The sequence below is a fragment of the Camellia sinensis genome, chromosome 7, assembly GCF_055761805.1.
Source record: "Camellia sinensis isolate YWXY chromosome 7, ASM5576180v1, whole genome shotgun sequence".
NCBI classification, from domain to species: domain Eukaryota; kingdom Viridiplantae; phylum Streptophyta; class Magnoliopsida; order Ericales; family Theaceae; genus Camellia; species Camellia sinensis.
Window position 1 is genome coordinate 44,672,266 of NC_138967.1, and position 72,089 is coordinate 44,744,354.

A 72,089-nucleotide genomic window follows, 5' to 3' on the forward strand; every position below is an offset into this window, starting at 1 on the left:
GTTCACAATCAAAAAATGGGCTGCGTGTTCAAAAATTCAAAAGTTTAGGCTGCGTGTTCGACTTTCAACAAAGTGTGCGCCGTGTGTTCACAATCAAAAATGGGCTGCGTGTTTAGAAATTCAAAAGTTTGGGCTGCGTGTTCGACTTTCAACAAGTGTGTGCCGCGTGTTCACAATCAAAAAATGGGCTGCGTGTTCAGGAATTCAAAAGTTTGGGCTGCGTGTTCGACTTTCAACAAGTGTGCGCCGCGTGTTCACAATCAAAAAATGGGCTGCGTATTCAGAAATTCAACAGTTTGGGCTGCGTGTTCAACTCTCAACTAGTGTGTGCTGTGTGTTCACCTCAAAGTTTGGGCTGCGTGTTCAACTTTCAAAAAACTGTGGGCTGTGTGTTCACGACAACAAGTTTGAGCTGTGTGTTCGGATTTCAAGAAAATGTGGGCCGCGTGTTCACCGCAAGAGTTTGAGCTGTGTGTTCAGATTTCAAGAAAATGTGGGCCGCGTGTTCACCGAAAGAGTTTGAGCTGTGTGTTTAGATTTCAAGAAAATGTGGGCCGCGTGTTCACCGCAAGAGTTTGAGCTGTGTGCTCAGATTTCAAGAAACTGTGGGCTGTGTGTTCACGACAACAAGTTTGAGCTGTGTGTTCAGATTTCAAGAAACTGTGGGCTGTGTGTTCACGACAACAAGTTTGAGCTATGTGTTCAGATTTCAAGAAAATGTAGGCCGCGTGTTCACCGCAAGAGTTTGAGCTGTGTGTTCAGATTTCAAGAAAATGTGGGCTGCGTGTTCGTGACAAAAGTTCGAGCTGTGTGTTCAGATTTCAAAAATGTGGGTTGCGTGGTCACGCCAAAAGTTTGAGCTGCGTGTTCAGAAATTCAAGTGCTTGAGCTGTGTGTTCAAAATGCAAACCAAATGCTGTGTTATGGACTAAGTGTTTAGATTGAGCAGTGTTATGAGCTGTGTGCCCAGAAATGAGCTGTGTGCCCAGAAAATGAGCTGTGTGCCCAAAAACGAGCTGTGTGCCCAGAAAAAGAGCTGTGTGCCCGAAAGCGAGCTGTGTGCTCGAAGAACGAGCTGTGTGCCCGAAAAAGAGCTGTGTGCCTGAAAAGGAGCTGTGTGCCTGAAAACGAGCTGTGTGCTCGGGAAATGAGCTGTGTGCCCAAAGAAGGAGCTGTGTGCCCGAAAAATGAGCTGTGTGCCTGAAAAGGAGCTGTGTGCCCGAAAGAGCTGTGTGCCCAGATCAACAGAGTGCTGTGTGTCGAGCTGCGTGCCGAATGAACAGAATATTGTGTTGTGAGCGGTGGACCAAACGAACAAAGTGTTATGGTGTGAGCTGTGTGCCAACTGAATGGAATGCTATGTCGTAAGCTGTGTGGTAAGTCTTGCATTGTGCATGCATCTCATCGCACTATTTTGCGCTGTGACCATTACTTGCATTGTGTATGCATTTTACCGTGCTATTTTGTGCATCGCACTGTTTGGTGCAATTTATACTCGCGCTATCTTGCGCACCTTACCTGTATCGCAGTGTTTTGTGCACTCACTTGGTCTAGGAGACCTTAAATCCTTCGGTCTAAGGAGACCTTAAATCCTGCATCATCATTCGTTGCATTGTTATACACATCTATCTAGCATTGTTATGCTCATTCGTTGCATCGTTATGCACATCTATCTAGCATTGTTATACTCATTCGTTGCATTGTTTTGCACATCTATCTAGCATTGTTATGCTCATTCGTTGCATTGTTATGCACATTTATCTAGCATTGTTATGCTCATTACTTGCATTGTTATGCACATCTATTTAGCATTGTTATGCTCATTTGTTGCATTGTTATGCACATCTATCTAGCATTGTTATGCTCATTCGTTGCATTGTTATGCACATCTATCTAGCATTGTTATGCTCATTCGTTGCATTGTTATGCACATTTATCTAGCATTGTTATGCTCATTACTTGCATTGTTATGCACATCTATCTAGCATTGTTATGCCCATTACTTGCATTGTTATGTACACTTCACCTGCATCGTTATGCACCTTTTCACTTGCAATTGTCGTCTTTTCTCCTCTCGCATGCGATGCGTTAGGAGATCTTTGGTTTCGAACATTCGGACGAGTTCCGGTGTTCATTCATACCTTTCCTCTCTTGCATGTGATATGCTGAGAGGTTTTCTCTTGCGTGTGATACGCTAAGAAGTTTACCTTTTCTCTCTTGCATGTGATATGCTGAGAGGTTTTCTCTTACGTGTGATACGCTGAGAAATTTACCTTTTCTCTCTTGCAAGTGATATGCTGAGAGGTTTTCTCTTGCGTGTGATACGCTGAGAAGTTTCCCTTTTCTCTCTTGCATGTGATATGCTGAGAGGTTTTCTCTTGCGTGTGATACGCTGAGAAATTTATCTTTCCTCCCTTGCATGTAATATGCTGAGAGGTTTTCTCTTGTGTGTGATACGCTGAGAAATTTACCTTTCCTCTCTTGCATGTGATATGCTGAGAGGTTTTCTCTTGCGTGTGATACGCTGAGAAATTTACCTTCTCTCTCTTGCATGTGATATGCTGAGAGGTTTTCTCTTGCGTGTGATACGCTGAGAAATTTATCTTTCCTCCCTTGCATGTGATATGCTGAGAGGTTTTCTCTTGCGTGTGATACGCTGAGAAATTTGCCTTTCCTCTCTTGCATGTGATATGCTGAGAGGTTTTCTCTTGCATGTGATATGCTGAGAAATTTGCCTTTCCTCTCTTGCGTGTGATATGCTGAGAGGTTTTCTCTTGCGTGTGATACGCTGAGGAATTTGCCTTTCTTCTCTTGCGTGTGATATGCTGAGAAGTTTACCTTTCCTCTCTTGCGTGTGATACGCTGAGAGGTTTACCTTCTTCCTCTCCTATGTGTGATACGCAGAGAGATCTTGTGTGTAAGACTCCAGGTATTCTCAGTAGTCGCTTTTAGCCTTCTCCGCATGAGACGCAGTGAGAATTGCATAATTTTCTTACATCATTTCTGCATGAAATGTAGTTAGATTTGTATTCACTTGCTTAAAACTGTTGCATGGTATGCTTCACTACAGCTTTCTTTGCATGATCATAAGTTATGTTCAGCTTCTTGCGTTGGCAGTTTCATTTTGCCCCTGCCTGCGGGCATGCCTGCGGGCACATCTGTGTTATTTTGTATGTTTGTCTAAGTCTTCGGCCTTGTCAAAAATGGGTCGTCTCTGGGCTTTGACATTCACTCCCGTCACTTATGACTTTCGAGTTCTGTCAAAGAGGGGCAACTGTAGACACCCCATTTTTGACCGACCTTAAGACTCAGACGTCACCGATTGAGCGCTCGGTGATGGCGCATATTGTACTCGTTCAGAAGTTTCAGAGTTTCGACTGCGAGCCTTGCCTCCGGACTTCTGGGCTCTTTCGTGTCTTGCCTCGGTTTGCGAACCAGGCTCCGTTTTCTCTGTTTTCTCTTCCCAAAGGGAGGGAGAGGTCTCGTAGATCATCTCTCAGTGGCCGTAGGCTACGTTTCGTGGTCGTAGGCCATTTTTCCCGTTTGGAGCCTGGTTTCCGATTTTTCGGAGCCGACGGCCGTGTGCCTCAATTTGGGACCGCTTAACCACCTCCGTTTGCCCTGGTTTTTGGTACACACCTTATTTCCTACCTTTTGAGGGACACTGTGGTCCGAGAGACCAACTTCGTGGTCGGACACCACTTCCGGTGCCTAACAGCCCACTTTCGGGGCCCCGAACTGCGTGTTTTGACTCCCGAACCTTCATTCTGCATTTTTGGGCTCCGACCTGAACTTGGGATAGTCATATTTTGAGGTCCTTTTCATGTTTGATTAAGGACCTTTTGCTGTTTGAGATCTCCTCCTATCACTTGCTTCTTTAACGCTCTTTTAGGCCTATTTTTGCACGGTATTTTAGGCTTACTTGTGAGCTGTTTTGGACTTGGTCATAAACTACAAAGTGTCATGTTTTGAGCCCCTCTTCAACTTTGTTGAAGGGATCTCGGCCATTTGGGTCCAGAAGCTACCACTTGCCTTTATATCCCACTTTTTGGCCTTTTTGGGGGGAAATTTGAATTTCAATTTCCCCCCCATTTTTCCCCCTCTTTTCCACCTCTTTTGCTTATAAAACCAGCAGCTCCCAGCTGTGTTTGGGGGTTAGAAAATTCTGGTTTTGAGCTCTCACGTTAAATCTCTCTCTTTCTCTCTTCCAAGCTCCAAAACCCTTTGTTCTTGGACCATTTTTACACTACAACCCCTAGCCTATCACCTCCATTACTCATTTCAGTACCTTGGAGGACATTTGAAGAGGTTGAAAGCTCAGATTTTCATACTAAAAGCTGCTGAAAAGTTGTTCTTCAAGGGTGAGTCCCTATTTCCCTTAAACTTGCACTTTTTTGCATGATTGTTTAGCTTTACTTGCAAGTATTTTTGGACTTCGATCCAAACTGAAAAAGATCATATTTTGAGGTCATATTCATGTTTGAATAAGAACTTTTTGCTGTTTAAAGTCTTATTCTCCCCCTTTGTTCTTTACCTCTCTTTTAGGGCCTATTCTTGCATGATATGTTAGCCCTGTTTTTAAGCATTTTTGGGCTCTGAGCCAAACTGTAAAGTGGCTTATTTTGAGTCCTTCTTCAACATTTTTGAAGGGCTCATCACTGTTTGAGGCTTCCATTTTCCACTTGCCTTTATATCCCTCTTTTGGCCTCATATTTGCATGTTTTGTTAGCCCTTTGTGCTTATATTTTTGGGCTCAGGTCCGAACTGTAAATGGCCTTATTTTGATCCCCTCTTCATGTTTCATTAAGGGTCTTTTACTGTTTGAGGTGTCCTTTTTGTACTTTGTGTCATACCTCTCTTTTTGGCCTAGTTTTGTATAGTATTTTGAGCATGCTTGTGTACTGTTTTTGGCTCGGCCACCAACTGTAGAATACCGTATTTTGGGCCCCTCTTCAATATTGTAGAAGGGCCCTTCTCTGTTTAGGGACAGCAGCTGCCACTTGCTTCATTATCCCTCTTTCGGGGCCATCTTTGCATGCTAGCTTAGCCCCATTTGTGTTCACTATTAGGCCTTGCTTAAAACTGTAAATATTCTTGTTTTGGGGCTTCCTTGAATCTGTCTTCATAATTCATGTACAAATAATGCATGTTTGATGTAGCTATAGGCCATTGCATGTGCCTAGGTTTGCATTTCGGGTCTCATTTCATGCATCGGGTGCCATATTGCCATGTTTCGGGGCTGTTTTATGTTATATCTTAGCGCTGAAATTTGCATGTTTGCATACCATGTTCCATGCCTTGCCATCTTTGGTAGAGTGGCATACGTGCCTTAGGTTCAGTCCTCGGTTTGCGTGCACGTGTGCACGCATTTCGAGTATCTCATTTTCATCTTATGGCCTCTTATGCGAGTGTGGCTGAGGTCCACTTGTGTTTGTGTAAGTCCATTTATGCATTGTGTATGCCATTTTATTTCATAACATTGCGTATGCTAGGTTGTATGTTAGCGCATTATGTACGCCATGTTACCTCGTGCATCGTGTATGCCATTTCATAGCATTGTGTATGTTAGGTTGTATCTTAGTTGCATTTCATGCATATCATGCATATTGCATTATGCTTGGGATAGGAATTAGCCCAGGCACGGGAAACGAGGTACGTTTCGTACTCCGAGTGACAGAACGTGTCTCAATTCCCAGTCGCCGACACTCCGGATTATCCATGATGGAGTCTAGGTTTTGTTTTGTTTTCATGTGCATTCATTCTATATTGAGTTGCACAATTCGACTCCTCGGCCATCATGTATCGAGATACGTGATTGGTGGCACGAGGATCGAGGCATGCATACATTTGTGAAAATACATTGCCATGCCCTTTTCCTGCTCTCTGTTGCAGCAAATCAAGAATCAACAGTCTTCCGGGGCTTGGCGCGCTTTCCAAGAAATCATTGCAAAACAGAGGCTAATTGGGACATCCCAGTGGATTTCCGCCCAAGGCAGCCCAAACATACATCATTCATCATCCGGAGTGGAGTCGAGGCAGTCCCTAGCTTGCATGCTAGTTTACAGCTTTCTTAGATTAATTTGTTAATTAATTAGGATTTTGTAATTATTTGGACTGTAATATTCATTCGGGACTGTATTATTCTTTTGGACCCTCTGCGCGAGGGCACAACTGTAATAAGTGTGCGTGTGTGTGATGCATGTCTTCCAACCCCACGTCTTTCTCCCTTTTATTTACCAGCTTATAATGGTTAGATTAGGGCATGTTTCAATTAGCATACAGTATGACAGCATGTTTGCATCATTCATCTGTTTTGCATGCACCGGGCTCGGCGCATCATACTAACTGCATTGTATTTTCAATTCCAAATTGAATACATGTTAGCTGTAGCATTTCATATGCCATGTTTAGAATAGCCAAGCCTGCTATAGTTGCACTTTTGCATGTGTTGCATTAGGCATTTCTGTATAATTAGGATCATGCATGGATTTCTAATTAATTTCTGTTTTGGCTTGGAGTACTCGGTAAGTTTTATGCTTTAGCATCCTTGCATGCGTGTGAGTGGCTGCCATGATAGCATGCTTACCATGAGGCTAATTGCTTATGTGATATAACTGCCTGAATGCCTGTGGGTGAAGGTTGGGTTATTTGGATTGGAACAATTCATTCACTGTGTGTTTTAAGCCCACTAGATAGTGGCAAAATCATGTTTTCTCATGTTTTCTAAGCCCACCTGAGGGTGGCAAATCCACGTCTTAGCCTACTTGCGGGTAGCACCATCAAACCATTTTCAAACAAACAAACATGAAATGTTTTGTTCCAATTCAGGCGATCCAGTCTATACTTGTATGTTGTGCGCATCACATAGTAAATCTAGGCTAATAACCGGAATAAGAACGCATAATGTTTTCAAAAATAGATATCATGGTTAGTAGAGGCCGATCTTTGATCGGGCGAGCGGGGGTGCTCACGAAGTAACCTTCCCTAATCGTACCCAAGTTCCCGAGCCGAGGCAACTTTGGTGATGACGGACACGTGGCCTTAGGCAACGAGTCAGGATTTTCTAAATTTCCCAAAATAAAATATTTAGGTGGCGACTCTGTATCTGGCAAAGCAGTCCATGTTTGGCACTTCTTTCAAAATCTGTTTTCTCAAAACGATTTGCCGGATTTGGACTCTTTGGATCAGATTACGAACCGTGACATTTGAGTCCTGAACTGTAGTGAGCCTAATATCGAACGGAACGGGGACTCGTTCCCTCCGGGGGGCATTCGGGGACGTCTACACCGGCCGCTCCCCCTGGTCGGCCGACCAGGGGTCAAAAAGGTCAAGTTGAAAAGGTGGCCGGCCATACCAGATTGGTGGCCTCCCAGGTGAGTACAACACAGCTGTATGGTGGGAGACCAGAAATTGTGACCAAGGAGAGTGGAAAACTAACTTTCTAGCAAGGTTCAAAAGGGTCAGGAAGAAAAGCTGGTCGGCCTACCCATATTGGTGGCCTCCAAGATGAGTACAACACAATGGTGGTATGGGAGACCAGAAATTATGGCCCAAAAGTGAGGAAAACCAGCTTTCTGTCAAGAAAACCGGCTGGAAGAGTGAGAAAAGTGGTCTCTGAAGAGAAAGGTGGTTTCCAAGAAGAAAAGGTTGTCTCCCACCATACCACCACCTTCCTAACAATGAAAATAGGGTCCATGCCAAAAATGAACCCTAATCGATGCAAAACGAGGGTTCAGGTGCCAAAGCGCGCGTCCTGGGGCCCCGAAAACAGGCTGTTAGGCATCGGAAGTGGCGTGCGACCACAAAGGTGACCTCTCAGGCCACAGTGTCGCTCAAAAGAGAGGAAACAAGGTGTGTGCCAAAAATTGGAGCAAACGGAGGTAGTTAAGCGGTCCTGAACCGAGGCACACGGTTGACGGCTCCGAAAATCGGAAACTGGTCTCCAAACGAGAAAAATGGCCTATGACCACGAAACGTAGCCTACGGCCACTAAGAGATGGTCTACGAGACCTCTCCCTCCCTTTGGGAAAAGAAAACAGAGAAAATAGGACCTAGTTCGCAAACCGAGGCAAAGCACAAAAGAGCCCCGAAGTCCGGAGGCAAGGCTCGCAGCCGAGACTCTGCAACCTCAGAATGAGCACAGTATGTGTCATCACCGAGCGCTCAATTGGTGACGTTTGAGTCTTAAGGTCGGTCAAAATGGGGTGTCTACAGTTGCCCCTCTTTGACAGAACTCGGAAGTCATAAGTGACGGGAGTAAATGTCAAAGCCCAGAGACGACCCATACAAGGCCGAAGACTTAGACAAACAGGCGAGATAAACAAAGATGTGCCCGCAGGCATGCCCGCAGGCAGGGTGCAAAATGCAAAATGATATGCAAGAAGATTTTGACAATTGGACTTATACGCTACGCGAAGCTGATTTGAAAATTGGACATATACGCTACGCGAAGCTGATTTTAAAATTGGACATATACGCTACGCGAAGCCAGTTTGATAATTGGACTTATACGCTTTCGCGAAGCCAGTTTGGAAATTGGACTTATACGCTACACGAAGCCGGTTTGAAAATTCAGAATTTATGCAATGCAATGTAATGAAACAATGCGAATGATTTGCAATGCATTTGAGATGATCAAACCAAAAGCAGTATAAAACCACACAAATATCATAAAGATGATAGAGATGCAAAATCCGTCTATCATAAAAAAGGTGCCGACACCCTCAAACCACAATCCCATCAGTGGAATAGGCTCGTGCACATGCAGAACTTATGTGTGTGTAGACGGAACACAAGATACAAGTAATTGGGTGGCATGATATAAGTGAGGAATGATCTGCTGAGGAAAGATCATGATCCTAAATGCTGGATGTAACACACTACATTACAATGCAATGAATGCAATGGATAAAGCGTGCGGCCAAACCGTATCTTGCCTAGGAAAGGCATGGACACAAACAAATCACGTCTAACACGGAAATGGTGCCGTCAACCTCAAACCACAATCCCTTTAGTGGAATAGATGCGTACACAAAATCTCATAACCATGCTCTAATGCGAAAAGTATGGACACATGCCAAACTAGGCTTAACATGGAAAGGATGCAAGAAGTAAATGGACAATGCAGTGAATGCGCGTAATATATGCTATATGCAATGCGATAGACATACTAGATGACGTAGTAGTTAGGAAGTGAAGATACCTTACAGGGGCAATTGGCAATGACCTACCTCAACGATGTCCTACCTCATGCTGATGTGGGAATCTTCCCCTTCTTCTTGGTTGAACCACATGTACTACTTTTCTCTCTGACTGTGGTTGCAGCTTTCCCTATTCTCCAACAGGGTGACAGACTTGGTTGGTTCAGTATCCAGAATTGAGGTGCATACACATGCTATCTCAATCTATGGGGCTGCCATATAGATTTCAAGCTGAGGATATATCTCTGGGTATTTAAACCAGACTTTAGTCTCGGAAATCCCGAACCATTGCGTTCTAGGCAAGAGCCATTCGAACTCTAGTTTCCACCGTCTCAATTGGTCTTCTAGGAACTCACCAAAAACACAGGCAGGTGACTATACCAGACCACTGGAAGTCGTTCGGGCACGACAAACACCAAAGGAATTGCACCTTTAGAGGATTTAAGGTCTCCTAGACCAGAAAGTGCACAAGACAGTGCGAATAATACAAAAATACAAAGTGCACAAGACAGTGCGATGCAGAGCGAATGCACAAAACAGTGCTAAACAGATGCACAAAATAGTGCGATGCTAAAGGTGTACAAAACAATATGAGCAGGGTGAATGCACAAAACAGTGCGATTGAGGTGCTCAAAATAGCGCGAATGATAAACTGCACAAAACAGTGCGATGCGCAAAATAGCGCGAATATAAACTGCACAAAACAGTGCAATGCGCAAAATAGTGCGAATGTAAACTGCACAAAATAGTGCAATGCGCAAAATAGCGCGAATGTAAACTGCACAAAACAGTGCGATGCGCAAAATAGCACGAATGATAAACTGCTCAAAACAGTATGATGCGCAAAACAGCGCGACGCGTTAGACAACGCGAGTGCACAAGGCAGTGTGAGAGAAATACAATGTACAAAAAGTGTGAGGAAGGTGCACAACAAAAGTGCGATAAAATGCATGAACAATGCAAGTAAAGTGCACAAAACAGTGTGATGCGCAAAATAGCGCAATAAAATGTATACATAATGCAAGTAATGGCACACGGCTTACGACATAGCACTCCATTCATTCGGCACACAGCTCACTACACAACACTTTGTTTGTTTGGCACGCGGCTCACAACATAATATTCTGTTCATTTGGCAAGCAGCTCGAAACACAGCAGTCTGTTTATCTGGGCACACAGCTCATTCGGGCACACAGCTCATTTTGGGCACACAGCTCATTTCGGGCACACGGCTCATTTTCGGGCACACAGCTCGTTTTAGGGCACACAACTCGTTTTTCGGGCACGCAGCTCATTCTTTGGGCACACGGCTCGTTTTCGGGCACGCAGCTCGTTTTTGGGCACGCGGCTCATTCTTCGGGCACACAGCTCGTTTTCGGGCACGCTGCTCATTTTCGGTCACACAGCTCGTTCTCAAGCACGCAGCTCGTTTTCGGGCACACGGCTCGTTTTCGAGCACACAACTCATTCTTCGGGGCACACAGCTCATAACACTACTCAATCTAAACACTCAGTCCATAACACAGCATTCGGTTTGCATTTTGAACACACAGCTCAAGCACTGGAACTTCTGAACACGTAGCTCAAACTTTTGTGTTGAACACGCAACCTACATTCTTGAAATCTGAAAACACAGCTCAAACTTTTGTCCTGAACACCCAGCCCGCATTTTCTTGAAATCTGAACACATAGCTCAAACTCTTTGTCGTGAACACACAGCCCACAGTTTTTGAAACTTGAACACGCAGCTCACAGTTTTTGAAAGTTGAACACGCAGCCCAAAGTTTTTTGAAAGTTGAACACGCAACCCAAACTCTTGATGGTGAACACACAGCCCACACTCTTGTAGTGAACACGCAGCCTACAGTTTTTGAAAGTTGAACACACAGCCCACACTCTTGTAGTGAACACGCAGCCCACAGGTTTTGAAAGTTGAACACGCAGCTCACAGTTTTTGAAAATTGAACACGCAGCCCAACGTCTTGAATGTCTGAACACGCAGCCCATTTTTGATTGTGAACACGCAACACACACTTGTTGAAAGTTGAACACGCGGCCCAAACTTTTGAATTTTTCCTGAACACGCAGCCCATTCATTTAATTTGCATGCAGCTCATTCTTAATTATGAACATGCAGCTTATAAATTTTCATTTCTGAACACACAGCTCATTCACTTCACTTTGAACACGCAGCTCACACATTTCAATTCTTGAACACGCAGCTCATACATTTTCATTTGCACGCAGCTCATTCTTAATTCTGAACACGCAGCTTATAAATTTTCATTTCTGAACACACAGCTCATTTTGAACGCGCAGCTCACACATTTCAATTCTGAACACGCAGCTCATATATTTCAATTCTGAACACGCAGCTCATAACACAACACTGCTCGATCTGAACACACGGCTCATAACACAGTATTCTTTTAATTTTGGGGCAGTTCGATTTCAACTCAAAATTCAGCAACACCACTTCATTATACATGCAAATCAAGATGAAATTAATGCAATATATTGACCCAACTTCACTATAACATGAATTATCATTTGAATACCACAAAATAAACATGATTAGAAGCTTAATCACTCTAAAACATAACATCTTGCACATATATACTTTCATGGGGTTGGCATATACCAAAGATTGAAATGTGACTTTCACATAACACCTAAATTAGGTGGCAAAACAACCAATTGATAAGAAACCTTCTTTAATCAACCATAAATCATACATAATACAAACCCTAAGTTATCAAAACAAGAAATCACCCTTCCTTAAGTCCAAGTGAAGGTTAAATAGGTTGGATGGAGCTTACCTTGAATTAAATTCCACAACTTTCTTTAATTTGACAATCTTCTTTGATGAATTTCTTTTCCCTCAATTCTTTTTCTTCACACCCTCTATTTTCCTCTCCTAGGAGATTTTGGATGGAAAGGTTCTTGAGTCTTAACTCAATAATACACTTAGAGACATATATAGACCTACATAAAGAAAACATATATAAGGGCATATAAGACAAAATCCAATCGTTTAATCATTCCGAAATTGAAATTTCATAAACATGCTTAATATTACATAAAAATTATGCTGATCACATATATAAAGTCAATTTCAGACAATTAAGCCCCTAAGGCTTCCAATTTCTAATTCAAACGTTTTAAATATAACAGATACTTTTCTTGTTAAACAGATAAACATTCTTAAGCATGGATTTCATTTACTTAACCGTAATTTCTCATGAGATTTCACAGTAAACAGTTAAAAGCGCAAAATAAGGACTGACAATATATCAAAAACATGTACGAGGGTCGGGTTATTATACTCTTCCCCCCTTAAGTAAGTTTGGTCCTCCAAACTTGTTTTACCTTAGGATTGAAATAGGTGAGGGTATTGGTGTTGCATTTCCTCTTCTTTTTCCCAAGTTGCGTCGGTTCCGTAATGTTCTTGCCACTCAACTTTTACCATTTGAATTTCTCGGTTTCGTAATTGTTTCACTTGTCGGTCCAAAATTCGGACTGGTTTCTCTTTATACGTCAATTTCTCATCCAATTCAATTTGGTGGTAGTCAATAACATGAGACAGGTCCGGGAGGTATCCTCGAAGCATAGAGATATGAAACACATTATGTACTTGACTCATATTTGGTGGAAGAGCAACCCGGTAAGCTACTGGACCCACTTTCTGCAAAATTTGGAATGGACCTACATATCGGGGTGTTAACTTACCCCTTTTCCCGAATCTCGAATGTCCTTTCATCGGGGTGACTTTTACAAAAACATGACTATCAACTTCAAATTCCAAATTCCTTCGTCGGTTATCCGCATAACTCTTCTGCCTACTTCAGAAAATGATTCTCTCGCAGTGTTCCATATTGTCAAAGCCTAATTCATGAGATAGCAATTAGCAAATATAAGAAAGTTTCAATGAACTCTACGATTAGTAAGTAGTAGTTCAGTCTTTTGCATATAGTCTGGGGATATCCGAGTTAGCAGAAGCAGAGGTATAGGAAGTGATCTGGGTTAGTTAATGGAGGCTTGGGATTCATGAGAAAAGGAAGTAGAAGAACAAAATGTGTGATTTACCTAATGATGATTGAGGGAAACTATGAAATATGTGCCACTCTAGGTTTGGCCTGGTCTGGGTATTGGGATTAATTTGGCCATCCCAAATCCAATCCTAGAAACATTCAAACCCCAGACCCCCCCTCCCATTATGCCATTATATATGGCTTTAATTATGAGCTATTGTGGTGGTGGAACTAATAAATAGTCAAATCAAAGTTGGTTATGTTCTGCTATGATGTTTGATTTTGTCCCAAAATAGTGTTGTATGTTTAATTTGTTCTTGAAGGTTTTATTAAATTTTGTCACAACTAACACTTTATTTTTAAATAGTTTTTTAGACTCTTTTGTCAAAAGATATTAATATATAAACAAAATGTTTATACAAAATGAGATAAATAACTTTTTAATACAAAATTTTCTATACACTATTTTGATTTACAATTTCAAACAACGTTGTCAGCACATCATTATGAGTAATTTTTTGTATAAAAATTTTGTATGTTAATTTTATTTTTCAAACTCCATAATAAAAAATAAAATGTTGTAGCAATCATTAGTGACTCATTGTTTTATTTAGTGCCCACTTATCCTCTAGGCTCTATATATCTTCCCTAGCTTCCATACCCACTGTGTTTGTTTTCTTCTACTTCTTCTTCTTTTTCTTCTATCTCTCTCTCTGTCTGTTTCTCAGAGGGAGAAACAAAGCAATGTCTACAGCAGTGAACCATCTCTCTGACCTTAAAGAACAGATTTGCTATGTACAATGTGGTTATTGTACCACCATTTTACTACTAATATATGCACAGTATTAGCATTGGAAGCTATATAGAGCATTAACCATTGATGCCTCTCTTCATTAACACCTCTTTATGTTTTATGCATTCTATGATCTGTTTACTCTTATCTTTATCTTTTTCTTTTTTCTTTTTTTGTTTGACATTATTTTTAAATCTAAATTGAGGAATATCCATACAACATTATTTCAAATTAGCAAGCATTATTTTTAGATCTTTAGAGAAAACAAGCACAATTAAAAATATCCATACAACAGATATATGCACAAACTGCATGAGATTCCACAACATCACAACTGAACCACTGATGAGCAATCAATTAAAGGGAAGAATCATACTATTCATAGAGGAATAAATTCAAATCAATATGATAAAATAAAAAAATAAAATAGTTCAGTAAAATCTGAAAATAGTTATACATACCAGTTGAAACTAAGCCATGTGATGTACTACCGCTACGTGATGTGGTAGGAAGACTGCCTGGTGGATGCCATGATGCCGGTGGATCGGGTATGACTCTCATCTTAAGTGTGGCATGAGTCTCGTCTGAACTAGAACTATTAGAGCTTGATTGCTCACTCTCACTACAAGAACTCTCGGAGCTAGAACTCATAGATAATCTATCAAGAAACTACAAACATAAAAGTAAGGACATGATAATCTATAAAGAAACTGCATTAAAAACAGAATAAGAGTACATGCAAGGTAAAAATGGCCATTTAAAGAAAACTACAAAGGTATAAAAGCAAAGATTTTATTAACATGAATATCCGTACAGAAAACACAAATGTAAAAGTGAATATGCAACCAATTACAATATCATATCATTTCTTTGTCATCTTCAAATGGTGCCTCTGTCGATGCTTCAAGAGGCCCAATAGTTTCATCAACAGTTGTTCCATCAACACCTTGCCTAACCCAATCCATGTCCTCCTCACAAGTGAAGGAAGCTACATCTAACTCTTGATCACCAAATCCTTCCACTTCGTTGTGATGTAGTCCTTCATTAATAGTTGGTTGTTCTCCACACACCTCATACAAGTCTCTAGGTTTCATCTTGAGTGCAACATTCCAATCTTCATCAACAGAATCATTAACATAAAAGACTTGTTGTGCTTAAGATGCTAGGATGAATGGCTCATCACTGTCATGTTTCTTCGCATATAACAAGTGATTGAAATTAACAAGTGTAAAACCAAAATCATCCCGCTTGAGTCCCTTATTGTTATCAATCCAGTTGCACATGAATAACATGTATCTATGGTCATGTGAGTAATACAATTCAATAACATCTGTCACATATCCATAGTACGCTACATCACCTTCCACTGGATTAATGTCTTTCGCACTTGCATAGCTAGAAGTCTTTGCCTTCACCATAACCCCACTATTCTGAGGTTTTCTTCTCAACTCACGACTCCTAGTATGATACCTAGTACCATTAATTATATACCCATTAAATTTGGTGGCCTTTTGGCTAGGTCCCAAAGCCAAAATTTTGATCTCATTTGACAACGCTACATTTTCAGTAGCTAACAGCTCTGCAACCTATTTTTACAAGAAAGTTATCAATATTAAACATCAATTAACAACTTCAAAAATATAGAAACACGTGTATTACAAATATATAAAAGACTTGTTGTGCTTGACATGCACTTGCATGAGAATTGAACCATTTGGGAAACTCATCATTGTGACGACGATCCACATCATAATCTCTGAGACGACGATGTGACCGCTTAATAAATTCACGATGTTCCCCACACAATTAAACTACTTGTAAAATGCAAGATAATTCCAGTTGGTATAAATACATTCAGGATGAGACAAAGGTTGCGTCTATCTTACTCTCGATATGGGACAATCGCAGCGATGTTAAATAACACATACCGATGAGCCTGTACCCATGTTGTGTTATCAAGCACAAACCCTTTTCATTTTCCTAAAGCTCGCCCCATTAATATCTGAGGATTGTCGCTAACATCACAATTCCTTAACGGTCGATGCAATTTCGACTCAACATCATGCAAGTACCTTGAGCAAAATGTCATACATTCTTCGACTAAGTATCCCTGTGCAATTGAACCTTCAAGATGACTTCGATTATGCATGTATGATTTAAGCGTCATAAGGTACCTATAAACAAAAAGATGCATACATGACTTTGGAGTAGAATTACACACCTTTCTACAAAGTATTAACAAGCAAATATATACAAAATGGACATTGGAGTAGAATTACACACCTTTCTACAAAGTACATCCATCGATATTGCACTGGATCGGCAATCTTTACTTCCTCTGCTAGGTGAATGGGTAAGTGCTCCATTATATCGAAAAATGATGGGGGAAAAATTCTCTCAAGATGGCAAAGTGTAAGAGCAATTTGGGACTGAAGACGATTTAGACCATCCACATCTAGGGTTTTGAAGCACAACTGCCTGAAGAAATTGCTTAACTCAATTAATGGTTCAACCACTTTCTTCGGTAACAAATTTCTCACTACTATTGGAAGTATTTGTTGCATGAGTATATGGTTATCATGACTTTTCAGTCCAGATATGCTCCGCTATTTGAGGTTAACCTAACGAGAGATATTGGATGCATAACCATATGGAACTTTGATATTCTTTAGAAGCGTGCTGAATAAACTTTTCTCTCTATTGTTCATGGCAAAACATGTAGAAGGCAAATAATACTTGTTCCCAACCCTTTTCTGAGGATGTAGTGCCTTCCGAATTCCCATATCTTGCAAATCTCGACGAGTATTTAAATTATCCTTCCCTTTCCCATCAACATTTAATATCGTCCACAATACATTATCACACACGTTCTTTTCAATGTGCATCACATCAAGATTGTGGCGAATCTAATTATGCTCCCAATATGACAGCTCAAAGAAAATACTCTTCTTCTTCCAATTATGACCCGAGTTCTCATTTTCCTCCTTTTCTTTCCCCTTTCTATTCCGTTTGCTAGATTGTTGACGCTTAGAATTCAATTTGAACTTAGGGCCTAGTTGTTGTAGCACATTAGCCCTTGATAACCGAGTTGGACATGGTTCAAATTCACGAGTGCCATCAAAAGACGCACTAGCTTTCCAAAATTTGTGACCCCCGTTCAACCACCGACGATGCCCCATGTAACATAATTTCCTTCCGTTCTTCAAATATCGAGACCGAGTATGTGTGTTACAACAAGGGCAAGCTAAAGCGCTTTTCGTGCTCCATCCAGACAAAATTGCATTGGCAGGAAAATCATATAGTCCATAATAACACAGCATGCATTCGGAACATCTGATTAGTTTCTGCATCATACGTGTCAACACCGTTTTCCCACAATTCTTTCAATTCATCCACTACAAGGCGTAAGTGGACGTCAATGTTATTTCCAGGTGAAGAAGGACCATCGATGAGCAATGTCATCATCATATGAGGCTGCTTCATGCACAACCATGGTGGCAAATTGTATGGCATCATAATAACTGGCCAACTGCTATGAGAGACATTCATTGCCTTGAATGGATTGAATCCATCCGCTGCTAAACCCAGTCTGACATTACGAGGCTCACTCGCAAACTTAGGATACAAATTATCAAAAAATTTCCAGACTGGAGAGTTAGTGGGATGTCTCATTTTGCCGTCATCAATTCGGCCCTCTGCATGCCATCTCATTAAAGAAGATGTTTTGGATGACATAAACAATCTTTGAAGCCTTGGAATCAATGGAAAGTATCTAACAATCTTCTGTGGAATTCTTTGTTGCTTCTTCTTAACATCATTCTCCTCTCCCTCAAATTGTTTGTATCTAGGCATATGACACACTATGCAATCATCCATACTGGCTGTTTCCTTCCAATATAGTGAACAATCCCTTGGGCATACATGTACCTTATGATAATCGAGGCCCAAGTCCCTGAGGAGTTTCCTAGTTACATAAAATGACTTTGGCAAAGTTTCACCCTTTGGGAACGAATCCTTCAAAAGTTCGAGCGACATCGTGAAAGACTTGTCACTCCATCCACTAAGGCACTTGATGTGCAATAACCGAACAATAAATGAGAGCGTTGAAAACTTCTGAGACTCAGGATACAACTCTCTTTCGGCCTTTTTCAATAAGTTGAAGAATTTTTTGATTTTCTCATCTGGACCTTGTTTAATACCAGAACTTGCTGCCTCGTGAACAAAGCTTGGTGGAGGAAGTCCAAATCCTTCGAATAGCATTTCATAAGTTTCATCACCATCGTTCGAATCAGTTTGCCCGACATTGTGTGGCACAGGCGATGACAAATTCTCCCCATGAAAAATCCAACTGGCGTAACTTGGAAAAAACCCGTTGATCATTAAATGTTCCCCTAACAAGCCTTTCTCCACCAATTTGACATTACGACACCGTTTACATGTGCATGTGACTTCATTCAATAACGGCTTATTTTCGCATGCAAATTTAATAAATTCCTTAACCCCTTGTATGTATTCCGGGTGCAACCTATGCTGATTTATCCAACTTTTATCCATCTGACTCTGTCTTACACTACAACTGTCACTACCAAATCAACAAAGTTCAAAAATACCGTTCCATTTTAATTAATCTTAACCTCAATTATGTACCTTATAATGCATGCGATATGACAACATTCACCTCTAACTGGTCTCTAATATGTTGGTTCATCCTACTTTCCCATTCAGGAATGCACAGTCTATATTGTAAAAAGCAGCTCATACTGCTCTGTTCATCTCTAACGAAATTTCGACAGCATCTCCCCATGGTTCTCCAAATACACGACATAGACTAGGTGTACTGCTACACCTTGTCTAGCATGCACTCGGAGAACACAAGGAGTTACTACACGAAATCTCTACGAGATGGACTATAAGCAGTAGAACTACTAATTACAATACAGACTTGTGCTCCTAAACTGTCCAAACCGGACAATCCAAGAAGAGCTTCATCAAAGATGACTAGGTATCTCTAATGAAGATTCTTGGACGGGTCTAAGGCTATTTATGCATGCATGCACCATTAATGATTGCATCCCGATGGTGCAATCTGAATTAATACTATCAAGCATACTAGAAGCATATCTAGTATGAAGCATATTAATGAAGAAACCAAAAGTTTCTACAATGCTCTTGATAGATTATGATAGATTCAAGAAATACATTGCTCTCTCAAATCAATCAATAAAGACCAAACTATTATGCCTTCAAATGAAAGCAAGCACAAACAAAGTCAAATATTAATATACACCTCTAGTGTAGTTATCACTACTTTGATCACTGTTCCCAATTGGCCTTTCTTCAATCACAACCCTCTCAAGTGGCTTGATCCGAGTGAAGCCGAAAAAATAAAAGCATGATTTTATTTACTGTTAATCTTATAGTTATTCTTATAAGTGGACCAATTCCTATTGACCTTGGAAATCTGACTGACTTGGTGAGCTTGGATCTCTACTTGAACGGTTTTACTGGTCCCATTCCAGACACTTTGGGCAAACTGTCGAAACTGCGCTTCTTGTGTGTATTCTTATCTCTTACTTGATTTTATTTGCTGTTAATCTTATAGTTATTCATGATTTTTCTTTACTAGTTGGTGAGACGCATGACAAGTGTATAAAAAAAAACTCATCATTTTATATTATTTTAACCATTATCTGGAAAGTATATATAAAAAAAAAAATCATCATTTTATATTATTTTCTTCTTTTTTTGGCCAAAATAATTTTTAAAGATTCAAAATTAAATATTTTTAACGTTTATTGTTCTCTTTCTATTTTTTTTAATCTTTTTTGCCTACCAATAGTTGAAGTCATTGCAACCAACCGGATTTTGAATTGGCAACTCTGCAGTATTATATGTGATATTAAGTACTTTTTTCGGACATTTTGATTCTGTAGCAATCTGTGTAGTATATTTTTTTGTACACTCGTTAAAACCTATTCTCTAGCTTGGACATGTACATGCACTTTGGGCAAATAATTTATTTCTCAACATATTTAGAACTCAATGGTGGTTTTTCAGCTATGAACTAATCTACCAAGTTCTTTATGATCAGCAAGTTACAACCCATGATGATTTATTACTTACAGAAAGTATATTTTGAATACAAGCTCTGCTGAGTCATCCGGTAAAACTCACCATCTTTTTCACCCAAGTTCTTTATGAGGTTTAGATTCATTCGAAGTGTGAACTCAACCATATAATAGTTGAATTTACACACTTTTTCTAAAATAGATCATCCGGCATTTCATACAACTTCCCTGAGATTCTGCTAAAAAAGGTTCAGGTTCTTGCATCTCAATGGTTCAAAAGTTAAATGACTAGTTATTACTAAATTTTAACGATGAATAATGATAAAATACTGCATTTAACAACATTGCATCAATAGTGCAAATGCTATTACTTCTACCTCTTTCAACATGCCAAATTAAAATGTGGATACCACTGTGAGAAACATTATGACAAAAAAAATCTTGCCAAAATTTACTTATATACCTCGTGGCAAATTTGACACAATTCCCAATAAAGAAAAAAATAAGTTGAGCGCCTCGCTACTTATTAACAATAGCAGCCCATATAACTAGCGAAGAAACTCTTATGATGAAGTGCAACATAAACGGAAAACTAGTCGTCGGTAGCCTATGAAACTACACCCTGCTAGTACAACATAAAACTATCCAAGCCAATGCAGAAACAAACATGAAAAATGCATAACCAATCTTGATCAACTAAAAACAATGCATGTTCCAACTTCTATTGGTAATATAAAATAGTAAAAAATTAAATCCCATGATCAACAGACATTCTAGTTCTTTTAGCTTCCTTGATAGTAAAATAAACACAAACTGAGAGTGCAGGGCATAAAGTATAAACTAAAAATTCAGAGCTAAATCTACAGACAAAGGCTTGTATATTTGACAAATTTAATACTGTTAAATCTGCATAAGATCCATAGTTTCTAAGTAAATATTTTCATACAACCCTAAGTAAATATTTGCATAAGATCCATACTTTCTAAGTAAATATAAAAATAATCTATTTGCAGCACTACAAAATCTATTTGTCATTATTATCTCAGAAGGGATCTATCAAACAACCGTCTCGCAGGAACAGTTCCAGATAATTGTTCCTTTTCACTATTTTCACTATGCACACAGATACAGAGGCACATATACAGCAAAACAGAGCAGCACAGAGAAACAGAGGCATAAAATATAACTCTAAATTTTCCATCATGTTTATATTAGCTTCATGTAGATGATTTCTATGAAATCTTGAAAATGAAACTTTCTATTTATGTAGCTTCATGTAGAGAGAGAGAGAGAGAGAGAGAGTACCGATTTAAGCTTGAAATGCGAGTAATCGAGGGGTCAGAGTTCAAATCTGGAGCTTTGATGGAGCTTCGAAATCGGTTCGATCTGGAGCTTCGATGGAGCTTCGAATATCTGAATCTTCGATGGAAATCACTGAATCTCTGAATCTTCGACAGAGCTTCGAAATTGGTTCGATCTGGAGCTTCGATGGAGCTTCGAAATTGCTTCGATGGAGCTTCGAATATCTGAATCTTCGATGGAGCTTAAAGAGGGTTGAGAGAGAGAGAAGGCTCAGATTATCAGATTCCAAATGATGTATGCGTATGGGTTAAGAGAGGGCCCAAATACAAAATAAGAATTGAAAAGGCGCGTGTGGTATACCTCATTCGGAGGCATTTTTCAACGCCTCCTATTATAAAACAGTGCCGTTTTGGTTAAAAGAATATGCGGCGTTTAAAAAACGCCATTAAATGTTAATAACAGTGACGTTTAGAAAACGTCGTTAAAAAAACGCCTCCATAACCCTTTTTTCCTGTAGTGAGTATAGAATAATTTTCCATATCGAAGAAGCACAACCCGAAAAAACAATTGTAAAGACAAAAAAACATCCAAAACTTTACTCGATAAAGAAGCATTATCATGAAAGGGGTAATATTTTCGGGCTTGTCATCCCATCAACTTCACTCGATAAAGAAGCAAGGTTGGGATTCCATCACACGAATTAATCCCATCAGGTTAGTATTTATTGCGATGAAATTGAGTTATTAGATAGGGGTAGCTTTCCTTCAATCCATGATCAGATTGGAGGGTACTGTTGGGCCCGTACAGATCCACCACGGATTTCGTTTCAATAATCTGAACCGTTCAATATGTAGAACTCGTTGAGTACTATATACCTGTAAAAAATCACGTTGGTCGAATATCAATAGCAACGTAATCAAATCAGTTTTGTATTAAAAAAATTGAACGGTAAAAAAATAAACGGTTGACAGAAATCTGATTCAATGAGATAGCTATCGATATATCCGATCAACGTGATGTTTTATAGGCATATCGTACTTGACGAGTTCTACACATTGTACGGTTCGGATTATCGAGACGGAATCCATGGCGGGCTCCAATGGGCCCAACAGTACCCTCCAGTCTGATCACGGACTGTAAGGAAACCCAACCCTTATTAGATTATATCGGATTCACTTAGATGATAGTATTAGATTAAAAATGTAAGATAAATTATATTTGTTCATGTAGTAATGTAGTGTTGAGACTAATGTTGGTTTAGGAATATATTATTTTAATAACTTTTTTATCTTTTAACTAGAATATGAGTTAAAAAAAATTAATATGTTTGAGATAATTTTTTGAATTTTTATTTGAAAAAAAGTTCAAAATATATAGAGGAAAGAAATATTTGACTTTTTAAATAATTTTTTAATTTTTGGATTTGTTTTTAATAACTTTTTAGTTTTTTTTAACTATTATAAGGGTTTCCAAACTTAGCATAAATCTATGATTTTTTTACATAAAAATAATATATAAGATGTGACTTTGTTACATTTGTAAAACAAAGGTAAAATTACATTTTCACCTAAATACCATGGATTCGATTGTGAATCATGGGATTGTTAATCTTCATTTGAGAGGAGGATTTGTAGTCCCATAGTCCCATGGAATTACAAAAGCTTAATTAGCTGTTTTACATCTCCAAAAAAAAATAAAAATAAATAATAATAATAATAATAATAATAATAATAATAATAATAATAATAATAAAATAAAAATTACATAACAGAAAATAAAATGTCAAAAAAAATTACAAATATTTATTTAAATAGTAAGGTTGTATTTTAATAAAGAATTTGGATATTTTCTTTTTCTAAATGCCTACCCAAATCCATACTCCAAATATAAAACACCTCATTTATGAAAGCATTAGTTAGGGTTTTTCATTTTTTATTTTTTCAACAAAAAGAAAGCATTCCATGCTTAGAGCACACTTTGACAAGTACAGTATCTATCAATAAATTCCTATCCTTTATACCTCTTACGTGACTTGAGAAGAGAAACAAAAGAATAGAATCCTTTGACACATCAAACTTGAGAAACGAATCAGTAACCGCTTTTTTTTGGGGGGCTAAAATTAATATATTGTACAGTAAGTGGAAAACTGATTAAAAGACCCAAAAAAAAAAAAAAAAAAAAAACGACCTGAAATAAAAAGAACTGTGTACTCGCATATGTTCAAAATAAATAAATAAATAAAATGAAGCTATCAAATGGGAAATTATTGGTTGTCATTTATTGCAATGTCCTAAAAAATTGACACAATGTAGTGTAAATTTGTTTGGAGACATTAAAGTTTATAACATGGAATAATTTTCCATATCGAAGAAGCACAAGCCGAAAAAACAATTGCAAAGACAAAAAAGCATCCAAAACTTTACTCGATAAAGAAGCAAGATCATGAATGGCATGTTTGATTGGAAGGATTAAAGTATGAGATTAGGATTATTAATCCGTGGGCCCAATCATCCTATGTTTGTTTTGACATTTTAGTTTAGGACTATTAATCCAATGGATAATTAATCCAACAAATTTGTAGGATTATTAGTAATGGGGTAGGGGTGGGATAGTTAATACCACACTAATTTGATAGGATTATTAATACCTCACTATTAGTATTGTGAATCAAACATGACCGAAAGGGGTAATATTTTCGGCCTAGTCATCCCATCAACTTCACTCGATAAAGAAGCAAGGTTGGGATTCCATCATACTAATTAATCCCATCAGGTTAGTATTTATTGCAATGAATTGAGTTATTAGATGGGAGTGGCTTCCCGTCAGTCCATGATCGGACTAGAGAGCTTTGTTGGGTCCGTGGAGATCTACCATGGGTCCCGTTTTAATAATCTGAATTATTCAATATATAGAACTCGTCAAGTACTATGTACCTGTAAAAAAATCACGTTAATCGGATATCAATAACTACGTGATCAAATTGGTTTTATATTAAAAAAAATGAACTGTAAAAAATAAACGGTTGACAGAAATATGATTTGATGAGATAGCTATCGATATCCGATCAACGTGATATTTTATGGGCATATAATACTTAACGAGTTTTATACATTGTACGGTTCGGATTATTGAAAAGGAATCCATGGTAGGCCCCCACGGGCCAAACAGTACCCTCCAGTCCGATCACGAACTGTAGGAAAACCCAACCCTTATTAGATTATATCGGATTTAGTTAGATGATAGTATTAGATTGAAAATGTAAGATAAATTATATTTGTTCATGTATGAGTATAGTGTTGAGACTAATGTTGGTTTTGAGAATAAACTATTTTAATAACTTTTTGATCTTTTAACTAAAATATGAAATAAAAAAATTAATATGCTTGAGATAATTTTTTTGAATTTTTATTTTAAAAAAACCGTTCAAAATATATAGAGGAAAGAAATATTTGACTTTTTACATAATTCTATAATTTTTTGATTTGTTTTTAATTACTTTTTAACTATTATAAGGGTTCCCAAACTTAGCATAAATCTATGATTTTTTACATAAAAACAATATATAAGACGTGACTTTGTTATATTTGTAAAGTAAAGGTAAAATTACATTTTCACCTAAATACCATGGATTCGATTGTGAATCCCAACCACTCATGGGATTGTTAATCTTCATTTGAGAGGAGGATTTGTAGTCCCATAGTCCCATGGAATTTTTGAAATATAAAAATGATTTAGGTGAAGCCTATCAGATTGCTAATCTAATCCCACTACTTATGGACAAAAATAAAAATTTAGAAAAAATTTAAAAAATTGCACTAACCTTCCTCTTAGTGAGTCTAAAACAGCAGAAATTAAAGTAGATAGTGCAGACACACAAAGATAAACTTTGATTGGGCTTCAATCAAGTTTAATTTGAAATTAAGAGAACTTGAGAAATTGGTGAGGCCCACCATTGATCTCATTTTGATGACATAAACCATTCATTTCATAGACACTCTAGAGTATATCATCTATAGAAAAAATTAAATTAATTCTATAATTATAACCTTTTTCATTTTATGGTGTTTCTTATTCCGTAAAAAGTTAAGGGTTAATTTGATAACTAACTTAAAATATCACATTTGTTTTCTATTTTTTTTTTTGTATTTAATGATTTTTTAAACATTTATTTTTTTTTAAAAAAAATTCTTTTTCTATCAATCTATAGAAGAATCTAAAAATAAATATATAAGCGGTTCCCTCTAAACCCCCAAACAAGAAAGTCAAAAAGTCAAATTGTGTTTTACCTTTTATTTTATTTTCTTTTTTTAGTGAATATTTTTTTAAATTTAAAATTTTTATTTTTACCTTTTTTTATTCATCTAGTCGAGTAAAACTTAAAATCTTGATATTTTTTAAAATAATTTTATAAATAAAATTCACAAAAAATAAAATAAAAAATGGGCAAAGAAGTTACCAAAAAAAAAATCAATCCCTAAGTTAGCTAGGCAACGTACTAGGAATAAATTTTGACTTAGAATTAGTCTATAGTCTGAATTTTTAAGGTGACAACAACAAATTATTTTTCCGAAACAATAATATTCATTGCATGGATTTTGTATTTACAATTTTGTTTTAGTAAAACTAATTTTTTTAGATAAAATCTTCGTAAAAAGATTCATGTCGGATATAAAATTTGTGAAAAAAATAAAAATACTAAATTAAAGGTTAACGTCTCACAAAGTAACCAAATTTGAATACCTGTACTCTTATTTAAGTTTTATGTTATGGTTGTCATGAACAAAATGAACATCCTTCACATATTTTTGCAATTAAAAATTAATAAATAAATAAGATCTAGAAAACTTAAAATTGCTCTGCATTTGTTGGTCTACAAAGCTAGACTTCATAGAATTCACAAGTTTATCGAGCCAACCTTATATTGCACTCATATCTCACTGCAGGAAATTTCGCCGCGATAATACCAAAAACGTCACTAATTCTTTTTGTGACGCTAACCACCAAACGCCGAGGACGCGGCCGTCGCTATAGCATTGTGGCGCTTTAAAAACGTCGTTAATTTGTTATAGGCGGCGTTTTAAAAACGCCGCTAAATGTGGTACATAAGGCATAGTGACGTCATGACAATTTTTAGCGACGCTTTAGAAACGTTGTTAATTTGTTATTAAACGCCGCTAAATGTGATACATAACTGCAAAGTGATGTTCTGACAACTTTTAGCGACGTTTCAAAAACGTCATCATAGCTTTTTTAATTTTAAAAAACCTATATAGTTGGGTTCTGAAAAATGCCATTACATCTTTATTTTTTTAATTGTTTTTTTTGAAATTATTACATGTAATAAAATTGCAAAGTAGCACTAATATGAAACAGTAACTCCTATTTTCATTCAAATGAACATTTGTCAAAAGAATAAGGCAGAAAAATAACAAAAGAATTGATTTGAGACCAAGCCAGTATCTAGTGATATTCATCCTCCATCATCACCTTTTCACATGGAGATAAGTGAAAAGGTCTATAATAACATTACGTATTTGAAATAATAAACCAGGCAAATTTTGGAAATCATCCAATAATGGGATTAGTTATGAGGCTGCAAACATCAATTAAACCATTAAACTGCCTTCCACCACCATTCTTAGCAGCTGTAGCATCATTAGCCAAATGTGTTCGAGCATAATCTAGGGAATAAACAAAAAGAGAAGATGAAGCACCAGCAGCAGCACCTGACGCCAAATTCCCGGCAAACCACTTCCAGTAACCATCCTTGTCTCTCTGGAAATTAAACAGCCTCTTAAAATAATCTTTGAAAGCAAAGTTCAGGGCCTGAAAAGGATTGATAAAATTGCAAATTCTGTGAGACATTCTATAAAACAAGACATGGTTGTCAGCAAATGATAAATCAAAACGGAAACTTAATGAATCACATTGACAAGCCAGCATTTTTAATTCAAACTTCCAAAACTGACAGGATGAAGCTGTTTGGAGGACCTCAATCAAATCCAGATTAGATATCACTTCCTTTCAAATTTCAGGATGTCAATCCGTCCCTTTGTTAGCAAACACATATATATATACACTCACATGGGGTTGTCCCATCATGTGAGAGGCAGGGTTGTGGAAGAGATGTTTTGGACTGTGGACATAACTGCTCCCATACTAATCGAGAACAGAAAAACGAAACAAAAGAAATGGCAAGATTAACAAATATAAACAAAAGATAGGCTAACCTGGGTTGGGAAATATCTGATAACATTGGTAGTGTTGCTTCTCCACAAAGCAATAATGCCTTCATCCTTAATTGTTCGGGCACAGCAGTCAGAAATTCCTTTGTATGGTTCAGACAGCCGACCAGCTTTGATCATCTCATCCTGGTTCTGAATCAATAGCTTAACTCACTCTATCGGAGCAGCAGCAGTCTTGGATACAGCAGCAGAAACTCCTCCCATGAGGAAGTCTATCATAAAACTACGAAAACCTTTTTCTGCGGGAGCTTGTACAAAAACAGAGGATAGTGGTGATGCAAATTCTAGGCCAGTGCCTTGGAATGTTGGTGGCAGAGGACTCTGCAAGACCTCCATTTACATATGCACCAGTCATATTGTGTAAACCAGTATTCCTGGAGCGCAAGTTAGGAGAAATTCGAGATAAGAAATAAGATTGCCCATGTATCTTCTGGGAAATTGATGGATGCTGTGATCCATCCCCCATATTTGCAACTCAAGGTGGCGACCTACAACAGAAACCAACATTAATTACATGCAAGAATAAAACAAAAACAAGCATATCAAACAAAGAACACAATAAAGGTTTAAATACAAGGAACAATAGAGAAAAGGGTTTTTCCCTACCCAATCTTTTCGCTACTATAAACACCGGTGCCAAAATATTTATATCACTTTAAAAAAATTAAAATAAAAACATATTGTTTGAGTCAAATGACTTTGGAGGGAACAAATAGTTACCGAGTATTATGTATACCATCCTTGAGGTTTACCCATCTTAATTTTCAAATCTAAGCAATATATGCGTGCATGCTAAACAATTTTCAAACACAAATATAATTAAGGGAAAAATAGATCAATTCATTTAACTTACAATGCATGGAACAATGGAATTTTCCATTAATTGAGGCCACATTGGAACTATGCCATCTCTTACTAGCGCTCGTAAAGGCCATGCACGTCCAAATATCCTTTTTCTCACAGCAAGAGGCCTCTCAGTCACCCCTAATTGCTTGAAGCTCAATGGCAAGCTTGTGTTTGCATTTTCATCTTTTTTCGAAGTTGGGCTATGATGGCAGGGTTCACGATGTCATATAAGTTCAGATCTTTTATAACCTAGATAGTCACCGTGACAGGAAGTGAAAAACCAAAACATTTTTAAATATAAACATAATATTCATGAATCACTTTATAATCTCTCACTAAAGGCTACCAGTAATTGATCATTGTATGTGACACCAGCAATACAACAACCATCTGCACTCACCAGAAAGAAAATATCAGATTGTGGCTGTGATTGGCTTCTCCGTTGTTCCTTTTAAAAATGGAAGAAGAATTTTGGGAGCAGCAGCTGTTTCTCCCCTTTTAGAATGTAATGCTTGGTTACAGAAGTGTAAACCTGCAAAAAACGAAAAAAAAAAGGGCTGACAAATTAAGCCCTAAAAGCAACAGGAATCAACAAATTATGATGATAATAAACATAGGAGCACAATTGGGCACAATAGAAAATCAAAATTAGTTTCTATTGTTTCCTAGATTCAGCTTTTTAATTTAGTTCACTCATCATTCCTAACCATAGAGTTAAACTTGGATTTTCAGCCATCATAAATAGAGTCGATATCCACATATCACCTCCCATGCAGTAAATATATTTAGAATCACAGAAAACAATGGAGCATGCCTCCATAACAAGAGATGGCCCTATAATCCTCAAGTACCTTGGTCAGGTAAAGCAGTCCCTCTGTCAAGGTTATTCTTCATCTCCAGCGTGTATCTGCCAAAGGCTCACTCAATCTTCTTATTGAAATGTTCATTACGGTCATTGATCGAATCAATATCTTTCTCATCATGAAACCTTCTCCTCCGGCTTCTCATCTCTGTCCTTGAGTTCCTTTACCATCCTTTCAATCTTGTCCTCGGCAACTTTTGGTGCCTGTCAAATATGAGTAGAATTCTTTTGTTCTGTTCAAATTTCTCTAAATTGAACCATTTTAGCCAGAAACACATAATTTCCTCAATTGAAACACTTACCTTTCCATATTGGAGGCTTGAAGCTTCTCTGTAGAATTCTGGATCAGCTTCTTTCATTTTATTGTACTCTTCGATGTCAATCTCAATGTTCTTTGACCGTTTCTTGTATGCATTGTACAATGTTTTCTGATTAAAAACTGTTCAAGCAAGGCAATTTATTTCAGTACATACATATAAGGTATCAAATGTCAATGTTGAATGGTTCAAAGAAGGTGGGGAAAAAAAAAAAAAAGGTAACTTAAGCTTATCTTTATATTGGAGAATTAAAGAAGTTTTCAACAAAATATCTATTTCCAGCCTTCCAAGCACAATATATGTAAAATAGCTTGAACCCATGAGAATGCAAACATATACTAAGATATGTACTATACCAATAATTCAACACTGTATTATGCTGTTCATTTGACCAGGTAACAACAATTATTCTTTCATTTTATCCAACCAACTAAAAAGTTCTCTTCCAAGAAGATATGGTAACAAAAGTTTGTAGCAAATAGGAAACTAAAGCAACCTTTCTTAAGTAAACTTAAAAATTAATATTGATTAAAGAAGGCAACAAGGGAGCACCACCCATGTACAAAAGCAAAAAAAAAAAAAAAAAGCAGTAAGTTACCTAGTTCATTTTTATCCATCATTGATGATAAGGGTTTGATGCATTTCTGCAATCTGGAAGCAGTCGTCCTTCTTCATTCACATTTTATGCCTCTATATTGCTCTTATTGCCTGAAGAAAGCAATCCAAATATGAAAGAACATTTAGATCGTAAATTTAGGTTCCGTAACCAAATTTCATATATGCATGCATGTGAACAGACAATCAATTGAAGCTCAATCTAAAATTTACTCAGACTAAAACCCATAATCTACATCTATTTTTATTTTATTTTATTTATCAATCCTGCATAAATCCTGGTAGCCTTTAGTGAGAGATTTATAAAGGCTACCGGTAATTTATCAATTTCATAAATCCTGCATCGCTTGCACCATATCCCATTTCCAATGGACTGGATTCATCATGACCCCTTAACTGGCCTAAATTGAAATCCCATATCTGTATAGACAAAGCAACAATGAAAACCAGTACAGTGCATCCACTTGGACCAATTGCTTCATAAAGTCATAATCAAGTAATAAAAAAATTGGGAAGTTGAGATTGAAAATGAGTAAGTAGGAAAAGTCCCACTTATTATACACATCTAAGTTCTAACTAAAGCTTCTTGGCTGCTTAAATACAGTTAACATGATTTTAAAAACATAATTTGAAGAAATTCACTTTTAAAGCAAAATATGTTCTGATTTTTAAATAATATTATGACTAGTGGGATGTGGACTCGCATCTTTTGCTATGAATGCAATGTCTACATAACAAGAATGTGTAATCAGGTCCTTGTCTAAGCACTTTTGTATAACACATGTCCAAATCATTTTATTTCTTTTTAATTCATAGAGATGATTGTTTAATGGAAGGCATACATTAGAGTGTACACACAAATTTAAAACACAACAGCAACTATTATGGGATGAAACACTCACCAAATTTCTCCCCTTCTTCCCTCATGTCCTCTAAAATTTCCTCATACTCTCCATCATCCATCAGTTCATCAGCAGTAATTAGCTTCATGGTACCCCAAAATGAAACACCATTAGCATGAATAGACAATAATTACTGTAAAGGGGGTTGGCATGGGAAAGAAAAAAGTTGAACTACAAAGGTTACTATTAATCATACCTCAGTCAAGCATAGAACTTTGGTTGGAGTCTCTGCAGTTGTTGTGGGTCCTGTCCCTACTCCAAGAACATTCACACCACCAGCTCGCAAGACCATTTTCTACAAAACAAGTCAGGAATGAAAAATGTATGAGCGATGAAAAGGTAGAAATCGAACAGGGGAGGGAAAATAGCATTATCCCTTACCTGCAAAGCTATATGTTGTTGTGCCTGAGATGAACTTCGATTTCAATTTCGAGAGAGAACTTCGAAATAGCTCTGATGAATCGATCTGAATCGCTGAGATCGATCTGAACCTCTGAATCACCGATCTGAATCACTGAGATGACCTTCGATTTCGATTTCGAGATATGAATCACTGAGACCGATCTGAATCATGATCTAAATCGAACTTCGATTTCGAGATATGAATCACTAAGACCGATCTGAATCGCTGAGATTTGAATCACGATCTGAATCGAAATCGAAGTGATATGAACTCAGATTTGAATCGCAATATGAAATCGAAGTGACATGAACTCAGAATTTTCAAATTTCGAGATATGAACTTCGATTTCGAGATCTGAATCGCTGAGATGAACTTCGAAATCGCTCTGATGAATCACTTCGATTTCGAGAGAGAACTTCTATTTTTGAGGATTCCATTGATAAGCAACTGAATCTCTGTGATAATCAGGGTTTAGACAACAGAGACAGAGAGAGAGAGAGAGAGAGAGAGAGAGAGAGAGAGAGAGATTATTTGCGAGTGCATCGGTTCAATTTAGGAGTTGAGATTCTGAGATTGAACAAGGAAGCGCGTGAGACAACACGCATTTGAAGGCGTTAATAAACGCCTCCTATTCATAAAACGGCACCGTTTCAATTAAAGAAAAATAAGACGTTTATAAAACGCTATTAAATATTAGAAATAGTGACGTTTTAAAAAACGTCATTAAAAAAATGCCACCTAAACCCATATTTCATGTAGTGTCTATTGCTAAATAAGTCTGAATACATTTATTTATTAAATGGAATAATAATAGAGACCCTAAAAAGTTCTACCAAAGTTTCTACCAAATGTCTCACATGGGTGTAAGATTCACATGTGGGTCACACGCCTATGTGAAACATTTGGTAGAATTTTTAGAGTCTCTAGCATTTTTGTATTAAACGAACTAAGTAAATAAACTTTTTACAAGTCAGTTTTGGACCTGAACAAACCTTAAATTTCTAGTCCTTAACACTGAAAAATTATTGGTTAGTTTTGGAGCGCCACATGGCCATGTCCTACATCAATCACAATTCGTCATGTTCTATCATGTTACTCAATTATTCAATACAAATTCGTGAATCCCACATTCTCTATTAATCATAACATCATTAGGACACTACGTGACGGTTCCCGAGACCAACCAATACCTTCTCTTTAAAACCAGTCTAATACTAACATTATATCACTGTTTTAATCATGACTTAACTCACTACTAAAAAAGGTACTTTTTGCGACCGCTACAAGCTGTCGCAAATAATAAAAAAACAGTCGCAAAAGACCTTTTGCGACGGCCCATGCGACGACAAATGGGGGTTGTGAATGTGGGGGGTGAAAAATACTTTTTGCGACCGCAAAATAACAGTCGCAAACTATTTGCGACCACCTAATCTACTTATGGCGACTAATGTTTTGTCGTCGCAAAAAAAATAAAAAAAATACCTATAATGTATTAGCAACCATCTTGTTGCCATCACAAAATAAATAAATAAATAAAAAATGCCTTCAATGTTTTGGCAACCTATTATTCTCATATATATATATATATATATTCAAATATTATAAACAATAAATGTAAAGTGATATTTACAAAAATTCTAATACTCATGTATTATTTTCCATCACTTCCCTCAACAAAAATATCTTTCTTCAAAAAAGAAAAAGAAAAAAAAAGTGTGCATACAAAATATAACCTTCTATATGCAAAACAAATATCCATCAACCATCCTTAAAAGTATTTATACAAAATACTAATATATTCAAGTACTCAAAAAAAAAAAAAAAAAAAAAAATTCTCAGTTTAGCTCTCAATATCACCCATTCAATCATATCAACTACTCGCTCAACACTACCTGCAAAAATATACATCAATATATTAGTTGACTAACTTGGATGCCAAAACAAAAATGGATACAAAGAGCACATTAATTGACAAAATAATCAGCTCTAAGAATATTGAAAAATTACTTGAACTTACATCTTCTAATTCAGCTGGACAAATCAGTGATGCTAATTGCGTAAAGAACACCCGGCAACATAAATTTTAAGAATTTGAGTCAGGAATTTTTCTAAGAGTACGCAACTGTGCTACAACACCAGTTTAACTACAATTGAATTCATAACACAAAACTCATAAATTAAATGCACAACAGATAAATGATCATATAGACACATAAAATATTGTTAATTTATATTTTTTCAGGTAACTAACTCTTTGTAAAGATTCTCTATCTAATACTTGTTATGAGCTGTGTGACTGAGGAGGAACCTCATGCAATCACAATAAGAGTTGGCAGGGTAAAAGTCCCACTGCTCTAAAGATTTGTGTTTGAGATATTAGGGAGATTTTCAATGGAGGGTGTATTTTGGAGAGTTTTCTCATAGAGATAACTGTAGCAGTGTGTTTGATCCCATCTCATTAGGGAGCATTCTTCCTTAATTGGGCTGCCAAAGGAATCTTGTATTTGGACTTATTAGGAATAAAATTAGCCATGTAATTTACAATACCAAGAAACCGTTGGACCTGCTTGTATGTAAGATGTTCATTAAGGAAATTTTGTGAGTCTAACCATCACATCATACCATATAGAAGCAAAAACTAGATGGTAACACGACAGTACCTTTGACTGCATCATAAACTCATTCATGACCCTTTTGTAACAATCCTCACAAATAGCTGGTGGAACTTCTACACTCAATCTAATCTGAATAAAAAAAATAAAAAAAAAAACATACTCAATTACAAATACATATAAAGCAGTACTTGTACAAACATACTCTGATTAACAAGTGTCCGCTGCCCAATAAATGTAGAAGGGAAAAAAAAAAAAAAGTTGAGAAATGCAGTATAGGACACTCAGAATCTCATGAACATGACAATAAAATAGTACACTTCGAAATTGGGCAAGAAAGTAAAAACCCAATAAAATTAGCTCCTAACAGCTTATTGTGTTCTGGATGATGATATCTGCTCTTCTTCATATTACTTGTATTGAGTAAAAAATTTCATGGGTTTAAAGTAAAGAACAAAGGAAATGCCAAATTATCTACGTAAACTCATCCAGATAAGAAATAGGAGAGCAGATATCATCATTGAGTGCTTCAGAGTTCGCTGGTTTTAAAAAAATAGAAATTTATACAAATAGTGAATTGTCTACATACCTTCCAGAGACAAATGTGAAAGAACCCTCAATGGAGCCTGAAGAAGATGACAAAGGTGTGCAACTTTCGTAGACAAGTTCTTTCTCGCCCGGAAGTAAGAGAGGAAACTGCAAAGAAGCCAAAAGGGAAAGCATTATTACCAAAATGAACGAAAAGAGGACCAAGCCATCCATCCAATAAGTTGTAATATTAATGAAAGAAAATTAGAAAGCCCTTCTAACGTCTGAGAAAAGAACACATAAATCCATAGCTTCCATAAAAAGAACACCTAAAAACTAATGAACCAAAAACAAGAGGTAAATGGATCTTAGAAAAATATGAATATCTTTAATCCCTTTAAAGGGAATTATGGATAGATAACGCAGTTTTTATCAATCATCATTGATCCTATCCATAAAACATAATTGAGCAAAACAAAAAAATTTAGTACTAAAAAAAAAAACAAAAAAACAGAGCAGCCAAGCCAGACAGAGAGATAGCTATATCCATAGATTTCTGAAGCAGAAATCAAAGAAAAACAACTAACAAAGTAACAAACAGATCAAGTATAAAATAAGCTGTTAAAGCATAAAGATTGAAATTTTTTACACAATACAAGTGATAGAATTTTCTAAAAATCAGAAATCAAACACTTTAAACTCGTTATATGGACTTTTATATTCCCCAATATGAACCTATGTTAACAAGACATAAATTGGGTATAGGTACGGGATGTATGGGACACAAGAATTTTGCAGTAGTTTTTTTGTTTTTTGTCTCGACGGAGCAACAGAGCCATTTTCGATTGGATTTTTTTTTCTTTTCTGAATTGCAATTTAAGGTTATGTTTTGTCTAGATTTAGTACAGCTTCCTAATCTCTGAGAGAGAGAGAGAGAGAGAGAGAGAGAGAGAGAGAGAGAGAGAGAGAGAGAGAGAGAGAGAGAGAGATAGATGCATGTTCATTGTATTGTGGATGGTGTGCTAAGTTTACAGAAGCTTCCTAATCTCTGTGAGAGAGAAAGAGTAATGCAGGTTCATAGTAGTCTGGATTGTGGTTGTGGATGTTGTTGTAAATTTAAATACAGTTAAAAAACCGAGGAATTAAAATGGTCCGTGAATGTTTTCAAAAACTAAGGAATCTAACTCAGCCTAATTAGATTTTTTTTTTCTTTTCTAGTAATGAAGCCCAAAGAATAGCAACAGCCAGCACAAGTTTTCCTAAAGAATCATTCCAATAATGGTAGCCTTGACAACACCTGAAGTAATATCATACAATGATGGAACAAAAAGTTATTCTAGTAATGTCTTTTTTAACCTTCCTCACACTAGCACCTTTTATAGCTCCAATGTGTTGTTGATCTGCTTTAATAAATGTAAACATCTAAAACTTGACTCTGCATTTTGTACATTATTTAACAATTATGTCATCTACAATGTCTGACTATGAAATTTTAGTCCTTATATTCAAAAAATAAAATAAAAATATTTACTTCAGTATTTCATTAACACTTCAAAGAGATAACAAGTTCAAAGGTCATTACAGTCACAAATCATAGCTGTTCAGTCAGAAATTAAATTACTCAAAACACTTTAAAAACGATCAATTTTTACGTGACATAACTTAAAGCTGAGATTTTCTTGCCAAATAGAGTACAAGTTTCTCGAGTATCACTATCCCTGTGATTATCCAGCTTCATCATTGGGATAATCATCTTGTAGTCACTACATTCCGACACTGCTTTCATCTTAATCCAGACATAATCCATTCATCATCCATATCTTCACTAGTTCCATAGTAATCAATCCTAATCTCGAAAAGGCCTAAGCTTTTGCACATTCAAATTATTCAGCAGGTCATGAATAGCTACTGAATTCATCAATAAAATTCAACATGCAAACATATAATTGATTTAACCTATAATATTTTAAATGAAACATGTCATGATTTGTAGCAACATGAAAATAAAAATTACAAATAAAATAGTTCATACTTTAGGTAGCTGCAGAGGAGCTTTAACCATGGTTCATCCTTCAAATAATCCCCCAACAGACTACACGAACTATTGTACCATCAAAAGATGTAAATTATTGATTTCACCTGTGGTTTGGAACTATTACTGTTCATTGTGTCAAACTGGACAAACAATAATCAACAGGCTTGCTAAACATGTAAGCTAATTGTACTGTCAAGCTGCCATAGATGGCCATATATTCAATGAAAAAACAAAACAAAACAAAACAAAAAAAACATATGTTTACATATACTTGTACAGATATATCAGCAGGAAAATTGAAAAATTCATGGATCAATCAATCAAAACAACGAGATAAAGAAGAAGTTGAAAAATTAAATCAACAACACAGACTAAAGAACGATCGAAATCAACACAGAAATTCAGAAAAAATCAACACAGAAATTCATCAACTAGGCATGAAACAAACACGCTAGATTACCGACAGAGACAGAGAGTTGGATTTATACATAGAAAGTAACTTACCGATTATGAATCTCGAATATGAATCGATCGAAATCTTCATCAACAGCCGATCGAAATCTTCATCACGTGAGAGTGAGATTCAAGCGAGATTCAAATCTTCATCACGTCTGATCAAAATCTTCATCAAGTGAGAGTGAGAGCGAGATTCAAATCTTCATCACGTGAGAGTAAGATTCAATCGAGATTCAAATTTAGTCGAGCGAGAGAGATTTGGATAGTGAGATTCAAGCGAGAGAGTCTCGAACGAGAGAGAGATTTTGAGAGAGAGAGAGAGATTAGGCAACAATAGGAAATGAGCTACACCACCGTTGGAGACAAATTTGGGAAATAAGAGTGAAAGGGAGAGATAGGTCTAGATGATTTTTTATTTTTTATTTTTTTTTTAAAGTTAAGATGGGTTAAATGATTTTGTGATTTTTTTAATGTAAAAAGTGATTTTTTTTGCAACGGTTAAATAATTAGTCACAAAAAAATAGACGCAAAAAATTATATTTCTAGTGACTATAACTAAATTTCTCTTTTTTGATTTAAGAGATTACACATTTAATGCCCCAACATAAATTAAAATCACATGAAAATCCCAACAACTCTTCACAAAAATTCTAAGGACTCGTTTGGGAACTTGACTATTCTAGTTGGTTTATTATTTTTTGACTATTTTAACCCGGATAAAAAAGTTTAGGATAATAGTTGATTTTTTTTTTTCGTAGTTGATTTTGATGGTTAAAAAAAAAATAATTATAATTTGGTTGTGATATTTTATCTTATTTAACTATTTTAATCTATTTTGTCTTTATTAACTATTTTATCCAAATTTGGACTATTTTCGTAGTTGATTTTAATAAAATCCCAAACAACCCCGTGTATAAAATAAAATCCTAACTTTATAAGTAATTTCACAATTAAAAGCTATGTGAATGATTCAAAAACATTTTTAATAAACTCAAATGACATTGTTCTGATGATATTATCGTTAGAAAATGGTTTTGTATTTTAACTTTTTTCCCCTCAACTTTGAACCAAAATTAAGAAATAGGTCTCACGCATCCATTGTGGCGGGTTGATAGTGCAACATGTTCATCTCCGTGTGGAGATGAACACCAAACTCATTGGGAATCCTGGCCCCTGCTAAGTTGGTGGGAGTGCTAGGATCATGGATGTAATTTGTACGCTTCATATAATTGTACTTGGCCCCTCTAAACCTTTTTTTTTTGACTTATGTATATTATATTTTGTAGAATCATTATAATTTTTTTGTAATGTTAATATAAATTATTATAATTATGTTACGAAGCGATGCAATACAATAAAAATTTTATTTACAAATTATTATAGTTGTTGTATAACGAACTATTCTAATTATGTTATGAATATTAAATTATTGCATACAATTATTGTGAAAAAATTATTTAATTATTATGATTTTGTTATCAATTATTGTAGTGTAGTTTTGAAAGGGCATATTGTATGCATTTTTAAGAGTGTATACCATAGTTTTGCTTGTTTTATTTTCTTAAAAAAAAAAAAAAAAAAGCCCCAAGTATTTTCATTTTTTATTTATTAGTATGTGATAATTTCAAAATTTTTTGTACACAATATATATATAAAGTTTCAAGGAGTTGATAATTGGTGATCAAGCATAGAGAATTGACAATTCAAAAAAAATATAAAAAAAAGCACGGAGAATTGAGAATAGTGAACGCGGTTTGCGGATTCAATGGTGTTTAATCATTATGGGGCTTGTTTTGAGTCAAATCTAGATCGCTCTTGTGGCTTTTTCCCAGTTGGATTTTTTACATAAAAAAATTGCAAATGTCTTCTAATTGGGAATTAAAGTAAACAAAACTATATATATAGGCGAATCAACCAGATTTTCATCTACGTTCTTTAGAATGCAAATGGAAGATCTGCACATTAATGATGTGCTTGGTTGGATGATTTAAGGAGAGATTTGGAAAGGAAAAGGAAAAAAGTGTGTGAAACTATGTGAAATTTAGACATATTTTATTTTCATTTCACCTATCTTTTCCATTTCCCTTTCCAAATCCCTCTTCAAATCTTCCAACCAAACACAGCATAAAATCCATTTTCAGAAGAACAACTTGACTGATTCAAATAGAACTAAACCGCTTTTATGAAGAAATTAGGTAGTCTTCAACAAAATAGTGTTTGCATGTAGAGAGAAATTGCAGTTCTGGTAATATAGTCTGCACGACATGCTCGGCGTAAACCTTTTAAAATAATTGGGGAACACCTGGAGATACTCGTTTTGGAAAATGATTGAAAAATGATATATAGGGCCTCTGTTTGGAAACATATTATTTTGCTAATTTTTTGATTAAAATATGAGGTAAAAAAAATTAATATGTTTTGGATAACTTATTTATTTTTTTACGATAAAATGTGAAAAAAAAAAAGAAAAACAAAATAAAATCTTTAACTTTTTCGTATAGATTGTTGGCTTTTTGGTTTTTTTAGCCTTCATTTGGGAGAGCTAAAATAGCCTGCCTTTTGGCGATTTGGCTATTTTAGTTTCGTTTGGTTTTTGTTTTTGGCTTTTTTGACATTTTGTGAAAAAAAATATAATAATTATGATTTGGATGTAATATTTTGTCTTATTGACTTATGTAGTCAATTTTGTCTTTTGTGTTTTTTAGTAAAAAACGCTAAAACCAAACATAGCTTTAGTGACTTTTTAACTTCTAAGCTACAAAGTGATATTGTCAAACAAGGCAAGTTTATTTTACCCAATGATAAAATTACGTAAAATTGGTAAAAATTAATAAAAATTACATGATTAATTTTTTAAAATTAATTTTATATGATCATCATCCAAACACATAATAAAAATTAATTTAGTAAAAAAAAAATAAATGTCTAAAAGAGTTATCAATTTTACATAATTTTATTTTTAATGAGTAAAAATAATTTTTAACAATTCAAAAATATTTGTTTGACATTTATTTTTGTCAAATTAGTTTATATTGTATCAAATTGACGATTTTACTTTTGAAAAATCTAATGATATTTTCAATTGTCCTTATTTGGAACAAGATTCAAAATTTAAGGTCAAATGTGTCACAATTGAAAAGTCAGGGACCACAGTGACACAAGCTCCAAACTATATGGACTATTAGTGTAATTCACCCTTTTGTTTTATTATTTAATATTCATTATTTTCGTAAAATAATTTTTTTAAAATTTGATGTTAAAAATAACATAAATTTTTATTGATTTTTTATTATTTAATTTTAAAAAGGAAATTTATTTAATTTTTTTAAAAATAAAATAAAATAAATTTTTGTAAAAAAATTAAAATATTAAAGACAGAATTAGTATTGTTGTTACTTAATAAATAATTGAAAATGATAAAATAGTTTATTGAGTATTTATCTTTTTTCATAATATTTCAATCAAACATTGGATTGAATATGATAGTCATTTTCAAATATCTAATCTTATGGGAAAACAAATACGAGATGCAAATAATTTCTAACCAAATGGTCCGAGGACTATAAATCCCATAATAAATAATCCGACAAATTACAATCCCTTCTATTTAGTCCGTCTAAACAAATATGACATCGTGGATGATTTCATTGGATGTTTTGTAAGGGTTTAGGAATTAGTATGCGTATGCACTACTACTTTATTATCTTTCATGGATTTTTTAGGTCTTTCAAAATTATGTTTGTGGGTGTTTACCTATTTTACTTTATTGTCTTTTTAATAAAACCTTTTGCCCCCAAAAAAAAAAAAAATTTTTTTTGATTGACTAAACAATATATCTTATTAAGAGCAATAATTCTTTTCTAATAATTTTACTGATCCAAATCAGTTTTTCTACAGTTTTATGTCACCCTGCATAACAAAGTATTATGTACACAAAATGATTAAATATATATATATATATAAGAAAAAATGTTATGTAACTGAATATATTTAAATTTTACACACTTGATTAAGGAAACAACACCAGGGACTTAAGTGCTGCCTTTGCCTAACTGTAAGAAAGAATGGAAAAAGATAGTTTGTGCCATGGTAAGCAGTAGTATAACAACAAATGCCTATGGACTGTTGAAGCAATTCCGCCTTAACGCTGTGTTTAGTTGGAGGATTTGGGGAGGGATTTGGAAAAGGAAAGGGAAAATGTGTGTGAATCTATGTGAAATGTAGGCATATTTTTTTCACATTTCACCTACCTTTTCCATTTCTCTTTCCAAATCTCTCATCAAATCCCTCAACTAAATACAACATAAGTTTGCAATCTACACATTGGCGTCGTATACAATGGTTATTTACGTCATTGAAAACTTCATTATAACTAAAGTTATTGGCATTTGTCATGGTGACCTTGATTAGTTTGTGCCACATGGTGTAAACCTCTACATCATCACAAACACACAATGGTTGATTATGATCCAGGGAACAAAACACTTGTGCAACTAGATTTCTAAGGAAAGACTCTGTATTATCCGTAATGGATAAGAGTGGGATTTTTCAATGCCCCATTTATGAACTTTATATCAAACAAGTTGTCGCTTCTTTCAACCATCTTGAATTGAACCCCAAACTCTTGAAGCTTTGTTGCCAAGTTTATGAATTGCCATTGCTTTACCTTTACATTTCTACAAGTCCCGACAAATGTAAAGCACCAATAATAATGTACTAAGCCAAGCAGATGCTTGATGTTGTCGATTGGGATTCCACTATGAGCTTTGAAATTTGTATGTAGATGAGTATGTTATAGAAAATTTATGGCTATATGAATGATGAAGCCTAGTCATGTTGAACAAACAAACAAGGATAAAGAATGGAATTTGATTTTCTAGTAAAATCAAATCACGTCGTAAATCATGAACAATTTGTTTTGATTGGAAAATATGGTCATCACTATCTCTCAGTTCCCTGTTCATTGACTTGCGAAATAACTCAATGATAAAGAAACTGTCAAGAAGCATCATTTCCACAAACTCATCCGAGTCAAATCTAATTGTTTCTGCATAACAAGTGCATGCTCTTTTTTCTAATTCTCTTATGGCCATAACGTACCTATCCACGCTCTTCTCTTTCTGTCGATTTAGAAGCTTTTGTAGGTATTGTAATTTGTGCAGCTCCATTTCTTGTAAGTTAGTGTAGACGTCCCCGAACGTCCCGGGAGGAAATCCCCCCTGTTTTGTTCGTATGGGCTCACTACAGTTCAGGACTCAATGTCACGATCCTGTATCTAATCTCGCAGAGTACAATGCAAGACCGATGAAATCATCAAAGAGTCCAAATCCGGCAAATCGTTTTTGAAAACAGATTTTTTGAAAGAAGTGCCAAACATGGACTGTTTTGCCAGATACAAAGTCGCCACCTAAATATTTTATTTTGAAAAATTTAGGAAACCCTGACTCGTTGCCTAAGGCCACGTGTCCGTCATCACCAAAGTTGCCTCGGCTCGGGAACTTGGGTACGATTGGGGAAGGTCACTTCGTGAGTACCCCCGCTCGCCCGATCAAAGATCGGCCTCTACTAACCATGATATCTAGTTTTGAAAACATTATGCGTTCTTATTCCGGTTATTAGCCTAGATTTACTATGTGATGCGCACAGCATACAAATATAGACCGGATCGCCTAAATTGGAACAATACACCTCATGTTTGTTTTGAAAATGGTTTGCTACTCGCAAGTAGGCTTAAAATACAGATTTTGCCACCCTCGGGTGGGCTTAGAAAACATGGTTTTGCCACTATCTAGTGGGCTTAAAACTCACAGTCAATGCATTATTCCAATTCAAATAATCTAACCTTCACCCACAGGCATTCAGGTAGTTATATTGTTACGCCCCCAAACTCGCCCCTAAAAGTTTGGGCATGACCACCTCAGAAACGGACACAAAACCTGACGAATATAACCTATGGGGCCTGAACGGAAGCATTTAATAACATATAATGACGTAAAATAATATCCATTGAGCTACCACTACTATGCCAGGATCACAAACAGAACATAATACAGATAAATATACAGTGACGTGCATCTGAAGATAGCCATGTACATATACGCATGCAAACCCAGCCCCCATGGTCGGGCGTATGACGAAAACATGAGAAACTAAACAAATTACATACACCTCAATCTTAACAGACATTTAGGGTACAAATTAAAAACTTAGCAAAACTCCATAACTTGGACGGTCAACATCTAAGAGTTTAGATACTCAGGGATTGACAACTGGGTAACGGAAGCCACAGGTTAAGGTTGACCTCCAGGTTGAGTGCCTACAAAAACAGACATAAAATAAAGTGAGTCAAGTTCAACGAATAATAGCACATAACAATTCAATGTTCAACATGAATTATAATACATATCCGAGTATTTATCAATAAAGAGAACGTATGGTTAATTTGTTTCTGTATGCATAGCAAGGTATCTTCTTCAGAAAACTTGTCATATCTTGAACATTCGCAGTTTCGTAGCGTATCTAGGCATTTTGGGAAAATTATCCAGAAAACGTATCATAACATAAACATGTCGGAAGTTCATAGCATTTTTATCATTTCATAAAATACTTATCATATTAAACATTCCGTAACCCAAAATATGGATTTCATTAAACATTGTATAGCATAGTCATTTTCAAAATCATTTATACAAAAGTATCTTTTACAGAATGGCCTTGGGGCCCATCTTAAAAAGAGTGGCTTTCAGCCCTTAACAGAATGGCATGAAATCCTTAACAAAATGGCATGAAGCCCTTGTATTGGCATAAGGCCCTTGTAATGGCATAAAGCCCTTGTATTGGTATACAACCCTTGTAATGGCATAAAGCCCTTGTATTGGCATAAGGCTCTTGTAATGGCATAAAGCCCTTGTATTGGCATAAGGCCCTTGTAATGGCATAAAGCCCTTGTATTGGCATACAACCCTTGTAATGGCATAAAGCCCTTGTAATGGCATAAAGCCCTTGTAATGCATGTATGAACTCAAGAGATGGCTCGTACGGATTCTGGAGGTGACTCGCATTGCAGCACTTAGTTCCGTACAGCACTTTGTTTCATACTAACAGATCATACAAAATGGCCATAGGCCTCATAACTTTCACATTGGCTTTACGCCCAGTTCACATATGTATGGACTCAAGAGGTGGCTCGTACGGATTCTAGAGGTAACTCGCATTGCAGTACTTAGTTCCGTACAGCACTTTGCTCCATACCAGAATTTCATAGGTCTTATAGATCGAATCATCATATCATGTCATAGCATAGCATAACCGAAACAGTAATAGAAGTAATTTCAGTTTCCTTAGAATTCCATTATGCATGGCTTGGTTACAAATTAATACAGGTGTCTCGCGTACAACTGAATAATAATAATAATAACAATTATTAACTGAGCCCACATATATCATTACCATATGCTTCATAAGGGCAGAATAACCCACATTCTAACATGAGTCACATAATAATGTTAAACATTTGCATGCATGTGATAGGTTCTTAACGACCTCGGGTCCACATGTAACATAATGGAATAATCTCCGTTTCATGCAGATACTTGGTTTAAAGATAGCCATAATTCCATTTATTCATTAAGAAACGACGTAGTTTGCTTATAGATCATAGAGAATTATTACTCGTTATTGATAGAACAGAGTCATTTCAAAGTCATACCGATGTACGCCAATCTTTCAACGTTCACCTTGACTTTCAATCATAATAAATGTTCGTGTAACATTTACAAGAAACAGAGCGTTAGTGATAATAATTATCAATAGTAAATAAAATGTACATCTTCGTACTATTACTCACAGCGTATTGGTGGAACATTTATTCCTCCCGAAGCGTGTCCTACACACATATCAAATCACACATTAATTCTCTAAATCATTTCCCCTAATTTCCTTTCTCATTTTAACATGATTCACAATGCTCATAATAAAGTTCATTCGCAAATTTTTAACATTATTTCAAAACATCTCAAAAATCCAATTAAACTTGTACACGTATAATTCAACCCACCAATTCCATGATTCTATTTTCAATTTGGGCAAAATCATTATTTATCATCACAAATTAACCTAGGGTTTCAAGAAAAATAAAGTTTTCCATAAAAATTCAAACTTCTCAAACCATTACCTTACATCCCAATTTTCTCCTTGATCATACATCTAAGGGTCATACTTCATCACCTTAACCCATCAATTGAACCCTCAATGCTTCAAACCCGAAATTCCCAAATCTCATAATTACTCTATATGCTCCAAATGAAAATCTGTACATTTATACAATGAAAATACTACAAATCTATCTCTTGATGTAAGTATTGAAGAAAACTAGAACCCCTACCTCAATAATCAAGCAAAGGAGTGAGCTTGAGAAGAAGCCTTCGCAAATCCAAGTTCCAATCGGGTAAAAACATTGATCTTCTCATATTCTCCATTCTTGATGCAAAAACCATGGTGGATTGTTGATCAAAGTAGAGGAAATCAAGGTTTTGGGGCTAGGGTTTCGGACTAAGAATGAGAGGAAAGAAGAGGGGAAAAGAAAAATGTGAGAAAAGATCTAAAATCCCGTTTTTAAGCTGTTGTACTCGCAAAACCCGCTCGAGCGTCGCTCATCCCGCTCGAGTACCTGCTCCCAGCACAGATTCCAAAACTTCAAACATGCATAACTCTCTCATCCGGACTTCGTTTTAGGTCGTTCTTGTGTGTAAATCGAAGCCCCGGAAATAAGCTTTCCAATGGTTCTAACCTCACATCCAAATTCGAAGTGTGGAAAAAGAAAAAGGAAAAAGAGTGACTACTGAACGTAAACGAATTGTTCGAATTAAAGTTTTTGGTCCAATCTTACTTTGCCATCAAATTACCATCTCAATCAATACTCCAAAATAAAATAGGAAGGTTCCAAATACACTACTACAATGTCAAGGGTAATCTTACTTTTCACGCTCGAGCGCCTCTTTCCCCGCTCGAGCGCGCACAGACCAATAAAGCAGTTCGCTCGAGCGTCAACTCCTCCGCTTGAGCGGAGATTCACAACTCCCAGAATCTCAGGCCGTCTGCAAAATTACTAGGAACCTCAAAAGTCCGCTCTAGCGTCAACTCCTTCGCTCGAGCGGAGGGAAAAATTCTAGGTCGTCACATATATCACATAAGCACATAGTCTCATGGTAAGCATGCTATCATGGCAGTCACTCACACGCATGCAAGGATGCTAAAGCATGAAACTTACCGAGTACTCCAAGCCAAAACAAAAACTATGTTATAAATCCATGCATGATCCTAACTATACAGAAATGCCTAATGCAACACATGCAAAAATACAACTACAATAGGCTCAGCTATTCTAAGGATGGCATGTGAAATGCTACAACTAGCAAGTATTCAACTTGGAATTGAAATACAAATGCAGTTAGTATGATGCGCCGAGCCCGGTGCATGCAAGACAGATGAATGATGCAAACATGCAAGCATAAGTATGCTAATTGAAACATGCCCTAATCTAACCATCATAAGCAGGTAAATAAAAGGGAGAAAGACGTGGGGTTGGAAGACATACATCACACACACACACACTTATTACAGTTGTGCCCTCGCTCGGAGGGTTCGAATAAATAAATACAGTCCGAAATGAATAACGAATTATAGCTAATTATTACACATCCACTGACTAACTAACAAATTAGCTAAGTAAGCTATAAACTGGCATGCAAATGGACTGTCCCGGCTCTGTTTTGGATGACAATGAATGCATGCATGCTCGATGCGCTTTGTCGGTAAATTCCATCACGATGCCTTGTCCCGCCATTGTTTGCAGCTGGTTTCAGAAACTTACACAAAGCTCCAGGAGGCTGAAACTCCACCTGGGGAAGGCTGCCGACCAGCTCTTGGCTTGGGAAACACCTGCCGACCACCCCTCATGGTGAAAACCAAAAAAGGTGGTCGGCCTACCAGAAAACCTGGTCGGCCGACCACTTTCTGCCCCTGGACTCTGATTTTTCTGCAACAAAGGCAAGAAAGAGAGAAAGCAATGTATTTTCAACATATGTGTGCGTAACCACTCCTCCCCGTCCTTGCACAAGCTCTAGGAAGTGTGGCCCCCGATTCTCGAGCCACCAATCACGCATCTCGATGCATGATGGCCGAGAGACCGAATTGCACGTTTTAATATGACATGAATGCAGGTGTGAACATATGAAGCCAACAATTCTATCATAGATAATCAAGAACGTCGGGGACCGGGAATCGAGGCACGTTTCGTCACTTGGAGTACGAAACGCCCCTCGTTTCCCGTGCTTGGACTAAACCCTATTCCAAGCACCATGCAAATGGAATGGCATGCACAATACGACTAACATGCAACCTAGCATATGTAATGCTCTGTACTAAAATGACATACACAATGTGCATGATGTACCATGGCATACACAATGCTCTAAGATGCAACCTAGCATACGCAATGCTATGGATTGAAATGGCATACACAATGCACGATGGACTTACACCAATATGAGTGGACCTCAACCACACTCACATCAGTGGCCATTAGATGAAAATGAGACAGCCGAAATGCGTGCACACATGCACGCATACTGAGGACCGAACCTAAGGCATCAAATGCCACTCTACCAAAGCATGGCAAGGGATGAAAGATGGCCTATGAACATGTAATTTCCAGCTGTAGACACCCCATTTTTGACCGTCCTCAAGACTTGGACGTCACCGTTTGAACACTCGGTGATTATCCATGTTTGTGTTCGTTTGGAGTTCCCGGAGGCCTCGGCTCGCGTGCCTTGCCTCAGGATCTCCGAACTCGACCGTTTAGTGTCTGTTTTGCACCAAACACTTGCATCTTGCCTTTGAGAGGCAGGGTGAGGCTTGTAAACCATCCCCACCCACCACCGGCAGTGGCTAGAGGCCACCGGCTGGTGTTTGATGCCACCGGCAATGTAGTTTGCCGGCCGGCACTATTTGTTGCCGGTCAGCACTATTTTGTGCCGGTCGGCACTCTTTTTGGCCAAGATGGCATTTTTGGCCAGCCGATTGCTGTGCATTTGCTTTAGCAGATATTTTAAGACAGCTGTCTTACTTTTGCTCCCCTCCATACACGTGTATGGAGGGATCTCCCTCTTATGAAGCTTGTCTTGTAAGCTTTACAAGACAAGAAGTGCCATATAGAAAGAAGAGAGGCTTGGTTAGAGACTTAGGATATTTTGAGAGCAAGAACAGCCATTGTTAGGGTTTGAGTTCTAGGGTTAGAGTTAGATACACACTCTATCTCTCTTTCCCTCTCTTTTGTTCACTAGGTGCTTTGTGTCTTACTATTGCACACAAACACCTAGTGTTTCACCTTCCTCTTGGAGTTGAGGTTCTAAAGAGTTTGTTTTGAAATTTTGGTGTTGGATTCAAGGTCAAGGAGGCCATTGGAGCACCATTTGTGAAGGGGTCTTCAAGGGTGAGATTCTAGTCCCTTTTTTCCCCATTTTTGCTTTGATTTTATACCTATCTTAGAGCTGTTTTTGTGCTTATTGTATAACATAAAAAAGTTCTGTTTTTAAGCCCTCTTTATTGTTTATTAAGAGTGTTTTGTTGTTTGAGGGTTGTTGACCACCCTTAGGCCTCAAAAGGCCTCATTTTGAGCCATTTTGTGTTAGCTCCGGGATTTTGGTGTTGAGGTCTCTTCACCACTGAAATCTTGAGGGATTTCAGTGGTGAAGATGATGCTTTGAAGTCCCAAGAAGGAGAAGGCCACTCCCTCTCCTTGTTATCCTTGAAAAGGGCATATTTTGGCCTCTTAAGGAAGCCTATGCTTGAGTGTGTGTTGAGCATGTTTGGTTTGTTTTTCATGCTTATATATCCATAATATAACATGATCTTAGGTTGGTTTTGGAACTCCATGCATGCTTAGCATAGTTGCCATGTAATGCCTTATTTTTGCCTTAATGTGCCTTAGGTTGTTAGCCTTTGTTGGAGCATGTTTTAGGCTTAGTCTTGTGAAGATTTTGTGCATATCTTGCCATGTTTTAGCTCTGTCCATAGTCGTTTGGGTTGATCTTTGCATGCTTGATATAGCTCCTTTGTATTTGGGCTTGTTGGCCTTGAGTATGTGCATGTGTAGCATGGCATCTTTGCATTGTTTTGGTGATTTGGGATCATTCTATATGCCATTTCAGTCCCATTTCCATGCTTGTTTGATTGCCTTGTATGCCTCATAAGCTTGTGTAGCAATGCTCCATGTTTTGGTGCTTATTCATGCTTTTGTTTTGAGTCATTTGAATGCCATTTAAATGATTCTCGAGGTTTTGTTTTAGCATGATTTTCAGAGCTTACGTTGCATGCTTTTTGTCCATGATTCCTCCTTTCAAGTGTGCTTGAATGTTGTTTGATTTGTGCTTAAGTGTTGGTCCTTATGTGCATATGTGTGTGCATGCCATTTAGTCCTCACTTTTTAGCACTATGGCCACTGTTTTAGGCCTTATTAGAGCTACCTAATTCATGTATAAGACCATCTTAGTATTAGTTTGCATTGCCATATGCATGCTTGTATGCTTGCATAAGTGCCTTGCCATGCCATGTTGCATTCTTAGCTTGTATGCCTAGGTTGCATTGCATCTTGCATGCATGCCTTGTTCCTTGAATTGGTGATAGGAATTGGGCCTAATTTGTTTGATTGGTTTGCATGCATTTGAAATCAAAGTTGCATACTTGGTTCTTTGGGCCATCATGCATGGAAATGCGTGATTGGTGGTCCGAGAACCGAGGCACATGTCCCTTTGAGTCATCACAATGATAAGAGACATGGTTGGTGCATACATGCCTTGAATTGTGCTGCCATGCCTTGTTTTGCCCTCTGTTGCTGTGAGTTGCAGGTTCTGCAGGAATACTCTGCCGGCCGGCAGTGTAATGTGCCGACCGACAACAATTTCTCTGCCGACAGATTCAATTTTGTGCCGATGGCCATACCACACTGCCGGTGGCAATTTCATTCAGCCGGTGGTGATCCCCTCTGTCCAAGGGAGCAGTCCTGAGGCTTTGACAGCCTCCAGAGGAGGAAAGGAAGGAAAACAGAGGCAGCCTACGCATGGCGGCGCGCTTCCCGAGGCGGTTTACTGTTTTCTTAGAATAATTAATTTGTTAATTAATTTGTAATATTTAATTAGCTCGCGTAGTTAATTAATTTGTAATATTTATTTGGTTCCTCTGAGTGAGGGAAAATCTGTAATAAGTGTGCGTGAGTGTGTGTATGTCTTCCAACCTCACGTCTTTCTTCCCTTTTATTTACCTGCTTATGATGGTAGATTAGGGCATGTTTAAATTCAGCATACCTTATGCTATGCATGTGTGCATCCATGCATTTGTATTGCATGCATTAGGCTCGGTACATCACGCTAACTGCATCAATACTTCAATTCCCAAACTGAATACGTGATAATTGTGCATTTTCACATGACATGTTTAGGATAGCCGAGCCTATTCTAGCAACACTTTGTATGCGATGCATTAGGCAGTTAACATGGACTTGGATCATGCATGTTTTGCTAACAAGTTCTCTATTTTGGCACGGAGTACGATGTAAGTATTTCCGCTTTAGCATATCGCATGAGTGTGAATATTGCCATGACAGCATGCTTAACATGTGGCTAGATGCTTATGTGTTATAAACTGTTTTGAATGCCTGTGGGTGAAGGTTGGATTGTTTGAGTTGGAAAAACTCGTTGAAATCCGTATTTTAGCCTACTTGCGAGTAGCAAATTCCAAAGCATTTTCAAACCGAACGGATATGCAATGTTTATTTCCAAATTAGGCAATCTAGTCTATACTTGTTTGCTGCGCGCATAACATAGTAATTCTAGGCTGATAATTGGTTTAAGAACATGTAAAGTTTTCAAAAACGGATATCACGGTTAGTAGAGGCCGGTCTTCGGACCGGGCGAAAGGGGGTGCTCATAGCTGACCTTCCCCGATCGTACCCAAGCTCCCGAGCCGAGACAACTCCGGTGATGACGGATATGTGGCCTTCGGCACCGAGTCAGGGTTTCCTAAATTCTCCCATAAAAAAAATATTTAGGTGGCGACTCTGTATCTGGCAAAGCAGTCCATGTTTGGCACTACATTTTCAAAAATCTGTTTCTCAAAACGATTTGCCGGATTTGGACTCTTTGGTTCAGATTAAGAACCGCGACAACAAAATCGAGAGTCCGAACTGTATCGAGGTCCCCCCCCCCGCGGGCTTGTTACAGTTTCTGGCGACTCCGCTGGGGAATTTTAGAGAGCTTGACTTGAACTCGTGATATCCTGTTTTGATCTCATTTATGTGTTTCTTTGCATTGCATGTGCATTGGTGCGCCTAGGAACACAGTGTTTGCCATCTGCCATTCCTGAACGGTTTGCCGGAGGCTTGTCTTGTCAAGGCATGTCCGTAAGGCTGACCGGCTATGGGCTCTGACAGTATGGGAACACAAACCCCGGTTTTACCGGGGCACCCTTTTTGACCATTCGACCTAGTGCATATTCGGAATCCATAGTGACCATTCCAAACTAGGACAGGTTGCTTACCCGATTATAGGTTGTTTGAAACCGCTACGTGCGTAGTGAAACCCTAGTTCCTGACAAAATAGGACAGGGAAACCCTACCCCAACATAGGGGTAATTGAGCTCTCTTTTACTTGCTATGTGCTTTTAGAGTGTATCTCTACAGGAACGCATATACCAGTTTGCGAGTTTGAGTATCGGGCCCGAAGGCGCCAGAATCAGTATTGTTGAGAATCAGTTATCAGGAATCAGTTATCCGCGGGTATCAGATTCAGTATTTTGGGAACAGAAATCTGGGAACAGTGATCAGCAGTAGGGTACAGTTGTTTGGCTACACCCGTGTTTGATCAGTTTGGGCTGAAATGCTGTCTATTTTTCTTTCAGTTCAGAGAGTTACAGAGTTGATACAGAATAGCCAGTGTCTCCCCCTTGCTGAGGCAGGATTTATGGCGGCACAAAATACAGAAGAAGTTGTGGTTATGACGGCTGCATTGGAGCGGGGGACCGCTCCGCAGAGTGAGGCCAACATCAGTATGTCACACCCGCCCAGGTTGCCCGTTGTGCACCCAGTCTGGGCTCCCCAGTTATACCAGGCTCGTGAGCCTACCACCTTCGAATTGATGGGAATGATAGGTGACCTCCAAAGGTTTGTGGCAGACCTCGCCTATGGAATGTCGGCTTCACCGCCAGCGGCGCCATATGCCGGGAATTTCGTGCCACAAGAGCCCCCGCTACTGGGGCGGATCGTAATAGAGCTTAGCCAGCCAGAGGTGGCTTCCAGCTACAGCCGCGACATGCTAGTATCAACCCCGACCCTTGATCAGGCCGAGGCCAGGGGAAATGACAAGGCAAAGGTAGACGCCGACCCTATTGAACAACTGCTGTGGGCAGTCGAGGCTCTGAAAGTCAGAGGGATGAACAAGCAACAAACATCCGCAATCGTGATCAAAGCCGTGGAAGATGCTTTCCCCGCTCCAATCAAAGGTAGTTCAAGCCAGGCAGAAAACCGGGATGGGCCCCGTCAAGCCCATACAATTCCTGTAGTTCCCAACCCTGCACCGGGAAAGGTTCAAAAAGCCAAGGCAGCGCCAGCCGACCCTTTCGCCAGCGCATCTGGCAAGAATCCTCAAACTACAAAGTACCTGCCCCGAGGGCGCAGGGTCTTTCACGACCTCCACATGCCTTTGTCTAGGGCATTGCTGATATTAGCGAAGAATGGGCATCTTAAGCCTTTGGAGCCCCGGCCACTCCCGAAGAATCTCCCCGCCACTCATGATGCCACCTTGTACTGCGCGTACCATCAACAGTCTGGTCACAGTACCGATGGATGTTCCCGCCTTCGTCATGAAGTGCAGGATTTGATTGATAACAAGGTTATCCTACCACCCACCTCAGGCAAGCCCGTCACCACTCAGTTGTTGGATTTCGAGGGCTCAGATACTGCGAGTATGTGAAGTGGACCGCCTGCGGGCAACATTTGGTGTATTTTTGAAGCGTCTGGCACGCATTTTTTTTTTGACCATCGGTAAAACCGAGTTTTTGTAAATCCTGGCTTGGATGTCGAGTCAGTCTTTTGTTTTGAGTCCGTCTCTTTGTCTTGAGTCAGTCTTTTTTTGCTTAAGGGTCTGTCTGGTTGTATCGAGTCAGTCCCCGTTGTATATAATACCAGGTGATTCTGGGGTTGTTGTCCCGAGCACCATTTTGTTTTGTAATTATTATCTGTTTTTGTCTTGAGTCTGTTTCTGCTGAGGGGCCAGTTGCACCGACAGAGCCGATTGAAACAGCTGTTGCTATCTCAAACTTCATCCTTGCTTTCAGCATAAGTGCCAGAGAATTTGATTGGGCTGACAGTACATCTCGCCTGCTCTCCTGCGCGCCAAACTCATTGCATTAACCTAAGTTTTCCAAAAACAAACTTTTTGAACACCGCGGTGATAAAAACGAAGAGGAAGGAATTCCTCGGGTTTTGCAAAATTTTGGTCATTTTGAGAGAAAGAAATGCGTGCTAAGCCTTTTTATGAATGAAACCATGCTTGTCGGCGTGAAACTGAGAAGGATCCTGGCCTGATCCAGATTGGTTCCACACTATCTTCGGCGCGAGCGATTTGTCGCTTTCTTAAAAACTTTCAAAAACAAATGTTTTACGCGGCCCTGTGAAGACCTGTGTGGAATCGCTCTTGAGATTGCGCAGCCTAGGATCGCTCTTAGCCTCAAGATTCAATCTACTTGTTCTCCGACTTTGAACCCGTTCGGAACATTCAGAAAGTTCAACGGACAAACGCCGTGAAAGGCCCGTGTGGCCAGTTTTGAAGCAGCCCTCGAGCAAAAGGCACCAAAGCCAAATCAGAAGGAGTGGATCTCGCCGGAAGAAGCTCGTGGAGCAACCGGGATGGATACTTCCGCAAATTAGTGCAACAGCCGTTCTCCTAGACACAGAGAGACTTCAATTTCAAAAAAAACCATTTGGCATGGACTTGCTACACTTTTACCCTTTGAGAGGCTCGCTGGGCCGAAAACCCGGAAGGGCGGCCCAGGCAAAAGTTAGAGCAAGAGAAAAATACAAAAAAAGAAAGAAGAAAAGAAAAGAAAAGACAAAAGATACAAAAAAGAAAAGAAAAAGAAAAATGCGAAAAAAAAGAAATAGAAAATGAAAAGAAGCTCGCAAGGTCGAAAACCCGCATCGGGCGCCTTGGCAAAAGTTAGAGCCTAAAAAGGAGAGGTTAAATACCCGAGTGTACCTTAAACCGGAACTACGTAAGGCTTGATTCCCATGTTTGGGATACGTAGGCAACTTCATCATGAAGTCCAGCCCCCAACGCTTTCATAGCGTTTCAGTCCATGCAATGGTTTCGATTTCATCCCCAAAGTCTAGTCGCCAACGCTTCCAAAGGCGACTGTGTCCATATATTTGTTGTGACCGTCTTCGTCATCGCTGTGTCCAAGAGCTCGACCACCGCCAATGAAGACTGTCTGCGGATTGCTGCGGCACCATCCCAAACAAGGGGCAACTTTCCGTTGCCACCAGCCGTCGTGAGACGCCATTCAAACTAGGGGCAACTTTCCGTTGCCTCCCACCCCCCTTCAAACCAGGGGCAATTTTCCATTGCCTCCGACCCGAGGTTGCGCATCTCGAAGAGTAAGTTTCATGCTCGTTGAGCATTGACTGTTTGAAAAATAGTTTTTGAAAATTTTTACTGAGGTTGACTATTTTCTCGAAAACTATTCCATTTTCCAGAACTGGACCGTTGTCTTGGACCCAAAAAAGGAAAATTTTCAGTGCTTGCTGCCTGACTTGCACGGTTTTCAAATCAAAAATTGAACAAGTACGTTAATCCGACTCTCATTTTGATCAAACTTGTTTTAGTAGAAAGCAAAAACAAAGAATGGTTAAAATGATGAACTAGGGGCACAGTTGAGCCAGGCGTTCTGTCTCTCCCCCGTCATCGACGTACTTGCCAGAAGAGCACTCTGCCCGCCAGAAGAAATAGCGGTGAGCTAACGGCATCGGGCGTGAACCCGCAACTTTCTATTTATCCATCAATCACCCCGGGGAGGGATGGAAAATGAGAGAATGAAGAATAGAGAGGTGTAAGTTGAGAGAAAAGTGAGGAAAAGGGTTTTGAGAGAAAATCCGAGTTCGAGAGCCGAGTGATGTGAGAATCACAAATCAGAAAGGGTGGGAAACAATCCCTAGAGAAACTGGCTCCTCATGGTCCGAGGTCCCCCATCTTCGCTAACGCGTCTGTATGTCGTGTCTTTGGTTTTGTTTACCTCAACCCTTGTTTTTGGTCTTTTTCGAGCGTGTCTCGTCGTGCTAGGTCGTGTACCTTTATATTTGAGTCCTTTCCGCTGTGTTCAGTTATAGGCTCGATATCCCGGTTTGAAAAACCCTCATTTGATTTCAAAAATCATTTATGCTCAAGAATGCTGTGCCATTCTCTACATTTGAGCGTGTTTCGACTCCAACCGGTTCCATCTTTGAGGTCCGTCCTGTCAGATTGGGCCGTTTGTTCAGAATTTGCCGTGTGCAAAATGAAACGAATGCTGGGTTATGGGCCGTATGCAGATTAATCCCCAGTAGAGCAAGGGCTGTGTGTCCAGGATCAGGCAGTGGGCTGCTTGGGTTATTTTGCTGTTGGCTGTTTAAGTTATCTGATTATTACAGTGCAAGTGTTTAATTTTCAGACAACCAATCAGTTCCATTTACATTGAGGTGTAACATGATGAGATGCGATGCAATGCATGAGATGTGTAAATGTAAACACTTTTTCAGATAAAAAATCTGTTCATTTCATAATCTTTTCAAATGTACAAGTTTTGGAAACGAAAATCTGCCTGCGGCAGTACAAGGTAATCTAACTACCAACAAAAAGAAAAGTACAAAAAAGAAGAAGATAGCAAAAATCTGCATCCATGTCAAGCACTCCGGGGGGCCGTCAGTCCGTCCTAGTCCTCTTCCTGGACGAAGGTCCAGGAGCATCATCGGCATCGTCGTCAGAGCCCGAGCTAGAACCGTCTCCGGTCTCCTCCTCCGATGACTCGGACTCCGCCTCTGACTCCTCGTCGTCGTCATCGTCTAGGACTGGAGCTCGCGAGCTGCTCCCGACGTGAGTACGCCCTCCCCTGGTACGGGGAAATATCCTGCCCTCCTCATCTCTCCCCCGAGCAGGGACGGAAGGTCCAGCTGGTGCACCTCCTGCCATGGGAATCTGGAAAGGAGGCTGAAAAAGTACACAAAAAGGGAAATGCATCAGTATGCTGTGAACAGTTTAAAGGTGCAGAATGCAGTATATGAGTACAGTGTGAGAATGCCGTGAGCAGTTTAGCAATGCATAATGCAGTGTATGAATACAGTGTAGGAACACCGTGAGCAGTCTATCGGCGCAGAATGCAGTGTGTGAGTACAGAGTATGAATGCCGTGGGCAGTTTAACAGTGCAGAACGCAGTGTATGCAGTGTGTCAGATGCTGTGAGACCAGTGTATCGGGTGTTGTGCCGTGCGTCAGATTATGTAAAGCAGTGTATGAATGGTTTGAGGCCAGTGTCAGAAGGACATACCGGTATGCTGTAGAGGGCCAGGAGATCAAAGGTCCGCTGGAGCATCCCCATCATCGAGGCATTCATCGCCAACGACTGACGGGTGTACCCAGAAGAAGCCTGCAAAAGTATCAGATGCATCAATATTCTGTGGAATATCAAGTAAACTGAAATGAAATGACTGTACGAAGTGCAGTGATACGTACCGGTGGTAAGTCGGGGACGTCGATGAACTCGTGACCAGCCGGTGGAGGGGCGAAGGGGATCTGATAGGTCGACCTACCCTGCCCCTGGAAAGTCAGTATAGCGGGCAGGCCAGGCCAGCCAGCTCCTCGTCCTCCCTACACTCTGCCCCTACCACGGACCCGGGCCCTCCTCGAAGATCCAGCCCCTGCTCCCGCTCCGGCCCCAGCCGCCGATGCCACAGGCCTGGCCCCCTCTGCTCGACGGCCGCTCAAAGGTCGCATCAGGTACGTCCGCACGTACTCCTGATAGTCACCGGTGCCTCGGAAGCCGGCCTCCTCCCAGCCAATGGAGTAATCATCTAGCTGCTCAGTGGTGAGCCCCTCGGTCTCCCTCATCTCTGTAGGAGGGGGAACCGGGACTATCTGCTCAGGTAATCCTAGGGTCTGGCGTAGAAAACGCTCCCCCAGGTACCAAGCCCGACAGACCGGGCCCTCAAGCAGAATCCGAAAACGCGAGGTCTCCACCGTACCAGGGAACCGACCCCGCATCGCCGCCGGCATAGGAGCCCACGGCTGCCATGTGATCTGAAAATGACAGACAGTTTGTTATCTACTGTTATCGAAATATATAGTTGAAAAGCGAAGCTTAAATGAACTGAAAGTAAAGCATACCTCCGCGGGGGTGATGGTGTCGAAATATCGGCGGAAGAAGCCGAAAGTCTCTCGTGGTCGCCGGGTGCATCTCCCGTCGAAGCGACTCGAAAAGGGGACGGCCAGGGGAGTCTCCGCAACTGGCACGGGGGCAAGCCTAGTAAAGTAGGCGTAAACCCACAACTGCAAAACAGATGTCAGTATGACCATCAGATAAAGCAGGATATACAGAATAAAGCAGAAATGGCAGAGCCGTGTGTTGTGCAGTGTATTGTGTGCAGTGTACAGTGTGAGTAGTGTACAGTCAGTGTAAAGCAGAATGTATGTGTGTGCCGTGTGTACAGTATACAACAAGTGTAAAGCAGACTATAGTGTGTGCAGTGTACAGAGTACAGAAAGTATGAGACAGAAGTGAAAAAGCGGAGAAGAAATGTACCTCCCAAGCCCGCCAGTAACCTCCAAGTAGCTGGCCGCTGCCGCGCGAAGCTGAGCTCATATATCCATAAAGGGTGGCCAGAGCAGCACCGCCCCAATCGTAGTGCAGAATATCCCGGACGTCCACCAGTGCGCTGAGAAGACAAAGAGGCACGGTGTTCGCCCGATCGGCGAAGATGGTAGTCCCGAACAGGAACATGAGGAAGCCGCGAGTATACCTCTCCTCGTCCTCCGGGGTCATCTGCGCCTCCTCCTCCAATGCGGGCTGGACCCGAAACTGTACCTCGAACCAGGAGTATCGGACGAAACCTGGGCGAGCTAGGGGTGGCGCCTCCCCCAGTAGATGGACCTGAGCGGCGGTCCACTCATCCATGTCTGTGTCAAAAGGGATCGGATCCCCCCCACCCCGATGCCAGTGAGCATCGAGAAATCATGAGGGTCATCGTCATATCCCCTGCAGCAGAGAAATGAAAAGAATCGGTGGTGTCCCACCACCTCTCCGCCAGAGCGGCAAGGAGAGGTCTGTATGTGGACAATCTGGAGAGCCCTCGGCAGAAGGTCCCGAAGCCCGCTCGGTCTACGATGCGTCGGACTGCGTCAGGGAGCTCATCATACCACTCCCGTGCGCCAGTATTCCCATACCCGCGAATGGTATGGGAACCCTCCTGTAAACAGAAAATAACAATTGCAAGACAACATTCAACATGCAGTTTTGAAAGGACAGATATAGCATGTATGCAAGTTTGTCAGATTCAGGCAAATACCGGGTGCCGGTGTGCTTACAGTGAAATACGTATGCTGTGTCAACGTGTTTGGGTGTTTCAGAACAGATATGGCATGTGTGCAAATCTAACAGATTCAGACAAATACTGGGTGCCAGTGTGTGTGCAGTAGAATGCAGTGAGTGCAGTGTGTTTGAGTGATTCAGGGCTAGTGCAGTGTGTGTGCATGTGTCAGTCTCAAGCAGATATCAGTTGTATGTATGTTTACAGTCAACTACGGTCTATGGTGTATCAGATTTCAGCAGTTAAAGAGTACAACTAACTATGGCAGTTTTGTATCCTACATTGCGGAAAGTAAAGCAGAAAGAAAGGGGTTACCTCGGAAGTGCCGAATGAAAGGTGGGAGGTAGGGCGTAGTAGTAGCTCAGGCGCCACATGCCTCTCAAAGCTCCGGAACTGACGCAGACCGTCTGGGGGCAGAACATGGATCGCCGGCCGATAAGTCGCCGGGTCGAACGGGCGCTCGCTCAGTGGTAAGAGCTCGACCCCGGGATCCATCTCGTGGTCCGGGGGAGTCCCGCCACGTGGAATGTCGTCCGCCATGTAGAGAATGGTGTGAAAATGGCCGGAAAAGGAAAACCGGGTCGGAATACGAAGAGTCAACCGGAAAGTCAACTCCCGAGAGGGTCGGAAATGGCCGGGAAGGCCGGAATGTGATAAGGCACGGAAATGAAGAGGAAAGTGAGGGGAACAAACCCCGAAAAGGCGAGAACGCCAAACGAGGCACCGAAACGAGAATGTGATCGGTTGAAAACGTCCGAAACGCGAAGAGAAACGTGAATCCGACGACGAAACGGGTGTAGAACGCGAAGAAACGGAGAAACGGGGAAGGAAAAACGCTCTAGAGAGAGAGTGTGAAGGTTTTCGGCGTTGGAGAAGTGAGGAAATAGGGTTTTTATAACACCCAAGGTGAAAAGTCAAAACTGCCCCGCACCAGCAACTGTTTGCCGGTCGGCAATGTTTTGTGCCGGCCGGCACTTTTTTGTGCCGATGGAATTGTTTTTGTGCCGATGGCCAGCCGGTCGCCTCCTATTTCGGCCGGTGGGGTTCCCACAGCCTTGTTTAGGCCATTTGAGTTGTTTTGGGTCTTCATAGCTCAAGAAAGTGCAAGAAAGTGCATCTCCGACGCTCAACCGGCCTCCGTTCTGACCGCAGACCGTGGCTTCAGTGCGTGGCGCTCGAATTCGTGCAAGGTGTATCCTTTTTGTATCCTTTTAAATTCAAAAGTTGCCCCATGTGTGTTGCACGAGTTCATCGCACTACTTCGGTGCATTACATCGCGCTGTCATGCGCCACACATTTGCATTGTTATGCACGTGTTACATGCGTTGTAACACGCACCCCTTTGCATTGTCATGCACATTTCTCATGCATCATCATTGCATTTCCATTCCATGCATTGTCATGCATTCCGGCATACGTGCGTTGTTGCGCAGTTAAGCCCATTTACATTCCGTGTGGCATGCGTGTCGCACTTAGCGTCGCACTGTTTTGTGCACTTCAAAATTGTTCGCGCTGTTCTGCGCATCGCACTGTTTTGTGCATTTCAAACCATCGCACTGTTTTGTGCATTTCAAACCGTCGCACTGTTTTGTGCATTTCAAACCGTCGCACTGTTTTGTGCATTTCAAAATCATCGCACTGTTTTGTGCATTTCAAACCTCGCGCTGTTCTGCGCATCGCACTGTTTTGTGCATTTCAAACCTCGCGCTGTTCTGCGCATCGCACTGTTTTGTGCATTTCAAAATTGTCGCGCTGTTTTGCGCATCGCACTGTTTTGTGCACCTCACTTGCATCTTGCATGTATCCATTTCGCGCTATTTTGTGCATCTCATTGCATTTTGCATGCATTCCATCGCACTGTCCTGTGCACTCGCGTTGCCTAACGCATAGCGCTATTTTGCGCATCATACCGTTATGCAATATGCACGGTCTGGTGAGACCTTAAACACGCACGGTCTGGCGAGACCTTAAACACGTACGGTCTAGGAGACCTTAAATCCTTGGGAGGTGCGAAACCTCCGGTGCATTGATGTGCATGTTTTTTTTTATTTGGCATATAAGTCCATTTGCATCAACTTACATTCCATATGGTATGCGTGCCTCATTCTTGCATTGTCATGCATATTGCTAACAATATTGTACCTGTTAAGTTTGCTTTCTTTTCAGGAACGATATTGTATGTACGGTTCATTTGAGGCTGGAGCGACAAGACGAACCGGACAGGTATTCAGCGGTCTGGCGAGACCTTAAACACGCATGGTCTGGCGAGACCTTAAACACGTACGGTCTAGGAGACCTTAAATCCTTGGAAGGTGCAAGACCTTTAATGCATTGGTGTGCACACTATTGCTTTGTACATATCTTAAGCCACGTGTTGTCGCGCATTCCATGCAACATGCATCGCTTGCATCGTCTGCATTTCAAAAAAAAAACAAAAACAAAAAAAACATGCATAGTTATGCATACATTTTGCACCACGGTCTGGCGAGACCTTAAACACGTACGGTCTAGGAGACCTTAAATCCTTGGGAGGTGCGAAACCTCCGGTGCATTGATGTGCACGTTTTTTTATTTGGCATATAAGTCCATTTGCATCAACTTACATTCCATACGGTATGCGTGCCTCATTCTTGCATTGTCATGCATATTGCTAACAATATTGTACCTGTTAAGTTTGCTTTCTTTTCAAGAACGATATTGTATGTACGGTTCATTTGAGGCTGGAGCGACCAAACGAACCGGACAGGTATTCAGCGGTCTGGCGAGACCTTAAACACGCACGGTCTAGGAGGCCTTAAATCCTCTAAAGGCGCAATTCCTTTGGTGTTTGTCGTGCCCGAACGACTTTTCGGTGGTCTGGTAAAGCCACCTGCCTATGTTTGCGATGAGTTCCTAGAAGACCAACTGGGACGGTGAAAACTAGAGTTCGAACGGCTTATGCCTAGAACGCAAAGGTTCGGGAGTTCCGAGACTAAAGTCTGGTTTAAATACCCAGAGGTTTACCCTCGGCTTGAAATCTGTATGGAAGCCCCATAGGTTGAGGCGGCATGTCTACGCCTCAGTTCTGGATACTGAACCAACCTAGTATGTCATCCTGTTGGTAAGATAGGGAAAGTTGCAATCATAGTCATTGTATCATAGTGCATTGTCATGCATTTCCATTGTAGCTTGCATGCATCCATTGCATTTTCCCCAGTAGGTTGCATTGCACTGCATTGTCATGCATGTTGTAAATATCCATTCCATTGCATATTCGTAGTTATTGCATTGTAGATTGCATGCATTCATTGCATCACCTTCCATCCATGGCTTGCGCCTTTCCAGGTTGAGCTTGGTCCGGTATGTGCCCTTACTTTTCATGTTAAAACACAGTTCTGCATGTGTATCGCGCCGATTCCACGCTGATATGTTGGTTGAGGGTTGCGGCACCTTTTCTGTGTTACACATGGCCCGTATGTGTACATGCCTTTCCTAGGCAAAATTTGGTTTGGCTTGTATGCCATATCCATTGTATCAATATCCACTCCATTGCATATTTGTAGATATTGCATTGTAGATTGCATGCATTCATTGCATCACCTTCCGCCTATGGCTTGCGCCTTTCCAAGTTGAGCTTGGTCTGGTATGTGCCCTTACTTTTCATGTTAAAACACAGTTCTGCATGTGTATCGCGCCGATTCCACGCTGATATGTTGGTTGAGGGTTGCGGCACCTTTTCTGTGTTACACATGGCCTGTATGTGTACATGCCTTTCCTAGGCAAGATTTGGTTTGGCCTGCGTGCCATATTCATTGCCATCTTCCTAGCATATTCACATATTACATTGTAGTGTAATTTTTGCATCCGGCATTAGGATTGTAGTCCTTTCTCTAGCGGGTCGTTTCCCCACTTATGTCAATTCCACCCAATACTTGTTCTTGCGTCTGTCTACAATACCCATAGTTCAGTTGACCGTTCTATGGTAGACAGACTTGTTATCTCCATCAATCTATTTGGCATAGGTGTGGTTTCGAACCGCTCGTGATTGGATCGCGATTCAAATGCTTTGCATGTAGCTTGCATTGTTTCAATTACATTGCATCTTCATTTGCATTGTTTATACATTGTTTTGTATATATTGCATTTCGTTTTGCATCCACATTTGCATTGTCATGCATGTTGCTAACAATATTGTACCTGTTAAGTTTGTTTTCTTTGCAGGCACGATATTGTATGTACGGTTCATTTGAAGCTGGTGCAACCAAACGAGCCGCACAGGTATTGTATCTCCCGAGTGAGACGTATTGAGAATTCCATAATTCTCTTACATCCTTTCTGCATTGTAGTGTAGTTTGGTATGCTAGCTTAAAACTGTCGCATGTTTGCTTCATTACAACTTTATTTGCATGATCATAAGTTATGCTCGGCTCTGTGCATTGTCTTGCATTTTGCCCCTGCCTCCGGGCGCATACCTTGTTTGTCTTGCATGTTTGTCCAAGTCTTCGGCCTTGTCAAAAATGGGTCGTCTCTGGGCTTTGACATTCACTCCCGTCATTGTTATGACTTTCGAGTTCTGTCAAAGAGGGGCAACTGTAGACACCCCATTTTTGACCGTCCTCAAGACTTGGACGTCACCGTTTGAACACTCGGTGATTATCCATGTTTGTGTTCGTTTGGAGTTCCCGGAGGCCTCGGCTCGCGTGCCTTGCCTCAGGATCTCCGAACTCGACCGTTTAGTGTCTGGTTTTGCACCAAACACTTGCATCTTGCCTTTGAGAGGCAGGGTGAGGCTTGTAGACCATCCCCACCCACCACCGGCAATGTAGTTTGCCGGCCGGCACTATTTGTTGCCGGTCAGCACTATTTTGTGCCGGTCGGCACTCTTTTTGGCCAAGATGGCATTTTTGGCTGGCCGATTGCTGTGCATTTGCTTTAGCAGATATTTTAAGACAGCTGTCTTACTTTTGCTCCCCTCCATACGTGTATGGAGGGATCTCCCTCTTATGAAGCTTGTCTTGTAAGCTTTACAAGACAAGAAGTGCCATATAGAAAGAAGAGAGGCTTGGTTAGAGACTTAGGATATTTTGAGAGCAAGAACAGCCATTGTTAGGGTTTGAGTTCTAGGGTTAGAGTTAGATACACACTCTATCTCTCTTTCCCTCTCTTTTGTTCACTAGGTGCTTTGTGTCTTACTATTGCACACAAACACCTAGTGTTTCACCTTCCTCTTGGAGTTGAGGTTCTAAAGAGTTTGTTTTGAAATTTTGGTGTTGGATTCAAGCTCAAGGAGGCCATTGGAGCACCATTTGTGAAGGGGTCTTCAAGGGTGAGATTCTAGTCCTTTTTTTCCCCATTTTTGCTTTGATTTTATACCTATCTTAGAGCTGTTTTTGTGCTTATTGTATAACATAAAAAAGTTCTGTTTTTAAGCCCTCTTTATTGTTTATTAAGAGTGTTTTGTTGTTTGAGGGTTGTTGACCACCCTTAGGCCTCAAAAGGCCTCATTTTGAGCCATTTTGTGTTAGCTCCGGGATTTTGGTGTTGAGGTCTCTTCACCACTGAAATCTTGAGGGATTTCAGTGGTGAAGATGATGCTTTGAAGTCCCAAGAAGGAGAGGGCCACCCCCTCTCCTTGTTATCCTTGAAAAGGGCATATTTTGGCCTCTTAAGGAAGCCTATGCTTGAGTGTGTGTTGAGCATGTTTGGTTTGTTTTTCATGCTTATATATCCATAATATAACATGATCTTAGGTTGGTTTTGGAACTCCATGCATGCTTAGCATAGTTGCCATGTAATGCCTTATTTTTGCCTTAATGTGCCTTAGGTTGTTAGCCTTTGTTGGAGCATGTTTTAGGCTTAGTCTTGTGAAGATTTTGTGCATATCTTGCCATGTTTTAGCTCTGTCCATAGTTGTTTGGGTTGATCTTTGCATGCTTGATATAGCTCCTTTGTATTTGGGCTTGTTGGCCTTGAGTATGTGCATGTGTAGCATGGCATCTTTGCATTGTTTTGGTGATTTGGGATCATTCTATATGCCATTTCAGTCCCATTTCCATGCTTGTTTGATTGCCTTGTATGCCTCATAAGCTTGTGTAGCAATGCTCCATGTTTTGGTGCTTATTCATGCTTTTGTTTTGAGTCATTTGAATGCCATTTAAATGATTCTCGAGGTTTTGTTTTAGCATGATTTTCAGAGCTTACGTTGCATGCTTTTTGTCCATGATTCCTCCTTTCAAGTGTGCTTGAATGTTGTTTGATTTGTGCTTAAGTGTTGGTCCTTATGTGCATATGTGTGTGCATGCCATTTAGTCCTCACTTTTTAGCACTATGGCCACTGTTTTAGGCCTTATTAGAGCTACCTAATTCATGTATAAGACCATCTTAGTATTAGTTTGCATTGCCATATGCATGCTTGTATGCTTGCATAAGTGCCTTGCCATGCCATGTTGCATTCTTAGCTTGTATGCCTAGGTTGCATTGCATCTTGCATGCATGCCTTGTTCATTGAATTGGTGATAGGAATTGGGCCTAATTTGTTTGATTGGTTTGCATGCATTTGAAATCAAAGTTGCATACTTGGTTTTTTGGGCCATCATGCATGGAAATGCGTGATTGGTGGTCCGAGAACCGAGGCACATGTCCCTTTGAGTCATCACAATGATAAGAGACATGGTTGGTGCATACATGCCTTGAATTGTGCTGCCATGCCTTGTTTTGCCCTTTGTTGCTGTGAGTTGCAGGTTCTGCAGGAATACTCTGCCGGCCGGCAGTGTAATGTGCCGACCGGCAACAATTTCTCTGCCGACAGATTCAATTTTGTGCCGATGGCCATACCACACTGCCGGTGGCAATTTCATTCAGCCGGTGGTGATCCCCTCTGTCCAAGGGAGCAGTCCTGAGGCTTTGACAGCCTCCAGAGGAGGAAAGGAAGGAAAACAGAGGCAGCCTACGCATGGCGGCGTGCTTCCCGAGGCGATTTACTGTTTTCTTAGAATAATTAATTTGTTAATTAATTTGTAATATTTAATTAGCTCGCGTAGTTAATTAATTTGTAATATTTATTTGGTCCCTCCGAGTGAGGGAAAATCTGTAATAAGTGTGCGTGAGTGTGTGTATGTCTTCCAACCTCACGTCTTTCTTCCCTTTTATTTACCTGCTTATGATGGTAGATTAGGGCATGTTTAAATTCAGCATACCTTATGCTATGCATGTGTGCATCCATGCATTTGTATTGCATGCATTAGGCTCGGTACATCACGCTAACTGCATCAATACTTCAATTCCCAAACTGAATACGTTATAATTGTGCATTTTCACGTGACATGTTTAGGATAGCCGAGCCTATTCTAGCAACACTTTGTATGCGATGCATTAGGCAGTTAACATGGACTTGGATCATGCATGTTTTGCTAACAAGTTCTCTATTTTGGCACGGAGTACGATGTAAGTATTTCCGCTTTAGCATATCGCATGAGTGTGAATATTGCCATGACAGCATGCTTAACATGTGGCTAGATGCTTATGTGTTATAAACTGTTTTGAATGCCTGTGGGTGAAGGTTGGATTGTTTGAGTTGGAAAAACTCGTTGAAATCCGTATTTTAGCCTACTTGCGAGTAGCAAATTCCAAAGCATTTTCAAACCGAACGGATATGCAATGTTTATTTCCAAATTAGGCAATCTAGTCTATACTTGTTTGCTGCGCGCATAACATAGTAATTCTAGGCTGATAATTGGTTTAAGAACACGTAAAGTTTTCAAAAACGGATATCACGGTAAGTAGAGGCCGGTCTTCGGACCGGGCGAAAGGGGGTGCTCATAGCTGACCTTCCCCGATCGTACCCAAGCTCCGGAGCCGAGACAACTCCGGTGATGACGGACATGTGGCCTTCGGCACCGAGTCAGGGTTTCCTAAATTCTCCCATAAAAAAAATATTTAGGTGGCGACTCTGTATCTGGCAAAGCAGTCCATGTTTGGCACTACATTTTCAAAAATCTGTTTCTCAAAACGATTTGCCGGATTTGGACTCTTTGGTTCAGATTAAGAACCGCGACAACAAAATCGAGAGTCCGAACTGTAGCGAGGTCCCCCCCCCGGGGGCTTGTTACACCAGTACTAAAACATGATGCTAAATGGTCCCGAAACATGGAAATATGGCACCCGATGCATGGAATAAGCCCCGAAACTCAAAACTAGACACATATATTGAACCACAAGTATACAAAGAAAGCATTATTTGATCATGAAATCAAAAGACAGAGCCAAGGCAGTCCCAAAACATGCACATTTCTAGTTTAGAGCATGGCCAAAAGATGCTAGCGTGATGGACTAAAATAGCATGCAAATTCGGCTAGCAAGCATGGTTTACATGGCATGTAAATGAATCGTATGAGAACTCATCAAACCAGCCAAAAATAGTTGATAAAACATGTCAAAATATTCCCAAATAACCACTGAAATGCAACCAATGCATGCAAAAATGATGAGTTCCTTTAGAGGGCCATACAAGGGGTTATTAAGCACATACAACAAGAACACTTAGCATGAAAAAACCAACTTTGGAAATGGATTATGACAGCCCTAAAACCCATCAAATAGGCCTTGAAATCAGTCTCAGAAACATGCAAATAAAGGCCCCTTTGAAAGGCCTTGAATGGGGTTGCTCTATACATGCATCATAGACATAAAATATGGAAAAATGGGCTCTTGATGGAGCTTAGGCAAACCTTAAAACCCTCAGAATGAGGCTTGAAACATGACTTCAATGCATGAAAAATAGGGTCCCTTTGGAAGGCCAACAATGCTAGTAAAGAGAATGAGGGGTGAGAGGGTCACCCCTCTATGATTTTGGAGCTTAAAGACACATCAAGGCCACTTAAAATATGCTGGATTTCAGTGGCTAAAAGGCCAAATCAAGGCCAATGCAAGTGCTCACATGCATAGCTCAAAACATGAGGAAATAAGAAATGAAAGGGAGTAGATGACCCCAAACACAAAAAGTATCTTAAACAAACATGTTTATAAGCTCAAAATAAAAATTTTTCTAGTTTATAACAAATCTCGAAAATGCTCACAAGTAGGGCTAAGATATGATGCAAAATAAGCCTACAAAGAGGGACAAAGCATACAAGGGTGTAGGAGACCTCAAACAGAAAAGTGTCCTTAATCAATATTCAAGAGGAGCTCAAAATATGACAGTTTATATTTTATGATAAAGTCCAGAAAAACTTTTAAGTAAGGCTAATCAATGGAGCAAAAAAATACAAGTTTAAGGGAAATAGGCACTTACCCTTGAAGAGCAGCAAAGCTGGAGCTTTTGGACCAAGTTGGTGAACCTTCAACCCTTGCAAATCAGTCCCAAAGTGCTGGAATGGATGATGGAGGTGTGGTGCTAGGGGTTGTAGTGCAAAAAGGCCAAGAAAACTAGGGTTTTGGAGCTTGGAATAATGACTATGGAGGATGGAGGATATATGCCTTCACCAAAATTGCTCAACCCTCAGATATGAAGCCAAGCCTCTCCTTTATAGAGTAGAGGCTTCAAAATATCCCAAAGGGACCCCAAGTATCCTCCATACACGTGTATGAAGGATGCACCAAATGGCCTCCAGCTGGCACAGCTAGATTACACTCAGAGAGAGCAAAAGCAAGAAGCAGGCCGGCCAGTTCAAGTGGCCGGCCGGCCACTCCCCCTGGTCGGCCGACCAGGGGTCAAAAAGGTCAACAACAATTTTTGGCCAGCCACCCCAAAAAGGTGGCCTCCCAGATGAGTGCAACACAGCTGTATGGTGGAAAACCAGAAAAAGTGACCCAGGAGAGAGAAAAGCTAGCTTTCAAGCAAGGTTCAAAAGGGTCAAGATGAATTTTTGGCCGGCCTACCCATATTGGTGGCCTCCCAGATCAGCATAACACAATGGTGGTATGAAAAGCCAGAAAATGTGGCTCAAAAGTGGGAAAAACCAGCTTTCGGTTAGAAAAACTGGCTTTTGGAGAGAGAAAACGAGAAAACTGGTTTTTCAGGAGAAAATGTGGCCTCCCACCATCGTACCACCTTCCTAACAATGAAAATAGGGTCCCTACCAAAAATGGACCAAAACGGATGCAAAACGAAGGTTCGGGGGCCAAAACGCGGGTTCGGGGTCCCGAAAACAGGTTGTTAGGCACCAGAAGTGGCGTATGCCCACGAAGGTGGTCTCCAGGGCCACAGTGTCCCTCTAAAGGGAGGAAATAAGATGTGTTCCAAAAACCGGAGCAATTAGAGGTAGTTAAGCGGTCCCAAACTGAGGCACACGACCGACGGCTCCGAAAACCGGAAACCGGGCTCCAAATGGAAAAAATGGCCTACGACCACGAAACGTAGCCTACGGCCACTGAGAAATGGTCTACGAGACCTCTCCCTCCCTTCGGGAAGAGAAAATAGAGAAAACAGGACCTGGTTCACAAACCGAGACAAAGCACAAAAGAGCTCCGAAGTCCGGAGGCAAGGCTCTCAGCCGAGACTTCGCAATGTAACATCACCGAGCGCTCAACTGGTGGCGTCTGAGTCTAAAGGTCTGTCAAAAATGGGGTGTCTACAGTTGCCCCTCTTTGACAGAACTCGGAAGTCATACGTGACGGGAGTGAATGTCAAAGCCCAGAGACGACCCATTTTTGACAAGGCCGAAGACTTAGACAAACATACAAGATAACAAAGATGTGCCTGTAGGCATGCCCGCAGGCAGGGGCAAAATGCAAAATGATATGCACAAAGCCTGACGTAACTCATGATCATACAAAGTAGTAAGCTGTAATGAAGCGCACACGCAATAGTTTTAAGCAAGAATGCAAAGCAACAACTACGTTTCATGCAGTTTAAGAATGTGGAGAATTGTTCGATTCTCGCCACGTCTCACACGGAGAAGATACAATACCTGCGCGATTCATCTGGTCGTACCAGCTTCAAATAAACCGTATATATAATATCGTGCTTGTAAAAGAGAGAAACTTAACAAGTACAATATCATTAGCTACACATGTTCAACACTAATGCAGACAAACAGGGTGTCGATGGGAAAGCGCATCGCAATGTGAGAGACACGCGTGTAACAACGCAAGCTAAGCGTGAGGGTATAACAATACCAATGAAACATGCACAACTATGCAAGTGGTATGCATGAGAATGCAAGTGACATGCATAACAATGCAGGATAAGTGCAAATTCGAATGCATGTTTGACACGAAACAACGAGCAAAGAAATGCAAGTTTTGACGAGTGCGACTCAATCGCGACCTTCGGTTTACCTCCTGGAAGGGTCACAGCATACTTAAAAAGGATACATCTCGCTCTTGATGAGTGACGATGAGACACGCATCGAAAGTTGGAGTTGGAGTTCTCGCGGAGGGATTTCGCGACGAAAAGTGCACTTTTCTTGTACTTTCTCGGGTTCCAGGGACTCCGATCACTACCAAAATTTGCAGAGACCTTGGAGACCACCTTGGGAACACCACCGACCAGGTTTGGAGTCCAGGGGAGGCCACCGACCAGGTTTGAGTGCAGGGGGTGGTCGGCCTACCAGAAAAGGTAGCCGACCGACCACCTAGCCCAAATCCGGGGCAATTTGGTACTTTCACACTTGGACCTTTAAGTATACTCGGCCAAAGCTCTTTTTGCTCACATCTTCAGATCCGAAATCACCTCCTCCTCCTTCCTAGACCATTTTCTCTCTCAGATCTGTGCTCTATACGCGTTTTCCAACGCCCCACGCCAAGTTATTTCGCGAAAACTTTCAGTTCTCTTCACTTTGAACCGATTAAATTTTGATTTCGGAGCTTCTTTTCTCATTTTCACCACTTGAGGTAAGTTTGTCTCAATATTTGGAAGATTTTCTCGGGAGTTGACTTTTGTTGACTTTTTCATTTCCCGAGAGTTGACTTTTGTTGACTTTTTCCAATTTTGGCTCATTTCGCTCATTTTTGCTCCTTTTTTGAAAATTCTCTGAGATGGTGGGTCAATTTCCCCATGACGGAGGTTCCCCAGATGCCGGAGGCGATCCAAACATCATGTCTCTGCTGCCGAGGATTCAGCCATTCATTCCCGAGAGGTATGACCCTCTGGCACACGTCCTTCCTCAGGCGGTTTTTTATCACTTTACCAACTTCGATCCTCGAGCTCCTGTGGACCTGTTACTGCGGGAGCCGGAGTCTTATCTCTCTCATCAGGCACGAGAGGTACGTACTTCACTTTTTTTACATTTCATGCCTTAATTCTGCATTTTCCATGCATTTCATGCTACGTATGCTTATTGCTCGTTCTGAACACATTCGCATGCCATACTTCTGCTTATTTTAGCACACAGCTTGTTCTGCATGCTTAGTCTATAACACAATACTCTGTCTTGAACACACAGCTCAATCACTTGAATCTCTGAAATCTGAACACACAGCCCACATTTGTTGAAAGTTGAACACGCAACCCAAGCTTTAAATTTCTGAAATCTGAACACACAACCTAAATTTGATTGCGAACACGCAGCCCACATTTAATTGAAGGTTGAACACACAGCCCAAACTTTAAATTTCTGAAATCTGAACACACAGCCCAAATTTGATTGTGAACACGCAGCCCACATTTGTTAAAAGTTGAACACGCAGCCCAAACTTTAAATTTCTGAAATCTGAACACACAGCCCAAATTTGATTGTGAACACGCAACCCACATTTGTTGAAAGTCGAACACGTAGCCCAAACTTTAAATTTCTGAAATCTGAACCCACAGCCCAAATTTGATTGTGAACGCGCAGCCCACATTTGTTGAAAGTTGAACACGCAGCCCAAACTTTAAATTTATGAAATCTGAACACACAACCCAAATTTGATTGTGAACGCGCAGCCCACATTTGTTGAAAGTTGAACACGCAGCCCAAGCTTTAAATTTCTGAAATCTGAACACACAGCCCAAATTTGATTTCAAACACGCAGCCCACATTTAATTGAAGGTTGAACACGCGGCCCAAACTTTAAATTTCTGAAATCTGAACACACAGCCCAAATTTGATTGTGAACACGCAGCCCACATTTGTTGAAAGTTGAACACGCAGCCCAAATTTTAAATTTTTGAAATCTGAACACACAGCCCAAATTTGATTGTGAACACGCAGCCCACATTTGTTGAAAGTTGAACACGCAGCCCAAACTTTAAATTTCTGAAATCTGAACACACAGCCTAAATTTGATTGTGAACACGCAGCCCACATTTGTT

At 39.7% G+C, this 72,089-nt stretch overlaps 1 protein-coding gene, 1 long non-coding RNA gene, 1 other non-coding gene and 1 pseudogene across 5 annotated transcripts; all 4 read right to left on the bottom strand.

Annotated features, from left to right (window-relative positions):
- Positions 1 to 14,881: 14,881 nt before the first annotated feature.
- Positions 14,882 to 18,404, bottom strand: LOC145795764 (uncharacterized). Its single transcript, XM_082880659.1, has 7 exons — positions 17,802 to 18,404; positions 17,380 to 17,639; positions 16,308 to 16,502; positions 16,097 to 16,198; positions 15,723 to 15,780; positions 15,259 to 15,610; positions 14,882 to 15,138 (listed from the first exon to the last, which is right to left on the bottom strand). Exons 1-7 carry the CDS (start codon positions 18,402 to 18,404, stop codon positions 14,882 to 14,884), a joined length of 1,827 nt encoding a protein of 608 aa, XP_082736785.1.
- An 8,417-nt stretch (positions 18,405 to 26,821) lies between these two features.
- On the bottom strand, positions 26,822 to 29,782 carry LOC114299096 (ADP/ATP translocase 3, mitochondrial-like; annotated as a pseudogene). Its single transcript, XR_014335248.1, has 6 exons — positions 29,650 to 29,782; positions 29,337 to 29,551; positions 28,886 to 28,996; positions 28,493 to 28,734; positions 27,625 to 28,127; positions 26,822 to 27,220 (listed from the first exon to the last, which is right to left on the bottom strand). The product of XR_014335248.1 is annotated as an ADP/ATP translocase 3, mitochondrial-like (transcript).
- A 499-nt stretch (positions 29,783 to 30,281) lies between these two features.
- Positions 30,282 to 32,103, bottom strand: LOC114299097 (uncharacterized). 2 transcript variants are annotated; one of them, XR_014335250.1, is made up of 4 exons: positions 31,563 to 32,103; positions 31,378 to 31,476; positions 31,182 to 31,263; positions 30,282 to 30,372 (listed from the first exon to the last, which is right to left on the bottom strand). It is a non-coding gene; the product is annotated as an uncharacterized LOC114299097 (long non-coding RNA). The 2 variants fall into 2 exon arrangements; XR_014335249.1 differs by lacking the exon at positions 30,282 to 30,372 and having other exon boundaries at positions 31,028 to 31,263.
- A 2,981-nt stretch (positions 32,104 to 35,084) lies between these two features.
- LOC145796481 (small nucleolar RNA snoR27) lies at positions 35,085 to 35,175 on the bottom strand. The gene has a single exon (XR_014336951.1). It is a non-coding gene; the product is annotated as a small nucleolar RNA snoR27 (small nucleolar RNA).
- Between the last annotated feature and the right edge of the window lie 36,914 nt (positions 35,176 to 72,089).

Bases quoted from the DNA above. Each gene is read 5' to 3' on its own strand.
- LOC145795764 (XM_082880659.1), bottom strand. From the start codon at position 18,404: ATGATCAACGGGTTTTTTCCAAGTTACGCCAGTTGGATTTTTCATGGG. The intron at 15,611-15,722 runs GCAAGTGCATGT...TTGTAAAAATAG, and splicing joins CCAAATGGTTCAATTCTCAT to GTTGCAGAGCTGTTAGCTAC. The intron at 15,139-15,258 runs GTTTTACACTTG...CTGTTGATGAAG, and splicing joins ACTCAAGCGGGATGATTTTG to ATTGGAATGTTGCACTCAAG.